At 38.6% G+C, this 72,089-nt stretch overlaps 3 protein-coding genes across 13 annotated transcripts in view; 1 reads left to right on the forward strand and 2 right to left on the reverse strand.

Moving 5' to 3' along the window:
- Positions 1 to 22,738: 22,738 nt before the first annotated feature.
- On the forward strand, positions 22,739 to 52,956 carry LOC109030479 (homeobox protein ceh-30-like). Of its 2 annotated transcripts, none has more exons than XM_019041462.2 (4): positions 22,739 to 23,266; positions 27,265 to 27,678; positions 35,941 to 36,280; positions 38,981 to 52,956. In XM_019041462.2, exons 2-4 carry the CDS (start codon positions 27,609 to 27,611, stop codon positions 39,267 to 39,269), a joined length of 699 nt encoding a protein of 232 aa, XP_018897007.2. In that variant the 5' UTR covers positions 22,739 to 23,266; positions 27,265 to 27,608; the 3' UTR covers positions 39,270 to 52,956. The 2 variants fall into 2 exon arrangements, with proteins under 2 accessions (XP_018897007.2, XP_072152918.1); XM_072296817.1 differs by having other exon boundaries at positions 22,739 to 23,237.
- Positions 52,957 to 59,561: 6,605 nt separating this feature from the next.
- Positions 59,562 to 68,355, reverse strand: LOC109030480 (uncharacterized). 2 transcript variants are annotated; one of them, XM_072296835.1, is made up of 6 exons: positions 67,859 to 68,355; positions 66,983 to 67,134; positions 65,646 to 65,853; positions 64,841 to 65,182; positions 63,658 to 64,073; positions 59,562 to 62,942 (listed from the first exon to the last, which is right to left on the reverse strand). In XM_072296835.1, the coding sequence occupies exons 2-6, from the start codon at positions 67,048 to 67,050 to the stop codon at positions 62,873 to 62,875; spliced, it is 1,104 nt and encodes a 367-aa protein (XP_072152936.1). In that variant the 5' UTR covers positions 67,051 to 67,134; positions 67,859 to 68,355; the 3' UTR covers positions 59,562 to 62,872. The 2 variants fall into 2 exon arrangements, with proteins under 2 accessions (XP_072152936.1, XP_072152935.1); XM_072296834.1 differs by having other exon boundaries at positions 66,983 to 67,098; positions 67,859 to 68,354.
- Positions 68,356 to 70,259: 1,904 nt separating this feature from the next.
- Positions 70,260 to 72,089, reverse strand: part of LOC109030476 (uncharacterized) — a 91,092-nt gene continuing 89,262 nt past the window's right edge. For all 9 annotated transcript variants that reach the window (XM_072296826.1, XM_072296827.1, XM_072296824.1 and 6 more), the window contains exon 6: positions 70,260 to 71,658. In XM_072296826.1, the coding sequence (XP_072152927.1) occupies positions 71,050 to 71,658 (609 nt within the window). In that variant the 3' untranslated portion in view covers positions 70,260 to 71,049. The remainder of the gene's footprint in view (positions 71,659 to 72,089) is intronic.

Consider the following 72,089-nt stretch of genomic DNA (forward strand, 5'->3'; position numbering starts at 1 on the left):
ATAGCGTTACGAATTCGCAACAACGTATTTTTGGGGGGTTCTAAAAATCGAATCTTTCTCTGTGGTATGAGTTTGCAAATTCCCATTATTTTTCTCTTTTTTTGAATAACCGATTCCTAAAAAATTTAAAATTTAAAAAAACAATTGGAAATTTATGTTTTTTATGACAATAACGCGCAAGATAGATTGTGCCCCCCAGAATCTGAGTTCCAAAATTATTTCATGCCATAGAGGGTTAGTTCTTCACAGGTGCCTGAGAAAAATGCATTTAACAATTTACAAAATACGAAAGTAAAATTATAAGTAAATTTTATATTAAGGTCTTGTCTCCACGGTCCGTTTTACGGAATTTGTCCCAGGGTAAAATCCGACTCACAAAGTCGGGAAAAATATAGAGTTAATCAATATTTTTCCCAGTACCAAGTGTGGTTCTTGTACCCCTAGGACCAACCGAGAGAAGAAGAAGAAGTGAAAGCGAACAATACGATATTTTGTTGGTTACTCCACTGTTCGTGTTTCTTCCGATAAAATGATGTGTCTAATCGTCAATTGTGTTCAATTATTATCTTAATCCCGGTTAAACACTCGATTTTTACTAACTCTGCCCTCCCGCGCAAACTTGTCGAAGGACCGTATGAGCCTCGTCCCGTGGAGACGGAAGTTTTCATTCCTGCGATTCGAACTTGGGACAAATCACATGAAAACGTCCCATGGAGACAAGGCCTAAAACATGCATCACAAAATGGGTAATAGGTATACTTTTGCCCTACGAGTCAGCCCGTCCGGCTACGGGCTCTGGATAAAGTATAGATGCACACGCGAGTTCCATCGTTGCACAGTGGATCGAGTCAATCAGAGAAGTCGGACATGAAATTTTTTACTAAAATTCTAAATTTTGATGTTCAATTCGTTACATTCCATTCACCAATGGAACTACTTTCAAAATCTCAAAGTTTTGATTCAACGGAGTTATAAGCTTTTGAAGTTTCCACATTTTGTCCGACCTCTCCCATTGACTCGATCCTCTGTGCGTCGCAGGCCACCCTCAGTAGGAACATTCAGGTTACTTCTGAATTTTTTTTTTTAAAAAAAAAATAATAATATAATAATAAATATAAAATAAAAAAGGAAGGAGTGTCAACTTATTTCATACTTAATTTGCCGTCCAGCGTGCGATGAATTGATACACACGCTATAATGCGTACGCACCACCCAATTACGCGCCCCATCGAACATGTTGTTACTAGCGCGGAGCGACCCTTCCGAAATCAAGTGGACTTTCGCTGGAGAATGCTTCACATTGGACACCCTTCACATAGATGGTTGGAAACATATTGCCTGATCTAATTATGAAGACCCTGAGCGGCTGTAAGTGCGCGTTCGTTCATGCTAATTCAACATTTTCGAGCACACTTAATAAGCACTAAAAAAATGTTCGTGGTGAGTGCGGGCGCCGGTCAATGCTGCCGTGCTAAGAAAAAACGCCGTATGAACCTTCAAGCGTTGCCAAATTTGCTTTGATACACACGAATTTCCTGGTAAACTTCATTAATATTTTCCTTCCAATTTTTCAGATAATTTTGTTTGTAATTTCGCCGAGAGTCCCTGAAAATTTCAAGGAAAAATGTTCATAACTTTCCTCAGAAATAAACATTTTATCGAAGGAAATTTGGCAACCCTCGAATGTTCATACGGCGTTCTTCCCTAGCACGGCAGAATGGGCATCAGGCATCCTTGTTGAGAATGCTACATTTTGGATTACGTTTTGCAACAAGGAGCCACTATCTCCGGCTCAACCATAAAAGCACATATCTGCAGAGGGAAACCAGTGGCGTGTATGTTGTTTCTGAAATGGGTCAGAAATAGTGGTTCCTTACTGCAAAATGTAATCCATTTCATATCGACGGTGAAACTACTAAACCCCGCATCTCGGTTTGCGATGCCGCACAGTGGATCGAGTCAATCAGTGAGGTCGAACTTAAAATTTTTGACTAAAACTGCAAATTTTGATGTTTATTTCGTCAGATTTTCAATTTTTAGGGGTGTTTCTGCAAGAAAATTTCACGAGGAAACCAATGGAGCCACTTTCAGAATCTCAAAATTGTGTATAAATGGAGTTGGAAGCTTTTCAAGTTTCCAAATTTTGTCCGACCTCTCATATTGACTCGACCCACTGTGCGCCGCAGACTTTCTGGCATACTTAATTCCTCAAATGGAAAACGACTCAACGTCCATTTTTGAAAACTTCCGTGATATTTCCTCTTCGTGCGGAGAAAACTCTGTGAAAATTTTAAGGAATGATATTGATGTGGTCTACTTTATGAATATAAAATGTGAGCGGAGATTTCTAAACACCGCAAACGAGATACGTGGTCTGGTAGTTTCGACGTCGATGTAGGTCCGCATCGCAATTCTTTTTTTTTCTCGTCAGTGAGATATTCGCCAAGACACGATACGACCAAAAATACCAAGTAGGCATGCCCATTTAAAAAACTGTGATTCATTGGTCATTTGCCTTGTTAGAACATCTATAAAGAAACAGCCATGCACCAGAAAATGAGAGGCTTGGAGGACAAAGCGCAAAATTGCAATTTTTGCTATTTAAGAAATGCGTGTTTGAAGTATCGAAATTACACGGATCCTTATGCGACGGAAAGAAAGTTCAAACCGACCTTTTCACGCTTAAAACTTGGAATTTGGGAGCAAATTCTTCACAGGATTTGCATTAAGACTACACCGATACAAAAGTGAAGTTGATTTAACATTTCGGATGTGAAAAAAGTGTGCGAGAATTTAAAAATACCGTATTAACCGCTACAGAAGTTACTGTAGCAATCTCAAGATTTAGAAGTAAATGCTGAAGAGGGTAAATCAGCATTTTGTGATTTCTCGCACTCTTTCTTACATCAGAATGTTAAATCACATTAATAAGTCAATTTTTTCAAAAACTGCACTTATGCACTTCGTCCTCCAAGGCCCTCAAATGAATCAGTGAGAACGAAAATACACCAACTCGGTATCTTGAAAATGCTCAATTTTCATTTGAGACAGCCAATTTTCATGAAGATAATTGAAGTTAGCGCATCTGTTCCAACTCGGACCTTTAAAGTGTCCTTAAGTACTTGTCTTTCGGCACCAAAAATCTTTTTCTTAGACTAACTTCTTCACCTACCGTGCAGTTTTGTCTGTGTCTGATTACTGTCATTTTTTCGCGTTGGTGTGTTTTCGTTCTCACTGATTCAAATAAAGTCTGTATGTTTTATTGGACGGATGTATATACTAAGGAGTACTAAGACTGAACTTTTTTATTCACAAAGGACTACGTGCAAAACGGGCCATTTGGGGCTCGGGGCGGATACCTTTGAGACTTGCCCTATTCATTCACCTAACAATGCCCCATCTTTTCCCAAAGTTTCAAGCCCCCCAAAAATTTTGGGGAGACGCGGCGGGGGGTCAAAGTTAAAAACCGGCAAAATTTTCGCGAATTTATTACTCGAAAACCAAGAAGTTTTGGAAAACGCGGTTTAAACGAGCGTATTCAGCGTGACGAGAGCTTTCAGAAAATGTATAACATCATAGGGTTTTGTCAACTTCAGCTCGAGTTATCGCCTCCGAAGCGCCGGAACGCTCAAAAAAGACCCCTTATTTTTTCACGTTTGGGCCGATTTAAAAAAAAGCCATTTTTTTATTTTGATGAAAAACTGATATGTTGTTCCTGACTCTCTGTAGCCCCTCTGGCTCTTTACCGCATGCTGGGGAAATGTTTTGGTCGCGAGTTATAAGAGCGGAAAGGAGCGAAGGTCGGGAAAATCGGCTATTTTAAACTGCGCGCGCGGCGTTGATCGGAGGGAAAACGTCCCCTCCCACTCAGTTCGGCGAATCACACTCCTCTGCCGACCTCGCATTGTTGCCACATGTCTCCTGATCCGTCGCCGCGCGCAGTTTAAAATAGCCGATTTTCCCGACCTTCGCTCCTTTCCGCTCTTATAACTCGCGACCAAAACATTTCCCCAGCATGCGGTAAAGAGCCAGAGGGGCTACAGAGAGTCAGGAACAACATATCAGTTTTTCATCAAAATAAAAAAATGGCTTTTTTTTAAATCGGCCCAAACGTGAAAAAATAAGGGGTCTTTTTTGAGCGTTCCGGCGCTTCGGAGGCGATAACTCGAGCTGAAGTTGACAAAACCCTATGATGTTATACATTTTCTGAAAGCTCTCGTCACGCTGAATACGCTCGTTTAAACCGCGTTTTCCAAAACTTCTTGGTTTTCGAGTAATAAATTCGCGAAAATTTTGCCGGTTTTTAACTTTGACCCCCCGCCGCGTCTCCCCAAAATTTTTGGGGGGCTTGAAACTTTGGGAAAAGATGGGGCATTGTTAGGTGAATGAATAGGGCAAGTCTCAAAGGTATCCGCCCCGAGCCCCAAATGGCCCGTTTTGCACGTAGTCCTTTGTGAATTATACAACTAAAAGTGGTGAGAGCCTGCAGAGTGAAAACGCCTTAACTTCCATGCTTATGCAACACGGGCATCCGTGGAGCTCGAATAGTTGCATTGCAGGCGTTGTAATAAAATTCGCTTGTTGTTCGTTGCTTATATTGCTCCTCTCGAATCGCAACTTTATCAGCATCGCCCATTGCGACGATTAAGTAAACTATCGCTCATTCTTATTGCATTCGTAGTATTGTCAGTTTTCCAATGAATGCTGAAAATTGTTTAAATGTATCACAACGTTGCCCCTCTAAAACGTGGGCTGCGGCCCGGCTTTTTCTTGACCCAAGAACTTTTCTAAATAGATAGACAAGATTTTTATTTTTTTCCACGATTTCCATAATACACAGAGCTACAATAACTAGAAAATCACCTCCCAAGGCATTTGCCGTCCGGGGGATTCCTCGCAATTTTACAACATCCAAATATCCAATTTTAAATAAGCACATATTTGGATCCGTGCATAGTAAAAAATAGAAAATAAATAAAAAATACAAATACAAATAAACAAGTAGAATTTTCGACTTAAAAATTTAAAATTGTTAAAATTCCCAGTATTAAAACTTAGCAATACATTTAACAATTGTCGAAATTCCAAGAACACTTCTAAGAAAAAATATCGAGCGCGTATCTGAACACATTTGTTTTTGTGGAAGAGTTATAAAGAATGCAGTTAGAAAAACATACGTCAACCCTCGGTCAGTTTAGAACCCGGTGAAGTCAGGCAGCACCCAAAAGTTTGCAGGAAAATGTTTTTATGGCAAATCTTTGTTCGCGCTTTCGGAATTTTAACCACCCATAAAAAGTTCTACAGATTATTCTTCAGCTTTGACAGTTTTTTTTTCTTTTTTATTTCTTTTTTTTTCTAAAATCACATACATATTTCATCCTGAATACCCTTAATTCATCGATTATTGTGCTGCCAGTAATGAAGGGGGAGGGGCTTTTGGAAAGAATATAAAACTATACAATTTACGCTGGAGGAAGTTCTGGAAAACCCCGATTCAGCATCCCCTTTATTTTTCATCACACAGTGTCTCGATATCTCGATTAACATAGGTTGCAATTTTTGACTGCTTGGTAACATTGCTACTAGTACGTGCCTTGGATTGTTGTGCATGTTGCCCATTCACCGATTGAAGGGGCTCCTCTCATTGGGGATTATTGCAATAAAATTGAAATGAAATACTTACGTTGCTTTTATTCTTCGCATTGCAAATTGCGTATCTTTCTTGCACATGGAAGAAATCTAGTTATTAATTGTTTTTTAAATCGTCACTTAATGGCCGAATATGTGAAAAGATTTAATTTCAAGGAATTAGAGAGAGAAAAAAAATCCAATTTTATCGCAATTTTGTAGTTAAAACTGCAATAACGCGTATATTTATCATTTGCGGTCTGTAAAAATCTGCATTTCTGCTTCAATTTTTCTAGGGAGGCCGAAAAAAACATTGCATGCCTTGAAATTTTTACAGAATATTCTTCACCTAGAGAAAAAAAATCGCCGAAGTCAAGAATGACGTTGGTCAGTTTTCTAATCAGAAAGTCAAATATGACAGGAAGTCTGCAACGCCGCAAGCCGAGATACACTTTTCTGCAATTTCACCATCGATCTGCAACTTTATTTCAAATTTTGCGTCACAGCGTGCTACTTTTCTCATCTTCAAATACGCACACTAGCGAAACGTCGATGCATAAATTAAATGGCACAATCTCTCTCAAAGTCGGACTAGTCTTACACGGAGAAAAGAACTTCGTGCGTGGGACCCTAATTTAGGTCATATAGATCTCTGAAGTTTTCGATGAGCATCTGAACACTTTAGGTCTAGCTGTCGAGGTCGGATCACACATCTGAACTTCAGTTCTTCCATCTGAAGTACTTCGGTTTTCACATCCGAACAACTTCGGTTCTCACATCCGAAAACTTCGTTCTCACATCTACAGTACTTCAGATGTAAGACTGGAGTTTCGATGTGTGATCCGAACCTCGACAGCTATAGACCTAAAGTGTTCAGATGCTCAATCGAAAACTTCAGAGATCCATATGACCTAAACTTCGGGTCCACGCACGAGTTTTATTCTCGTGTAAATAATCGCGATCGAACTATCCTATTTGAAGGTATGGTAGAGAATCGATTAATCGACAATCGATCCTTTTTCATAGATTTAAATGGCGCATCAAACGATTCACCACAAACCACCACGCCAATGTCCCCGGTTCATCCTACTCCCCTCCATCTAATGTTCCCTTAATCACGTTCGCGCACCTACCCATTCCACGATGAAAGGACAGAAAAACAACAACACCGAGAAACACAGTGGGTGGCTTCTCTTCACTTTAGAAAAACGGCAGATGATTTAAGAATTTTAATGTGAGCGCTTTAAAAGCTCCAGCGCATGCTCTCAGCGGGTGTCGTGCTTTCAGCCCTCGGAGTCCTCAGATAGTCGCGTGATTCCAATAAAGTCGACATCCCCACCCATAGTGTTCCGCGCCATAGGCAGCCTCGTTTAATTGTTTCCACCAATTCAACAAGATCCAGCAAAGTAATGGACTCATTTATTGCAGATTTCATGGCAACGTTGCTACGTAGCGATTGCGTGAATTGCGATGTATCTATTGTCTTGTCATTTAACCTATGGTAAAGAAATCGATTAGCTATAGGCTGTTCGCTGCGAAGCACCCTGTTTATCAATCCTTTTCCATAGCTGTTTTATATGGCATAAAAATCGATATGTCGGCTAAGCACGCACGACTGACGTTGCTACTTACGATTCAGTTATTTTAGGTTTCAAATAATGGCAACGTGACTTTCTAGATCTCGTTTGATTCGTGTGTATTGTTACCTCACGGAGATTAAGATCCGAATTTCCTGCAGTCATTGGAGCAATACGAGATATCGGTTTAATTAGTATTAACTTATTATTAAGTATAATGATTTATTAGGTATTTCTTTGAGGAAGTACCTTTGTGAGACCCTAAGTTTTTATTGAAAAACGACTCAGTCTAACTACGCGCGACTTAGTGAACTACTAACTTAGTAAAACTACGCTCGCAGCTAATTTTTTTTTTTTTTTTTTTTTTTTTTTTTTTCAGTTTCACTCAATGGGCCAGTTGCGCTGGTGACAGAATCGTGTTTTGATACTCGATTCTTATAGATTAGCTAAAAATAAGAAGGTCTGTGCTACGATGCCTGTCCCTAACTTACTACGTTGGATATTAACCGAGATATCGTCCTTTGATGAGTCGGGTTTTTGACGTCGTCCACCACGGAAGTTCATAGCATGGAATGTCCTACTGACGTGGATGACGTCATAAATCGAGTTTTTGAAGGCGCGATATCTCGGTTATTATTCAACGTAGAAAGTTGCTGTTTGTACAGATCTTATCATTTTTAGTCGATTTGCAAGAATAAAGCAGCAAAACCCGAGTCTGCGGCCAGTGCAACTGGCCCATTGATTCATGGTTTCCCAACAGAATCAGCTAAGAATATATTATTTATTGATTGAACCACACATTTTCCCCAAGAAATTACTATTTCTGGCTCATTCATAGCTGCACGAATCTGCTCAGGAAACCAAATGACACATATTGAAAGCAAACGTGCAAAACTACGCAGTTCTTTTTACGGCGTATAGCAGACTTCCCGTCATAGTTTATTTTTTCTCTCGAAAACTACTCAACTAATTATTGAGAATCTTGACAATGTTCCTTCATTGTTGGCAAAATATTTTGCATGGATTTCGAACGATACAAATGGCTTGTCGTTCGATATCGGCTTCGCAAAAAAGAATAGGAGCGAAAATTCTGAAACATCCCAAAAGAGATGTGGTCTCGGACTTTGGTCATCGGTATGTTGCTTTTAAATTGAGCCTAAATTGGCTCTCATCGTACTGCAAAATTTAGATAGTCTATAATATATAATTTGTTTTTAATAATAGTTGAATATATAATTGTTTTTAACCATACTACTGCCGTGCTAAGCAAGAACGCCGTCAATCCATCAAGATTCCCCCCGTTTTTTGGAACTTAACACTTTATAAAATACAAAATGCTTCACCCATGCACCTCAAATTTGCAGGTCAAGTTCTTGATAGTATTTGCAAGAGAATTCTGTAAAAATATTGTTCCAAGGCACACAAGTTTTTCTGCTATAACACATTGTTTCCAAAAAATGTAAAATGGCGTTTACGGCGTTATTGCATTGCACGGCAGAATATTTCGAAGGTCAATTTTTTTTTTTTTTTGCATTTTTGATGACGCATTACTGAAAAAAGTCGCTTGGATCTAGAGTCCAGACTCAATAACATTGACAAGAAAAAATACTTTCGATTCAATCGGATTTTTCCTCGGATCGAAGAGCCAAGCCTCTTGATTTAAGCGGATTTCCTTTCGATTCATGCAAAAATCCGATTGAAACAAGAGTATTTTTTCTTGTCAACACTGAAAAAAATAATATGCTGTTTTAGCACCTAGGATGTCAAAAATGTGTCTGGTGATCCCAAGATGCTGCCTTTACTGCCCTCGCAGTTAACTTAACATCCTATGAATGCAAATTCAACTGCGTGGGAAATTAAGGTAGCATCTCAGGATCACCAGACACTTTTTTGACATCCTAGGTTCTAAAACAGCATACCATTTTTTTCAGTGAATGTTTTTAAGAGTCTGGAGCGATTTTTTTCCAGTGTAGTAGACAACCAGTATCATGTGAGTTCAATAACGGATGCACGCGGAACTGCGAGCAAAAATCCAGTGGCGTGGCGTGAATTGCGATATATCGATTGTTATGCCATTTAAACCCATGGAAAAGGATCGATAAACAGGGTGTTCGCAGCGAACACCTAAATAATCGATTCTTTACCATAGATTTAAATGACATAACAATCGATATATCGCAATTCACGCCACGCCACTGCATAAATCTATAACTGCCTGCTTAAATGCGGCCGCACACAATCCTTAAGAGGCGAAGAATCCTGACCTGCACCTAACCTCAACCCTCCGCAGAGATGCTCTCTTTTTGCAATTAAAAGGCAGCCATTTCAAGGAGCTCCGTCCACGAGTCCTCCAGAAGAGGGGGCATGGCTCACAATTTCAGAGCCTCATATTCACGTCCATAATGAGACGCCTTCCCTCCCATTCACGGATGCACTCGACTTATGACAGGGCTTGTGCTCCGTTTTGTAATCGCGAGAAATAGGAGAGGAAAAATTAAATAAAAGGAAAACTCCGGCCCGTGTTTAGAAATATATTACGATGCGAAGATCCCTTTTAATAGCGAGGGTTTGCTGGGGTCCTTCAAGTTTAATTCATTTACCCACCATCATCAGCACAGCACACTGCGCACTGCGGGTAGGATGAATTCTTGTGTACCTAAGTATGTGGTGAATTAAAAAGAACAGGTGTATATTATATGAATATGACATAGTGAAACTTGTATTAAATGACAACTCAAGGAACGACCCTGGTCACTGGTCAGGTACACATCGATAGCCAAAGTTTTGTTTTGTTTTTTGTATTTTTTTTTTTTTTGTTTTTGTTTTGTTATTTGTCACAGGTTTTACACATTAATACAAAATCTCCTTTCGGTAGAAAGAGGCTTCTAAAAGAACGGCAGAAAATACAGAAACATTGTGGGGTACTCATTGTCAGTACACAGGAGAAAAGGGTCGTTTGAGAAAGCTATAGCCGAAGTACGAAACCATGTATACCTTTAATTGCGGTGCCTGAAAATTTTCTCTCCTTTTTTATTTTTTCAGAGAGAAATGGACCAACTTTATGGCCTGAAATTCTAACAGAATATTTTGATAACTGAGTAGAAAAGTCAAGGAAATCAAGAAATTATTACGATTATTACCATTTGACCAATGTTAGGAAGAAAAAAAAGTTTGACAGGGAGTCTGCAACGTGGCAAACGAAGATACGTGGTTTCGCACTTTGGCCATCACTAAACATTGACACAATAAGAGGAGGAATTTATTAAGAAAGTTTATGAACTATTCAAGAAAATACATTTTATGAAAATCCTTAACTTCTTTTCAAGATTCAAGGTTTAAGCTTTTAATGTACTACAAAATGTACATATCATGTACGTACGTACAAATGTTTCATGTACATAAATTACGATTGCATTGTAATCTTTCGTGATTTTTTTGTATGGGAAAGGAAACGGCTAACTTGCATCAGATCACTTTATGTGGTCCAAGCTACTGAATTTCAACAATAATTCCATAAATTTAAAAAAATATTGCAAACCCAGGAGAATGTATTCAATTGAACGTCTTTTGCATGTTTCAGACAAAAAATGGGTACGGAAAGATGAGTGCTGCTGAAAACCCTCTTCATAATCTCTCTATCTCATTTTCTAACGCTGAGCTACCAGAGCGACATAATGAGTTGAAATCTAGAGCCGAGATCTCATTACGACGGTGTGACTGAAATGTGCCAGGTCACTACAGGAGGTCGTCCGCTGTTTTTGTGCATTAAAGCGTGCCTTTCTGTTCTTTAAATCCCAGGCAGCTGCACGAAGGGAGAAAGGATGGAAAGAAGTAAAAAAAGAGCAAACTGTATGCCTGAAATGTTTCCGTTGGTAAAAGGATGATAAACTTAAGAAGTGAAGACATTGATGAAAATTCAATCGAAGACTGATTTTATTTTAAAATTCAGACTTTCTAAGGAATATTCATTACTACAACAATTTACGCACTACAAACTACCCTAATATAATGAAAAAATTATTGACGGCAAGGGAATTTCAGAGGGTTGAAACGATCCCTAAATAGCCTTTTAAAGATTTTCAATCTTCAAGCGATGCGATAAATCCTAATTTAAGGTAAATGCAGGTAACTATGTTCTCAATTTTTTTTAGGAAAAGAACATGCGTCAGTTTAAATGTTCTGAGCGGCAACATTTAGCTCATGTACAGCTTTTCGAGGATGATCAGATCCTATGGGAAAATCGGATTGCATTAAGATCGTATCGTAGTATTGTTCTGTCAATGTTTCATGTTTCCAGAAAGCTTTAGAGATAGTACAGAATTTTCTGTGAATATTTTGACAATATTCGAAAATATTTAAATACTTATAGAGAGCATTCTATGAATAGTGTATCGCAAAGATCGACGCAATCGCGCGAGATGGGGAGATTCGCTCCGCGCACACTAGGCATCGCGCCTTCAATTTTTCACATGCAACACGGACATCCATCAAGCACGAATAGTTGCAACTCTGCGCCGTCATCAACGCGCGTCTTTTCCTTTGCTCTATTGTCCTTTGCCTTATTTAAAAAATATTGATGATCTTCCACTACTTTTTGCGCAAATGTTCTAAAGAAATGTTTGCTTGGGAATGGAAATCTCAGGGTATACTTTAAATTCCTCGGAGATCGTGAATTGGACTACATTTTGCGATTAAGAACTATAAATTTCGACCTGGTTTAAAAACAAAGTATGTGCCATTAGTTTCCCTATGCACATAAGTGTTTTTTTCAGATCAGTTAGAATTTATGGCTCCAAATTGGAAAATGCGGTCCAATTAATGTTCGATTATGCGTAACTGCGAGTATTATGTAGCAAAAATTCAGATCTTGAAAGTCAGATTTAAAGTTGAAAGTGACCAGGAAAACTCCAACCTCACAAAATTTTTTATTTGGATACTACGTGCACCACTCTTAGTCCATAAGCTAAGTATCGATATTGAGATACTTTCTCATGATGAAATTGAAAAGAGCTGGGCCAAAAAACCCGCTTTTCCATAGAAATCATGTTCCACTTATAGTGTGGGCCTACAATTTTCAAATTATGCAAAACACGTTACAAAAACGCTCTATCCTCATTTATGTTATAATCGTTTTCCGTTTATCGGAAGTACGTTTTCTGCGGTAGATGAATCGGTGAAAAAGTAATGAGAGGGTTAATTAACCGGTAGGTTAGCCTCCGAAATCTCTGGAAATCGGTTATTTCGCCGCTCCATCCATTCGATGAGTTCTTGGTGTCGGGCAATCCCGTTTAAGATATCTCGTAAGGTTTTCCTCCAAGTCAGGGGTGGCTGCAGCGTCCTGAAGTAGAACCTGGTTTTCTCCTCTGGGGTGAGGTCGCATATGAAGGTGCAGACCCATTGGCTGAAATGACTTTTTTTAGGATCGTGACGACACTCTTGTCTCCTGGCTCGGGACACACCTAGGTACATCAGAGAGTATTGATTGTCATAGGTATGATGTTATATGTCTTTTGTTTGATTTATGAGTGACTAATTTCTCATGGAACGAGGAGTAAGTATTGTTGAAGAGTATGAAGTCTGAACCAAGAGGATTTAGACTTGGAGTCCCTGAAAACCATGGACTCGTAGATCCTGCGTCATAATAAGATATTTATCTAGAGATTCGTATCAGTGTGAACGCTTCAATAAATCTAACCCAGTGAGTCTCGGATCTATTCACCATCTACACTGACAAAAAATTCTCGGCGTTTTTACCAAGGTCCGTTGGTACCTTTACCATCTCACTTTTTTTACCAATTATTGGTAATTTTACCAAGACAGACTAGTAAGCTTACCTAAAAACCGATATTTTTACTATTTTTTTCAGGTAAGAATACCACTTTTATTCGTAATCAATTCCCGGTAACTTTGCCATTTTATCTCGGTAGTTCTACCACAGTCGATAAAAAATATTGGCGTTTTTACCAAGGTCCAGTAAAATTACTGAGAAAGTTCAATAATTTTAGCGAGATTTCTCGGTAAAATTACCTATTCAATAAATGGTAATTTTACCAAGAAAAAACTGGGATCAAATAGAACCCTGAATTCTTAGTAATTTTACCCTTTTCTTAGTAAATACACCGAGACTTTTTTTTTCAGTGTATGCAGACTTGTTCATTTTATTTGTGTATATGTTATTTCCTCAGTTTTAGTTATAAAAGAAAAGCCCTCCCCCCCCCCCCAAAAAAATAAAAAAAATAATTAGCAGAGCTTTAGTTGTTGCTGAATGTTTAAAACACACAGCTGTTTTTACAAAAAACGTCACCTCGTAGCTTATTAATGAAGGTAGTTTGAAACTCACTGCTAATTGCCAGGTGTCCGGCAAGGCCTTAAAGGCGGAAAGCGCTTCTTTGCAGTCATTCAATGCACGGCGTTTTGGCTGCATATCGCCGAACACCTGCGATATTTGAATGCACTTGCACAGATCATTTCTCTCGATGTCCTGTATTATCTGTTTCTTTTCTTCAATGTTGGGATCTATCTGAAAATGTGAGTGGGATAAAGGATAAGTGCTCAGTCAAACTCCGTAGGGTATTTCTGTAATTCTCGAGAAGTTGTCATAAGTGATTTCTTTTATAACTTTAGTGAAATTCCCGAAATGCGGTTCACTGCAACAATCTTTTGGGTTGATGAACATTTTTTTGAGCGCCAGTCATAAATTACGTAACAGATCTAAGAGGGGTTGAGTCATAGGTAGGGGGGAAAGAAATATGAATCAAGCTTTTTCACAGTATAATTTTTACTCTCGCCGGAAGCCGCACTTGTATCACTGAGTTCACGTATACGTATGTAACTTAAAAAATGCAAACAAAGCAAAATCCATTTTAAGCATAAAGGAATCCGTAAATACTAAGGTGCTAGTAAAAATATTTTGTTAAGTATATTTTCCCCGACTGCACTGAGCCTTGCTGCACCTATCCTTCATAATACGCTAGAGGCGTGGAAGAACAAGAAATTAACAAAATAATACTCTATTATCGTATAATAAGTACTTACCGCTATTATTTGTTTGATAATAAATAGGAGGAGAAGGAGGCAAGAAACACAAGTTATGCGTCCCATTTTCTGACGCAAGAATATTATTTGATGATTGACGGCACCGAGAAAATAATTACAAACGTAGTGGAATTCTCGGATTCATGTCAAAAATAGCTTCGCCAGCACAACTTAACCGAAAATTTATCATTCGCACACGCACAGTAGACTGAAAAAGTCTGACTCATGTGTTGTAATCATGCAAAGAGAGAGGCCTGATCCAACTGGCAACAGGATTTAACGAAAACGAGATCGAGTTCATGGAAATTTCCACTAGACTGCAGAGGATCGTACTTTTTAAAGCTGTCTTTAATCAGAATGAACTTTTCATGCTAAAACAATTATTAATCATACCGTAAAAGGATTTTAGTGAAAAAAAGGAGCAGACAAAAAGGGCAATTTTATTTTAAAATCTCAGAGATGGCACTCAACTCGTGTTAAAATTGCGTGACAAAAACCTGAAGTGGAAACAAAATTATGCGGGTCTCGAAGAGGGGGGGGGGGGATTCCTCCTGTGCTCTTTAATGCATAATTTTCCATGCCCATGCAAAGCTTCTCACACTATAGACGATCTGCACAACAGAGAACAGCCTTAGAACCGGTATGTTTCCTTGTTTTATTGCTGAACACCGCAGGAAAACGGATAAATAAGTCTGATAATTTTTCGAACGCTTTTGGTAAAGTTTAGAATTGACAAAATGATTGGGTTTTCGGCTACTCATAATGAAAGAAAGATATCTTTTTGCCGATTTTCTCTTTAATAATATGTGAACTCAGGCCATGCTTAAAAAGAAACAATGTGCAAGCAGGTAGTTAAACTGTTTTTTTTTTTTTTTTTTTCTAAGCATGACCTGAATTCACATATTATTAATGAGAAAATTGGCTAAAAGCTCAGATTCGTTTAAAATTAAGTTTGCTACATTTCGCTTTTAACAATAGACAATGCAACAGGCCACATTTCTTTGCCCCCACCCAACTATGCTTAAATGGACTACATTTTGCTATTTGGAACTATAAATTCTAGCCCGGTTTAAAACCGACGTATGCGCCATTAGTTTCCCTATGCACATAAGTGTTTTTCCAGAAGAGCCAGAATGTATAGTTCCAAATTGCAACATGAGTCCAAATGAGCTACTCGCTCATATGGGAAAATCCTTACAAACAAATCCATGGCTTAAACCTTAGAAAAACTGCATTTTGCACAAATGATAGCCAAAATCAAACTTTTGATTTCTCTTCAAATAGTTAACTGACGAGCGGTCGCAATTTTCGAACATTTTCCAATGCGGGGACCCTCGAAACAGCACCCTCGAATCTACTGGGAAGACGCAGCCCTGCCTGGAAAACGGGGGGCCTGGCCACTTTTAAAAAATTGCAGCTATGCTGAAAGGGGGGTCTCCATTTTTCGCAAGTATCAAAGGATATAATGCAAACCTATCCTGCCATGCGAAGGAAGAACACCGTATGATCCCTTAGACGCTGCCATATTTCCTTCAACAAAAAGCTGCTTTACCAGGAAAATTTTGAATATTTTCCTTCCAATTTTTAAGACAATTCAGTTCGCAATTCCATCTTAAATTGCCGAAAATGTCAACAAAAAATATGCAAAACTTTCCTCTAAAATATACATTTTATCCAGGGGATTTTTGCAACTTTCTAAAGTTCATACGGCGTTCTTTCCTAGCAGTATCTTGAACGCTCTCTCCAAGCCCGGAACGGCAACAATTGAAACAAGTCGCGAGTAAGGGATGAGTGTGGTGGAAGGGGTGAGCTAATTTCCTTTAACAAAAAGCTGCTTTACCAGGAAAATTTTGAATATTTTCCCTCTAATTTTTAAGACAATTCAATTTGCAATTTCATCTTAAATTGCCGAAAATTCCAACAAAAAATATACAAAACTTTCCTCTAAAATATACATTTTACCCAGGGAAATTCGGCAACTTTCAAAAGTTCATACGGGTTCTTCCTAGGACGGCAGTATCTGAACCTCTCTCCAGCCGGAACGGCAACAATTGAAAAACATAGTCGGAGTAATTTCCTTTAACAAAAAGCTGCTTTACCAGGAAAATTTTGAGTATTCTCCTTCTAATTTTTAAGCAATTCAGTTTGCAATTTCATCTTAAAGTGCCGAAAATTCCAACAAAAAATATGCAAAACTTTCCTCTAAAATATACATTTTATCCAGGGAAATTCGGCAACTTTCAAAAGTTCATACGGCGTTCTTCCCTAGGACGGCAGTATCCTGAACGCTCTCTCCAAGCCCGGAACGGCAACAATTGAAACAAGTCGCGAGTAAGGGATGAGCGTGGTGGAAGGGGTGAGCTAATTGCGGCGTAATTGAAAACAACTCGCTCTCGTGTCCCGGAAAAGGCATATTAATGCATGTTTTTGTTATTCATGACTCCTGGATTGCTGCCCCTCGCTGCTCGGGGCCCAAGGGTGAGGGATAAACTGAATAACTTCTCTCGCCGGTCTCGGCGCCCGCGCCTTCAACCCTCTGCGCGGCCACTTGAAGCGCCGCAGCCGCAGCGCGCGGAGGGTGGTCTCCCGCGGCCGCGCTTTCCACCCCCGGGCCCCGGGCGCCTCTCTCAAAATGGCGGACGTCTCCTCATTAGCGCTCTCAACAGACACCGCGCTCAAGATCTTGGGAATCTAAATCGCGTCTAAAGCGACTCATAAACCAGGCTTCCCGCAAGTCAAACTCGATTATTCGGGAAAATTCCTGCGGATCTTCTGGGAAAATTTCCGGATCTATTGGGAAAACTTCCGGATCTTCTGGACAAATGTCCGGATCTCCTAGGAAAATTTCCGGATCTTCTGGGAAAATTTCCGAGATTGTCTGAAAAAATGTCCGATTTTTGAAAAAGAAAAATCCGGAAACTTCCGGAGCGAAAATGTAAAAATCTCGTTAAGGTGATTCAATGGACGCCATATTTTGTGTCAGAACAGCATGGGATTTATCGCATAGATGGGTTCTTTTTTTACAGCTACTCGTTATTTCGCTCGAATTTTGAGATCGCAATTCTGTTGCCAGGAGACTAAAAAATTCACTTATCAATTTTGACCAACAAATTTAACGTAACAGAGGCGTGGTTTTTCTTAGAGGAACAATATCGCATTTGTGTGCAGTTTCGATAGCAGTATAGACCTAAATGTCTGTAATGACTGTTATGACCTAAGGAACCGTCCCTAAGTTACAAAACGCTCTAGGAGAGGGGGGTTGAGGAGTGCGTTACGCTATTTTTGTTTTTACGCGGTAAAGGATACATACCTACGTCACAAAGTGTTACAGGGCGGGTGAGGGTAAAAAATGTCAAAAAAGTGCGTTACGTAACTAAGGAACGGCCCCTAAGAAAGTCCTCAACCAGATTATACTGAACCATTAAAATACTAATGATTGTACTTTCCCGCCGAAAATAAATGAAAAATCAAGAAAGTCCGGATATTTTTCGGCAGAATGTTCGGAAAGGCCGAAATCTTTCAATTCCGGAATCGTAACTTATCCACACGTATTCGGAAAACGGGAGGCCTGTAATGAACCCGTAGATCAGACGAAGGATGGACCACCAAATAAGGTCGGAGTTTCCCCGCTGCAATACACGTTTTCTTCTCAGAATTTTACGATGGAACACACGCAATTTCCGGGGAAATTCCGACTGCCCAGAGCCAAAGCTGAAGCCGGCTGAACTTAGCTCCGGCCCACAGTGGATCGAGTCAATGGAAGAAGTCGGACATAATTTTTTTAACAAAAATTGTGAAATTTTACGTTTATCTCATCACAATTTTAACTTTAAGGGGTGCTATTGATAGAAAATTTCACTTGGAAACCAATGTAGAGTACCTGTATAGGGAGAGTATGGACAGATCGGTTCATGGAGGGCTTAGGGCCTAAAAGTGCAGCCACCCTTCTGAGCAACTTATCTAACGCACAAAAATCACTGCCAGCCTACAGATTTCAATTCTAACCAAGATGGCTAAGAATGTACATAAATGAGCGTTCTTTCGCAAAAATAAGTAAATTTATGCAAAAAGTAAGGCAAATACATGCTTTCTAAACGACGGCTCGTAACAATTGTATTTGTAAATAGCTCTGGATATTTGAAATTCATATGTTGGCTGCCCTTTTGGGCCCTAACTTAATTCGCGGAGGCATCGGTGAAGGCCTGATGGACTTTCGGAGTTTCAGATCTGTCCATACTCTCCCTATACATGTACTCTAAACCAATGGAACCACTTTCAGAACCTCAAAGTTTCGTATAAACAGAGTTATAAGCTTTTAAAGTTTCCAAATTTTGTCCGACCTCTCCAATCGGCTCGATCCACTGTGCGGCCCTGAGACGTCACGAATGCGTAAACATCTGTCCGGAAAAACCGCGTCCGATGACGTCTCTCGCACTTGCAGTAGTGCAAAACCAAAAAAAAAAGCACTCGGTTCAAGGGTCACACAAAACCCCGGAAATTGCGTGTGTTCCTCTGCAATTCCACGAGATACAATATTTCTAATGCTTAATCTCAACTTACACACGTGAAAATAAGCCAGTTTTAGCATTCATCGTTCAGATCTCTCACAACAGAAAACCGAAGTCCACCGAGTCCGGAGACATATGACCGGAGCAATTTTTCGAGGATGGTGCACTTTTAAAATCAACGAATTATATTGAGAGAAACTGAGAAAAAAAATAGAAGTTCAAGAAGTCAGATGGTGGATCATCTGTCTCACTCTGAAAGTCTTACTTGCCATGGATTATAACTGGCGAAGCTTTAAAAATGCGCTGCAATCATTCGTTTATATTCTATTTTGTCTTACTATGGATTTAATATTTATTTAATTTCAAACCAGCGATTCTTGAAAAGTAAAATAAAAATAAGATGGAAAAAACAAATATGTACATGAAATAAATCCTCACCGTAATTCCCTGTCCAAATGTAAAATATCCTCTAGGGGTTATCAGTAAACGACGGTAGAAAATATTTTTGTACACTACTGACCATCAAGCGGCCCCATACCAGAGGACGTTCTGCATCCCTAAAAATCCGATCGCTGGATAACATTCCAAAAATTTTACGATAGCAAGCTGACTACACAACTCAAGGGGGTCCACCTATAAGATTTTTTGAAAGAAATTATTTTGACAGAAATTTTACATTTTTAAAAAGAGATGGTGCGTAATCTTATACTACGTAGGATTGAAAAACCCGGATCACAGATTTCCCCAAATATTATGGAGAAGATAGGCTCCTCTGACAGTTATTACTAACGGGAAAGGCACACAAATCTTTGAAATTGGACGGGAAAAAAGACAATGTGGGAACTCAAAACACTTGTTTATGCTAATACATGCCATTTTTTTTTTTTTTTTCATGCATGTCTCCTCATAGACTGAGGAACTTAAACCGAGCTTTACCTGAAAAAATTAAACTTAGAAAAAGTTAAAATGTGGAATGGAAAAATAAACATGAATAAATGAAGTCAAATTTACACAGCAATCCGTCAACATGCCATCTCATGGTGAAAAAGTAAGAGTACCCCGAGGTTTTCCGTTCGAATAAATCGGTTGATATTAGCTCCCCCGCAAAAGCAGGCTCCCCACGGCGCTATTTTAATGACGTCATTTAAACTTCACGACGTCTCCTCAGTTTTCCACGCCCCTCCGCCCCTCCAACCTCATCAAATTCGACCCCCCTCTCCGCCTCTTCCGCGGAAGCCGCAACATTTGACTCACGATTACTTGGACGCAAAAAGGATTTTTCCGAGAGCTCACTTACCAACTCTTTGAGTTGTTACGACTGCGTTTTCCATTATCTCTCTTTGTCGTTTTACGCTCCTCTCAGGGTCTCTAACTTTGAGCGAAGTCGATCTTTGTCCTTACTTTTTAATATCTCAATAAAACACAGAAAGTTACTCCGAGCAGAGGATAGAAAAAACCCCACCATTATCACCAAATATTCACTCGCGAATAACTTTGAGAAATCTCAACTGATATGTTGCACATTTGTTTTCTTTTTTGCTTTATTACCGGAAAACACAAAAGACTCAGGTAATCCGTATTTAGTCAAGACTCAAATCAAATGAAAAATGGAAAAATACGTTACATATTTGCCGCATACGGAAAATACGTTCCGTATTTTTCTAGTTAACTAATTTACGACTCACATGCTCATTAAAATTATTTTCAAAAGAATTGTTTACTTTGGACAGGTTTCAAGCATATAGGTAACTCATCTTCAGCAATAATCAAGACGCACCCCTCACTGTTCCGTTTCGCTTTTATATAGTATGTATTACTACTCGGATTTTTGCAGACAGCAGAGCTTAAAATTATTTCGACAACTCCGAAATTCTCACTCGTCAATTGTGTTTTTATGAGAAAACTCATGCGCTTTTTTTACTTAAAATTTCACTGATTTTCATTCTACCCAAACGCAAGCTTCAGGAAAAATCCCGGACCAAATTGAATAGCTGGAGTCAATCTTACATCCTTAGAGTGCCTGATTGCAATAAATATCATAATAAGGGAGCTCATTTACAGTCACCCAAACCGTTGCAAGCGACAAGAGCGAATCTTTAAGGATGCAACTATTGCGACACGTAGGATTCGTTTTGCCTATACGATCAAATGAAGGCGAACCACTTCTTCACGGCTCAGAGCATTGCTTACTTTTCTAAGACTATTAAAAGAAAACTGATCCTTGGCATCGAAATAACTGCATCCGAGCAAATAAGGACCCACTCATTTAGCGCATTTGGTATCAGTCAATTCTACTTACACTGCATATTTCATCGATTTATTTCTGTCATTGCTGGGAAGAACATCATTCAGCAGATCTTCTTCAGGAATAGTGACTGGCTCTGTTGCATCACGCGACATTGAGAGTCAGCAACGCTTTCATTTATTTAGAGCGATTCGTCAAGCTCTCTGACGTGCGATATATATCGCATTGATTAAGTAAAAAAACTCGGCAGATTTTAAATTCTTAGCCAAATAGAGGACAATAGCGCCTGCGCGTGAGTCTAAAGAATCATTTTAAACAAAAAGATTGGCAAAATTCAAAGAAATTAAAGCTAAATCCTGTCTCAAAAAAAACATCGCATTCGATTCAGAAATCGATAAATGCATTGAACTGCGTGAATTATGCATCTCTGCAGAGATTTTGGACCTATTTGATGCGATATATCGCATGCCGGTTCGACCACGTCAGAGAGTTTGACGAATTACCTTAAATTCACCAGTCATTGCCGAATGAGATAGAATGTCCTCTATATATCTCATTCTCACCTTGTCTGGGAGTTCATTACCCCTCATATATTTACTGAGAAAAAACTGTGGTCAAAATTCCTATACTGGTGGAATTTGGTGTTCTATATGAAATTTCAGTTAGTCGTAGCGGTTAGCAGTAACAGCGACATGTTTAGCATTAGGTGATAACTTTATACCGACGTGGTCGTAAAATTACCAACTTGGTGATAAAAGTACCATCTTTTTTTTTTAATATTCCTCCTACTACAAGGAGCTCATGTATAGAGCACCACTCATATAACAAAGTTTTCTCGAAGGTTCCCTGCGTGGGAAAAGAAAATCACTCAGAAAAACAATGATGGTGTAGCAATAGAGAATTCGCAGGTGTCTGAAATTTGATGAATTTCGTGTTTAAGTGGATACAACTGAGTGAACTGAACAGGGAGGGTTTTAGGACACGTATTTTAGTATACTAGATCATTTTTTCATATCTTCTCCAATTATTGTTCAATTTATGAAATAAAAGTATCCTCCTGTTCAGTTCACTCACACTGGAAAAAAAAAAAAAAAAAAAAAACACATTGGATCTAGAGTCCAGGCTCTTGAAAACATTGACAAGAAAAAGGACTCTTGATTCAATCAGATTCAAGCTTAAATCAAAAGGAAATCCGCTCAAATTAAGAGGCTTGCTTCTTGATTTAAGCTTAAATGTGATTGAATCAAGAGTATTTTTTCTTGTCGATGTTTTTAAGAGTCTGAACTATACACTGAAGAAAAAGTAGCTTGGATCAAGCATGATAATTCTTGAATTTGCCGCCAAGAATTTTCTTTATCTTGCTTTAAGCTGACTTTTTCTCGATTCTAGAAAAATAATGCTTGGGTTAAGCAAAAAAGTAGCTTTTATTAACCAGAAAAATTCTTGATTTAAGAAGAAATACTTCTTGGCGGCAAATTTAAGATTCTTTTTTTTCCAATGTGGATCCAATGTGGTTTTTTTTCCAGTGAGGTGTATCCTTCTGTTCAGTTCACTCAGCTGTCTCCACTTAAACACGAAATTCATCAAATTTCAGACACCTGCAAATTCTCTATTGTTACTATTTTTGTTTTTCTGAGTGATTTTCTTTTCCCGCGCAGGGAATCTTCGAGAAAACTCTGACAACGGTGGTAGCGAGCAGAACCGCGCCCACAAGAGGTTGCGGCTCGGCAGACGGCGCGGCAGGGTAGAGACGCGCCGAGTGCGCTCGCTCTGATGTAATAAACTCCGGCCGGCGCCTGGCGCCCGCGGCCACCCGCATTGCTTAACGACAAACAATCTGCATACCGCGAGACGGGAATTAAACAGAGAGCGAATGAGGCTCTATAAACACGTACACGAAAACGATCCGCGGCCGGGGAGGGGTGCTCCCGGGCCCCGCCCCGCAATCAACCCCTCGGCCATCCGACCAATCGGCGCCCGGCTTCGCGCTCCCTCGGCCAATCCCAGCCCGCGCATTACCATACGGTTTAGGGGTGATTTTCCGCTCGAGCTTTCGCGGGCTCCCGGGACGGGTTGCGGCTAAGTGAATCGCGAAACTTACTTCGTTTTGTTGCCCCTTCATGATCGCCGTTTGCTCCGCGGTGTCCAAGTGTTTTCCTTCGCCTCGCCAGGCCGGATTCCGTACCTTCGCGATTGTGTTTTTTAGAACGTACCCTCCAAATCGCGCGTTCTTTAAGTTAGCGGGTATAGCATTATCAATCTCTCTTCACAAGGTGTCTTGAATTCTTAGATAATTATGGTTAATATTCTCCTAAAAATTTGCTATAATTCTGCCGTCTTGAGGAAGAACGCCGTATGAGCCTTCAGGCGTTGTCATATTGCCTTCAATAAAACAAAAATTTACGAGAAAATTTTTGAAGAATATTCCTCCCATTGTTCAGGCAATTTTGTTGACAATTTAATCTAAAACATCAGGAAATTTTAAGGCAAAATATGCATGACATTCCGCAAAAACGGACGTTTTATGGAGGTAAATTTGGCAACTCTCGAATGTTCATACAGCGTTTTTCCTTAGCACGACAGAATTGTACAATTATCCACGATAGCAAGCGTCCGTTTCTGATTTGAGACACGATACAGTCTGTCAACGTCTAACCGCCGCACACTGTGGTATTTGACCGAAAAACCTGGCCAAAACCTCAATTTTAATTTTTTTTTTTTGAAAACCAATGTGATATTCGAAATCTACACTGTTTTTTACCCCAGTAGCCATGTATGTGCCATTTTTCGAGTGGCTCAATTTCCCGCGAAGAGACCACGAAGTTACCTATTTCTCAGCGATTTTTTTGATGTGTTTTGACGCGCTACTCGTCGATCAGTTTACTTCAACTGTGCGACCATAGGAGGGAAGTTCGGCGATATGCAACACATTCTTAAGGGTATATTCTACACAACTAACCACAGTATTTTCGAAATTTCCTTTTTTAGTGATTTTCACAGGAGGTTGAAAAGTGATGTAAAAGTAAACGTTTTTTTCGAATTTCACAGTCCGATTAAAAATTTCTCTCAACTGTTCTCAAGCGGTTTCAGGCGGAATGTTATAGTCCGAAGTGGGTATTTTCAGGATTCAGGGTCGACAGACTGAGGAAAACTGAGGAAATTGAAATTTTTGACTTCAAACATGGACTTTTGAGCGATTTTCACAAACATGAATGGGAAAAATTATGTCGATACTAACGACTGAAATTGTATTTTTCCAATACCTCTGACCCATTTAGTACGAAATTGGGTGATATTTGGTCACACAACCTGTTTCTCTGGCCCCTACGCCCCCGAAAGAGGGATGAAAAAAATAATTTGAAAGCGGAAGGGAGGGTCATTTTAAAGTCTTGCAAAAGAGTTTAATCCGTTATTTAACGATCTCTTCGTGCATTATCCTTGAGTATAGACATATTCATGCCATGTTTTACTTTGACAGACAAATTTGAGGCCATCCGGCCGTGGGGTGGGGCTTCGAAAGTGGCCCTCTGGCACCATGAAATTACGCTGAGAGGCACATTTTGAAGCCTCGTAAAAGTAATTTTACGATTTTTCCTCAGGCAGCAGATTGTAAAGGGACATCATTAGAACTAAATCTTCCATTATTATCAACCTAAATTTTAAGAAAAAATACAATTGGCCCTCGATAAGTGAGATATGTGGTTTTGTCACGAATTTCGCAGTGACTTACGCTGTTTTATATTAAAAAAGGCAACTTCAAAGTTAATGGAGTGCCCTCACTTCGAGATGTAGATCATGGGTTAGGAAGGAACCCATCAAAATGAATCCTTTTCATAGGTGCTTTCTGTCCTCACAATGGTTCTTATTTTGATAAAACTGATTTTCATCCCATAAGTTATCCTCAAATCATCATATGGAGGTCCCGGCACTTTCATACTAGCACTAATTTTGATTCAAAACAGTCAAAAATCTAATATCTAGAATGATTCATATTAATTTTTTTGAGAAATGTACATTTACTCCTCAATGTGAGAGATCGGCTGTTTCGTCAAAAATTTTGAAAGGACTTACGCTGTTTCATAAAAAAACCATTAATGAGGTCATAGAGAGTCCTTATTTCGAAAAGTGGACCACAGGTGAAGGAGAAACTCGTCTAAATGCACCGCTTTAGTCAGATACTTTGCGTCCTTTTAAAGGCTTTTTGGAGGGCTTCTTCCATCCTCTTTAAACTCTCCGCAAATTGTCATATGATGTGTTAGGTGGATAAATTGTGCATATTATCACTTAAGAAGAAGTACTGATTGTAAAATATTTTTAAAACTCGGCGATATCTGGTGATAAATAGTTTTGGCCAGCTTTTCAGGTCCAATACCACAGTGTGCGCCGCGCCGTATATTATTTCCTTTGGAAAAAATAAACATGTAACAAATCTGATTCCTCTGGACAAAAATATGCCGAATTTTTTTAGAAGAATGGTAGATTCTTTGATGAGTATATCGACGGTGAAACTACCAAACCACGTATCTCGGTTTGCGACGTCGCAGACTTCCTGTCATACTTTATTTTTTAAATGAAAAACTACTTAACGTCCAGTCTTGAAAATTTCTGTGATTTTTCCTCTTCGTGCGGAGAAAATTCTGTGAAAATTTCAAGGAATGATGTTGATTTGGTCTACTTCAAAAAAATAAAATGCGAGCGTAGATTTTTAAACACCGCACACGAGATACGTGGTTTGGTAGTTTCACCGTCGATATGTAACTTATTGCACAGTCGTACTGTAGGTTTAGGATAACCGGACGTCCGGTAGCATTTACAATACTTTTGATAAATACGGTTGAGATTACAAAATTTGTTATCCCAGAGTGTGTTAGCGAATACCATAACCATGACACTGTTCTTCTAACTATACCCTTTTTTTCCAGTGTAAAATAAATATCTCATACCTTAGGGCATTATACAATTCCGCCCTATAGTCTTTTTTCAGTGTAAAATAAATATATCATACCTTAGGCCATTATACTGTACAGCAACATGTTTGTTATAGTAAAAAGTTATTAAAGTATCTATGCAGAATCGTGAAAAATCACGGCTTGTCCTGCAAACTGCAGTGCATAGGGACTCTACACCAATTAGAGTAGCGCCACTTTGATAAGAAGAATACGGCTGCAGCTCTCAAGAATTGAACCACAGATACATTAGTTGCCGATTCGAAAAGAGCACCAAGAGACCGGAGGGACCTTTGTTAGTGAAACAAATTTCGGGCTTGCTAGCCCATCCTCAGTCCAAAGAATCTATCCGAATTATATTTTTAGTCATAATGCGATTTTCCGTTCAGAGGTAGAATTTTTCGAGTAAAGGCCGCAATGATTTTTACCCGATTCTAAATTAAATCAATCTATGGCCGATTTTTGAATAGATCTTTCTGTATTGATGTACAGGTATATTCTCGAGGGATTTTCTTTCTTGAATATCACACGAATGTTACTTTTGTTTCACCAATCAATCAACGAAAAAAATAAAAAAAAATTTTCCGAGCAAGGTTAAAGTTCTTCACCTTTTAAGTTTTGAAGGTGACGGGAGCTAGCTCTGTAAGAGAAGGAAATGCACTTACATTGATAAAAATATTTGTAGTCTTGTGTTACTTTTGTTAATTTAGGAAGTGAAACACAAACCAGCCCAAATTTTGTGTTGATTTTAGCAGTTTGCGGAAAATTTAACGCAAAAAACAACGGAGAGACTGAAAACCGAGTCAACCGAAGGCTTGGGTTATTTTGTGTTTTATTTCTCGTATTAACCAAACTTCCCTGGAAAAAAAAAAAACACATTGGATCTAGGGTCCAGACTCTTGAAAACATTGACAAGAAAAATACTCTTGATTCAATCAGATTTTTGCTTAAATCAAAAGGAAATCCGCTCAAATTAAAAGGCTTGGTTCTTGATTTAAGCAAAAATCCGATTAAATCAAGAGTATTTTTCCTTGTCGATGTTTTTAAGAGTCTGGACTCTAGATCCAATGTGTTTTTTTTCCAGTGTTTTGTGCTGCGTTCTTTTTCTGTGTAATACAACATGAGACAGTTTTATAACTACCGGTTCAGGTGTCTGCACTTGAACTGTGAGGAGTTGGAGCATAAAAAAAAACCAAACTTTCCCATCTCATTTCAGAAATGACGTGTTTGCTATCACCTCTTTTCAATGGTAGATGTTTATTTTATAAAAATGTCTGTGCAATCAGCTCTCCTTCAATGAATTCTATCTAACTACTATTTTTCAGTGATCCTTAACACCTCACACTGCCAAACCAATGTAAAGTATATTCTTTTGGAAAGACGGAAACATCTGTGTGTGTAAAAGTGAAAGTGAATGCTAAATTGAGAAACCCAGACTGATTTTTGCGTGAAAGGCAAGCACTTCTTTGGCGTTTCTCTCAGAGAAAAATATGAGTGTCATATACTGTGATTAACTCACCTCTGGATTTCGTACAAAATTGAGAACATTTTTCAAAAATAAATGATACGGTGCGGATGATAATGGAACAATGACAACTAGAAATCAGGACCTCAGCTACCGGTGAATTCAAATAAATAAAATCGTTGCTGACTCAGTGCCGCTTGCACTATGCAACAGAGCCCGAAGTCATCATTCATGATCAAAGATCTGCTCAGTGATGTTCTTCCCAGCAATGACGGTAAGAAATCGATACAAGATTCATTGTATACTCACTAATGGTTTTTAAACTTGTGCTGAATTATGAGGTCCTCATGTGATTGGATGTGATTATTTTGATACGTAGAATTAGTGTTCGTTTAGTGGTCACTTTAAAAATAAACATCACTTTTAGCCGAGAAAAAGTGGTTCGCCTTCAATTGATCGTTTAGGCAAAACGGATCCTACGTGTCGCAAGAGTTGCATGCCCAGAGATTCGCTCCTATTATGTGAGTCACGTTATCTTGGCAACATTCAACTCACTCAAGGGGAGAAAAGGCTGCGTTTTGTGGTTTTTGGACTTAAGCGAAAACTAATTTAAAGCGTTATAACTATTTGTGACATAAAGTTTATCGGCAAAAAGAAAATCGCAAGATTAATCTTACATTCAGAGATTGAATGCACTTGAATCGTAACTTATTTAAGAGACAGGACACTATTGAATGAAAAAGACTAAGACTTAGTGATGTGCTTTAGTATTAAGGACCTCACTTTTATGAGGATAAAACACTATCAACGATCCTCAAAGATTTATTAAAAGCTTCGAGAATTTTCAGAGCTTTGTAACCGGTTAGTGAGACAGCTTAACATTTCTTCTTTGCCGGGAAATCTGATCGCTCTGGCAAGTAAATTCTATGCAATAACCAAAACCGACCGTATGAAAATGTGGCAACATCGAGTTGACGATCACTAAAGTCATTTCGCACACCTAAAGATGAATGATCAGCGCGCCTGGCTGAAAGACCAACATAGGTCCCGAGTTCGAAACCCGGTGGTACAATAAAAAACAATTTAAAAAGCGGGTGACAAGAAAGATGAAAGCGAGAGGCGGTGAAATCGCCTCTGTATGGTTCCGATATTTGCTCATTGTAAGTTTAAAAAAAACTAGCTGCTCTTTGAAGCTTAAAAATATATTCTATTTTTTAAAATTATTTAACCTTAAATCATTAGAACGTCAATGGAATCATATAAATCATCATGAAAGGAGATAGCATTTTGACCACTGTTCCTAGTCCTTTATTGTCATCATTTTTCCGTCGTTTGGGCGCATTTTCAATTCCTCGGAGTTTTTGGACTTTTCTAAAGGGTTTCCCTGGGATTTTCGAACAAAAATACGTAGTAAACCATTACATTGTTCTACTTACCGTGAGCTCTCAGAATATCAAAAAAAAAAAAAAAATACAATGTTTAGTGACCAATAATTGGCCATTATTGGGTGGCTCGTTTTTGTATCTTTTTTGAATTTTAAGACTGGATCGTGAAAAGTCGATGCTCTCAACCATCCTGACAAAGTAACTTTTTCGGATTTTGAAAATATTGATTTTTAAGGGTCCTACTAGAGTATCCCCTTTTTGGTACATTTTAGCATTGATTTCCCTACGGCAGATTCTTCCATTTCGTAAAAATGCAGTAAACAGTAGACTCTGGATTATCCGGATTAATTGGTGCCGGGCCCGATCCGAATAAAAAAAAATCCAGATAAAAATAGAAAACACAAATACCACCAACCAACACCACAGTATTCTTATTATGTATACATCATGAACATACCAACACGAATTTAAAAGTTTAACGCCAAATTGAACGACTCAATGGTGATTGTGAATGGTAGCCGACAACGATAAATTACAATACAACGATTAAAGCGCGCAATGCGTGAAGTATTCATACAGTCTTGTAGCCGCTAATGTGCGTTTTAGGCTAACTAACCGACTGCACTGCGTTTGGTGTAATGCGAGAAGTATTTATGCAATCTAGTAGGCGCTAATGCGTTCCACGCCGACCTCACTGTTTGGCGCAATGCATGAAGTATTCTCTCAGCCTTGCAGGCGCCGATATGCCTTGCGACCGCTTCTCTGCGGATCCGCTCACTTATCGGAATGCGTACGTAGTTACATGGTTGCAAAATCGATCCGGATAATCCAGAGTCCGGATAATACGAAGCCGGATAATCTAGAGTCTACTGTAGTTGCAAATTATCCGCGTGTTAAAACAGTGCAACGAAAAATCAATTCTCTATGGATAGGTGATGATTGATTTTGTTTTTTTTATGAGGAGAGAAATACTTTGATGGGCCCCACACATGTTTCACCTATTTACATAAAAATGGATCCAAAAGAGTCTTTAAAAGCTGCTCTCAAGTTGCCTTGGCTGGACTATTACTCAACATTCTCCATAATGGGGACCCTTAAATATCAATATTTTCAAAATCCGAAAAAAGTTATACTTTATCATTTTCGCTCTGCGCTACGGATATTCCTCTTAGTGAGACGCAAGGCTATATTCTGAAGGGTGATCCCTATGCGGCATAGAGAAAAAAAAGGAGGTGTTTGCATTTCGGGCATCTTGGAAGTTTTTGATGACTTGATGACGTAGGTGGGTACAGCTGGGTACAGCGACGTCCCCTTCACGCTGTACCCACCTACGTCATCAAGTCATCAAAAAATTCCAAGATGCCCGAAATGCAAACACCTCCTTTTTTTTCTCTATGCCTATGCGGGACGTTTTTAACAGCGAGAGGGGGAGAGGAATCAATGCTGAAATTTACCAAAGGAGAGTTACCCAGTAGGATCCTCAAATATTGATCTTTTCAAAATCCAAAAAAAGTTACATTATCAGGACGGTTGAGAGTACTGACTTTTCACCACCCGGTCTTAAATTTCAAAACAGATTCAAAAACGAACCATCCTATTCACAGTATCTAGGTTCACGGTCCGTCTGGTACTTATTCTTGATCATCATTCATTTCTCTCTAGATTTACAAGGGTATTTTCGCTCTCTTATTGCGACGCAAGGTGGCTTTCCGAAAGGCGAGAGGGGAGGGGAACCAATGCTGAAATTTACCGAAAAGGAGGGTACCCTAGTGTGATCCTTAAATATCAATATTTTCACGATGTGTAAAGAGTTACTTTATCAACGGTCGACAGCGCCGACTTTTCACCACCCGGTCTGAAATTTCGAAACAGATGCAAAAACGAGCCACCGTATGGACCGTACCTATACGTTTAGGGCATATCGACGGTGCAAGTCGGCAATCACATAACTCGGTTTGCGACGTCGCAGACTTCCTGTCATACTTTATTTTTTAAATGTAAAACTACTCAACGGCAATTCTTTAAAACTGTCATGATTTTTCTTCTCAATGCGAAGAAAATTCTGCAAAAACTTCAAGAAATAATGTCAATTTGCTCTCCTTTAAAAAAATGACGTAGAGGCGGAGATTTTCAGACACCGCAAACGAGTTATGTGATTGCCGACTTTCGCCGTCGATATTCTTGATCAGCATATTCATTCCTCTCTAGAATTACAGGGGCATTTTCGCTCTGAGCTAGGGATATTCCTCTTAGTGCGACGCGACGCAAGGCTGCATTCTGAAAGGTGAGAGGGGGAGGGGAATCAATGCTGAAATGTGACAAAAGGGGGGTATCCTAGTGAGACCCTTAAATATCAATGTTTTCAAAATCCGAAACAAAGTTACTTAATCAGGACGGACGAGAGCACCGACTTATCACTATAATTTCGAAACAGATGCTAAAATGAGCCACCCTATTGACCGTATACATATGTTTACTAAACATGCCGGCACGTTTAGTACTTATTCTTGATCAGTATTCATTTCTTTGTAGAGTTACAGGGGAATTTTTGCTCTGTGCTAAGCTGCCGCCCACTGCAAGAACGCCGTAACTCCATTAAAGATTTTGCCTTTTCCTATCACACATTCTGTTCTCTTGCCAAAAACACTGATATCCATTCTGCTCAATTTTCTTAGGTTGAATTCTCAGTGGTATGCCAAAGGTATTCAATAATGGAGATGTTGCATGTGTGAGGAATTTGCGATTTGACTATCGTTTCTCACGTAAAAGTTAGCGAGAAACACGATAGTGCCACTGGTTTTCCCTGAAATCAAATCCCAAGCTCAAAAAAAGCTCTCAAAGTTGAGGCAAAATGGAGGGGATATTCCACGCTATCCTGAGATTCCACTTCTACATCAAAACAAACTCTCCATGCAAAGATAGGGAGCAAATACATTAGCAGGGTTGCCGTGTTTTCAATTTTAGAGTCCCCAAATAAAGTGGCATCACTGCTAATGTATTTGCTCCATATCTTCGCACGGAGAGTTTGTCTTGATGTAGAGGTGGACTCTCAGGATAGCGTGGGATATCCCCTCCATTTTGCCTCAACTTTGAGAGCTTTTTTGAGCTTGGGAGTTGATTTCAGGAAAACCAGTGGCACCATCGTGTTTCTCGCGAACTTTTACCTAAGAATCAACAGTCAAATCGCAAATTTCTCACACATGCAACATCTCCATTCTGGGGGATGAATGCTCGTTAGTTTTCCTGTGATAAAACATGTTATCAGGAAAAATTGAAAATGGTGTTAACGGCGTTTTTCCCGTGGATGGCAGTACGGGTATTCCTCTCAGTGCGACGCAAGGTGGCTTTCCGAAAGGCGAAGGCGAGGGGGTGGGGGGAGGCGCGGTGCCGGAGGGCGCGGAGCGGGCGCTAAGCGTCATACAGGTTAGCTGGAGCGTGGATTAGGCGGCTCGGGGACAAGGGGTCGCCGCCGCGAAATCATAGAGCAATCACGCTCGTTAAGAGGGGCGTCTCTTTAAAAACACAGATAACAAGTCAATTACGGCAGATGAATGGTTTAATCACGAGGTGAAAGGGGGTGGATTCCCACAGCCCCCCCCTCCCCCGCGGGTCGTCGAGGGTCGGGCGGCCCGTGGGTATCGTCACTTGAGCACGTTCGCGCTTGTGCCCGAGTCCGCGGGGGTATTTTTAATGGTCGAAAATCTTTTCAGCGACTCGAGAGGGCGCCTGATAGAGCGGCCGGCCCTTTAAGTTGCTATTATTTACTCCTGTTTGCGCGGCCCCGGGTTCTTCCTCTTCCGCGTCTCGTCGACCCTCCGACGTAAGGGCGTATCCTAATTTCCACGTGAGCCTTGTTTTGCATGTAAATCCATGCATTCTGGGACTCGTGTGGAAATCGAGTTACGTCCTTGCGCCGGAGGAGCGAAGATTTTGCGGAGGGAGTCAAATATTGTCTCCCGTTTCTGGAAGCTACTTGACCGGGCGGTCGGCCAGGATGATGTCGGCATGCATCCTTTTTCCAAAACCGTGTGTCCGAACTCGCGGTCGGTCGATTTTCTGTCTTATAAATGGATTACATTTTGCAATAAGGAACAGTGGTTCCTTTCCACTAAAAGCTCTATCCGGCTCTTCTATATAAGAGGACCTTTATGCGTAGGGAAACCTATGGCACTAAGGTTTATTTCTAAAATGAGCCAGAAATAGTAGTTCCGCATTGTAGAATGGGTCCAAATTATAGGGCCTGTAATTCCGTAGCCGGAAAGTTTCCATAAAATAAAAAGGGGGTTCATGGTGAAAAATGTCTCCGAGCGGGGGGGGGGGGGAGGGTATCGAAGTCGGAGAGTTCCTGGAATTTGTTTCTGAGGATTTTTTTAGTCGTGGAAGGGCGGTCTAGACCCACCAATATTCCCCTACCCCCCGATTATGCCACTATTTAGAGATCATGAAAAACGCTTTTAAACGAAATTGGGTCCGCACCTAAATCGAAGGTTTCGAAAAAAGACGTATGTACGCGGAATTGCTGTACCGATTAATAGAAACGTACACAGTTGCATTTTGAAATAAGATTTATTTGGGAGTAGTTTTGAATTCAACTATAGTAACCTTTCTAGTGTCGCTCATTATATGTACTCATACAGCAGCAAGAAATTAACATTTAAGATCAAAGTTAAAATTGGATGCGTTTCTGCTAAACGGAACTAGAAACATGTGGGGAAGATGGGGTGTGCTCGAGGTGAGCTGCACAAAAACCAATCTAAAATTGGGTGTAGTTCCTTTTGAAGAATTGGACAAGCTGGATTTTATTAACGGAACTAAGCGCTAACTGTGTGCTAGCTCATGAGCCGTGGGCATGTGACAAGTGCGTGAAGGTTAGGGCTCATGAGTTAAAGATACCCGTCCGTGTACGTTCCCGTTGTTGCATCGCCGCCGCTGACGTCACTGCCGCTTAATAGTTCCTACCCATTTTCACAGCCCGAGAACTAACGAGCACACCTCTTCTTTCCCACTTGTCTCTGGTTCCGTTCAGCAAAAATACTTCCAATTGGTATTAACTGGTATTAATCCCACGTCGAAAAGTATTATACAATATTAATTAAGTAGAAGTGTAGAAAATATGATAATTTAAGGATTCATTTACATTCTTTACCAAATCCAAGAGGGGTGCGTATGTTTCAATTTTATAAATTAAATTATAATTGCATGCAATGTGTAGTGTAAACCATTGCTATCTTTACAATTTGAGTAATCACTTAAGGTGAAGTACGTAATACAATTTTATAAGAATATGCCTTTATTTTATTCAAATTAATACTTCCGATTCTCCCTTGCAAGCTTCCGCGAAGACTTTTATCAATTTTTAGAATGTATTTAAACATGAAACATAATTGACGGAAAATTTTAAATTCGATCACACACTTGAGTAAGAGCTTAACTCCAAAGCACACACTTGTGCTAAGGGTCATATCATAAGGGTAAACGAAAGATTCTCCACCCTTCTCTTTCGATTAAGTTCGGGTGAGTGTGCAACAGTGTACGAAGTGTCCCCGTTACGGATTCATTACGGCCCTTTCACCCCGTTAACGAACCGTGAAATCCTCACCGGGGTCCGCGGTCACTCTGTTATCTCCTCTCAAAGCGGCGCCAGAGATATTGACATTGTATTGTACCTCGTGCGGCGATCGAATCAAACGATTGACATTTTAACTTGATCGTTCGTTTTTTAGTTCGGACTAGATAAAGAGAGGTGTGCGATTTGAAGATGATCTTCCTGCGAAATCATGAAGTATATTCATTGATGAAAAAGATGCTGTAGTAACACCACAGATGTGAAAAAAATGTGCGACAACTCTTGGATGTTGTCATTCACACTCTGGTGTTGAAGTAACATCCTTAGGATGTTACTTTTACATCCTAGAATGTTACTTTAACACCAGAGATTCAATGACAACATCTAAGATTTGTCGCACATTTTTTTAACATCTTTCTTTTTCGGTGTGTTTCAAAGTTTCAATTTTTCTATATGATTTAACATCCGGTGTCGGGTTTTCGGGTCAAAGAGGAAACTCGTTTTTTTGGGGTGATCCAATTTTTGGTTACCCAAACTAATTACTGGAACAATCATAATTTTTGTCTCTCCCTCCTCTTTAAACTAAAACATGAGGGTTCATTTTCCTGGCGACAAAAAATGATAGGTTTCCGAAAGACGTCATATAAAAATAAAGTCTTGTTTTGACCCTGCACTGAATAAAAAGTCTCTTGGATCACGAGTCCATGCTCTTAAACAATTTGGCAAGAAAAAATACTCTTGAGTCAATCAGATTTTTTCTTGAATCAAAAGAAAATTCGCTTAAATTCACCGCGGACAATCCGCCGCGGACTGGCTCTCGATTTAAGCAAAAATCCGTGAATCAATAGTATTTTTTCTTGTCAAATTTTTCAAGAGTCAGGCTTCTGGATCTGAGAGACTTTTTTTCCAGTGTGAAAATAGACTTCTTAAATTGATTCCCTTAATCCTGCACCGCCCTTTGTGTAAAAATGTAAGAATGTATATATCTACGTATATAGAGTGGTAAAGTTTGAAATCAATCGATTTAGCCGTTCCAGGGATTGGCCTAGAGAGTTGGTGCGTTACTTTTGCCTTCAATTTCGAGTGATACTAAGCCCCACTCGGGTGTTCGAATAGTTGGTTCGAGTTTATGTGCGCTAAGTAAAAGGTCTCGTTCATTTTTTTATTGTATAATCCGAAGTAAATTTCCTAACGAAGCCAGCGTCGCTGACTTCGCTCTAATCAGTCGATGAACCAACCAATCTGCAGATACCTAATGTCACATTCAATCGCGAATAGATTCTTAGCATGATGTTAAACCTTCATACACACACTGGAAAAAAAAACACATTGGATCTAGAGTCCAAACTCTTAAAAACATCGATAAGAAAAAGTAATCTTGATTCAATCAGAATCTAGGTTAAATCAAGAACCAAGCCTCTTAATTTAAGCGGATTTCCTTTTGATTCAAACAAAAATCCGATTGAATCAAGAGTATTTTTTCTTGTCAATGTTTTCAAGAGTCTGGACTCTAGATCCAATTTGTTTTTTTTTTTTTTTTTCCAGTGCGACGTTGTCTTAACCGGGCGTTTGTACCTTGTTGCAGAGCTGTCAGATGAAGATTACGGCGAAGAGGAGGACGAGGAAGAGAAGGAGGGGATGAAGCTGAACGAGGTGCCCTATAAGGGGGGTCTGAGGACCTACCCCCTCCTGGAATTTGCCCAGGGGAAGGTGGGTCCTCCGACGGGGAGTCCTGAACGACGAGAGCGCGAGGACAAGGGTCGGAAACCACGGCGGAGGCGGACGGCGTTCACGCATGCGCAGTTGTCATACCTGGAGAAGAAGTTCAAGATCCAGAAGTACCTGTCCGTCGCCGATCGGAGTGACGTGGCCGAGGCACTCAACCTCACCGAGACCCAGGTCAAGACATGGTACCAGAACAGAAGGTCAGTTATCATACATACTCAGGAGGCATTATTAAATACACCACACTGAAAAAAAATTCTCGGTGTTTTTACCAAGGTCCGTTGGTATCTTTACCATCTCACTTTTTTTACCAATTATTGGTAGTTTTACCAAGACAGACTGGTAAGCTTACCTAAAAACCGGTATTTTTACTGTTTTTTCAGGTAAGAATACCACTTTTATTGGTAATCAATTCCCTGCAACTTTGCCATTTTATCTCGGTAATTCTACCACGGTCGATAAGAAATATTGGCGTTTTTACCAAGGTCCAGTAAAATTACCGAGAAAGCTCAATAATTTTACCGAGATTTCTTGGTAAAATTACCAATTCCATGAATGGTAATTTTACCAAGAAAAAACTGGGATCAAATAGAACCCTGAATTCTGGTAATTTTACCCTTTTCTTAGTAAATACACCGAGATTTTTTTTTCAGTGCAAGCTTTATGACCAGGGTGGCATGAGACGTAAGAAAGAAATGAAAGTGGATATGTCAGTAAAATATTTCATGTACAGGGCCGGATTTACCTTCTTGCCGCCCATGGGCCGCCTGTATTTTACCGCCCCCTTCTCATTCGTTTTTAAACATTAATACAAACCATCAAGTTTACGCGTGTAGGGCACATTTTTTGTGAAAGCCCCGTCAACACTAGCAAAAGTTCAAGGAACTTTGCGCGAAAGTTAAGCTCCGTAAACCTATCTCTGTGTGAACAAGACCTTTCACTTATGAGAGATTAACGAAAAAATTATGGAAGAATAAACATGAATTTGCTTTAATAATTTTACCTTCCGCCGCCGCGCCAACCGCACTGTGTTTGCGGGTGCAATGCGTGAAGTATTCCTACAGTCTTGTAGTCTCTATGCTTTTCACGCCGCGCCGACCGCTGACCGCTCTGTATTTGACGCAATGCGTGAAATATTCATACGGTCTTGTAGGCGATATGCGTTTTACGCTGACCACACTGCGTTTGACGCAATGTGTGAAGTATTCGTGGAGTCTTGTAGGCGCTAATATGTGTTTCCTGCTGACCGGCGCGCCGAGGACTTCTCCTATTCATCTCAAGTCCGAGTCAACATCGCTCTCTGCGCCGCGCCGCTCCAGGTCAACTTGCGTGTTCGGTGTCTCTCTTAACTTGAGTAATGAAAGGTGTTGTCTCTTTTATCACCGAAAGACGAAAAAATTAAAATTACTATACTTTAACTCTCAGGAAATGAGAGATTTTGTCGCCTTTTCTCGTTTGCAATGTTTTTCCTGAATCGGATTTATTTTTGACACCTACATTTGAAAAAAATTGCAAAATTTGCCGCCATGGGCTGCAGCCCATGTGGCCATCCCCTGAACCCGGCCCTGTTCATGTCATTTCACGATGCTGTAAAATATTCCACTTTTTAAGGGGCTAGAGTATGCAACCCGCACTCATACACACACAAATAGAGGAAAGTCACAATTTTCACATCGAAAGGAAATGAAACACAAATGACACATAAATGAAACACAAATTTTATACAATGAACCGGTATTTTTTCAATATTCTTCATACATTTCTGAAATTTCATGAAATTTTGCCACCCTGTTTATGACGCATGTGCATGAATGAACGATTCCATAAAGCCACTTTTTCAAGTTAGGTCAAAAAATTGGATTTTGAGATTTTCACGGATTTTCACACTTCAGTATACTGAAAAATCAGTTGGGTAGGGATAAAACCTTGAGATTTGCCTGCATGTGGTCTCGGATCCAACTGCCTAAGAGATTTCTTCTTGTAATTGAGATAAATATTTTTGATTGAATGCAGAGGCAGTCAAATACATATCGACGGCGTAACAGTCCGCAACCACGTATCTACGTATCTCGTTTGCGGTGTTTGAAAATCTCTGCTCCTAGTTTTTTTTTGTGAAGTTTCCACAGAGTTCTCTTCGCAAGGAGAAGAAAAACTATGGAGGTTTTCAAAAATTGACGTTGAGTGGTTTTCGATGTAAAAAATAAAGTATAACAGGAAGTCTACAACGTCGCAACCCGAGATACGTTGTCTGGTAGTTTCACCGTCGATTCAGGCCATTGTTAACACATCAATGTTGACAATGGACCACTAGACAAGGCCCGAATTTCAGCATTCTGATACAATGTTCTTAACCAAAATTTCACGTAAAACACGATGCGCACAACGAAAATTGACCGAAATCGACTCCTTACGAAGATATTTAATGATTCTTGATGCGTGAATTCAAACCACCCGCTCATGAAAACTCAATGCTCTACGTGATTCACACCGCGCGCTAAACTTTATCATGACAGTCTCTGCGTTATAAAAATCTGGCAACCTCAATCTTGACGCTTAGCCTCAGCTATAGCAAGTTGCTTATAGTTTGAACAACACATGGTGGGAAATGAACATAGCTCGATTGAGAAGCTTTCTGAAACCGTTGTAGTGCAAGATTTGTCTCATGTAGAGCTTCGACTTTCTTGTGAGCTGGCAAAATCTATTTCAGTAATTTTCGTTGCGCGAATCGTGTTTTACGTGAAATTCTGGTCAAGAAACATGTATCAGAATGCTTAAATTCGTACCTTGTCTAGTGGTCCATTGTCATCAATGTTTATAGCATCATCGTTATCGTTCCTTAGAGTTTAACATAAAATTACCTCATTGTCTTTTCATGTTTCTGTTCGTTTTCTGCTCCACAGGACGAAATGGAAGCGTCAGAACCAGTTGCGGGCTGAACAGAAGCAACTACTAGTCGAGCACAACCAGTTGCGGTTGGTGGAAAATCGGCGTTACGGGGCCCTAGGGGCGCGAGGAGCTAGTGTCGGGGGTGCCTCCGAGAAAGAGTTCGATGTCCCTCATCCAGCCTTGGATTTAGGGGCTTGTTGCCCCCCTTACGACCCTTCCTCATCTGCAGCCGCCCGGAACTTCCTCGTCACCGCAGCCTCCCTCTTCCGGAACGTCACTTACGTCCACGGCTGCCAACTATAACGCAACTCAGTTACTGACAAGCGGATATTCCACCGATAATTCCCTCATTGGGCATTGCCAGCACTGGAAAAAAAAACACATTGGATCTAGAGTCCAGACTCTTGAAAACATCGACAAGAAAAAATACTCTTGATTCAATCAGACTTTTGCTTACATCAAAAGGAAATCCGCTCAAATTAAGAGGCTTGGTTCTTGATTTGAGCAAAAATTCGATTGAATCAAGAGTATTTTTTCTTGTCAATGTTTTTAAAAGTCTGGACTCTAGATCCAATGTATTTTTTTTTCCAGTGAGAGAGGCGGATTCAGTAGGGTGGCAATAATGGTTTTATTCCATTTAAACTTGTTTTGAAGAATCGGTTCTTCACGGAAAAAAATGGATTGCTGATTTAACAAGTTCGTAGTTGAAAAAAGTGACAGGCATGTTTTAATGTAGATTTTTCGCTAAAAAATGTTAATTTAAGCTTTCCAGTATTGCAAAATGTACATTCGAAACATGTGGGATATATTTTCAAACAATTCAATTGTGAAATTAGCAATCCATTTTTTCCGTGTTGTTTGGGCACTGGATTCATTCAAGAATCGATTCATTCACACAGGTTTAATAATTGAAAAGGAAACCATGTTGCCAACTTGCTGGATTCTCCAATAGGGATTACCCACATTTTTGATGAGCCAATCCAATCATCTCCCGGCCTATAATTGAACCGAATTGGATAGAAAAGAACGACTAAACCATATTTTTTGCGGAGGGGGAGGGGAACATGATGTACAAGTTGTTAGGGACCTAAAAATTCTTACATAATCTTCTCCAGTAGTAACTACACATTTGAGAAAAAAATTTTACAATGAAGAACGCGGTGCTGTATTGTATCTGTACGTAATAACATTGAGGCATTCGGAGGTTTAAAATTTCGAGCCTCTCCCCTTTGCACCTTGGTCCCAACATGACGTAAAACTCCGCTAAACTCGCTAAACTCGCTGCGGTAAAATTTAGTAACTCAAGGACCCATTTGGAAATCCACGCTAAATTCGCCTCATACATTCTATTTCATACTGATTACGTAAAGGATTTAAACAAACGGAATATTATAGTTGCGCTACGATTTGTCATCATGATAACGCTGAGATCCAAGCTACAAAGAGGAAATGGAGTAAACGACCCTTCTAAAAAGACTAAGGTCCATGGAAAGCGTAAGTCAAATGGAGCCTGAAATGCATTTGAACCCCTTACGTGTAATGATATTCTGATGACACTACTAAGTTCAATGAGTGCAATAACCCCCTAAGTTTACAGTCTACATATTGCTGTTGTATTTGTTGTTTTATTTTTATTTCATGTATTTTTTTGCGTTTTGTCCTTTTACTTATGATGTAGGAACCATAAATTATACGCCTGCGTTTGACGTCCATGTTACTTTGGAGGGAAGTTACGTGTTTTTCGAGTCAGAAGAAGTGACCAGAGTTTGGCCACGCAGCTGTTTGAGGATTCTGTTGCTTGACTGCAGGCTCCCCTAAATGGTTGAACCTTTCTCGCATACATGCACCTATACCATTTTCCCTCTATCTGCGACCTTTGACCAATCTGTCATTGATTAACATTACATTTCAGTTAGCGCAGCTTGCGGGTTCACTTGTTCGACTTCTCAGTAAAGTTCTATTAATGCGGGTTTTTTCTCCGTTCCAATTTATCCCAGTCCACCAAAAGCTCTAAATGCATCATTAATTTATCGTGATTTTTTTATTTTCATTTTCTTACTTCATTTGATTCAATATTCTAATTTCAAAAAAAGATTTTTCCAAGAAAGATTCCGCAGTTGTAATATTAGAGGTTGAATTGAAATTGATGATTCAATTTTTTATTCAATAAAAATTCAGCTGGATAATGTTTCGAGGACAGAGAGCGCGCACAAATACTACCTGCGGTGCAATTAGGGATGTAATTTTCCATACGTATAGCTTTGGAATGGATTTAAAAAGAACATTTTAACTAGTGTTCCTCTCGGTTCAAGTATTTTTGATAGGCATTCCTTCAATGAAATCAAAATCGCTTCGTCCTGGTGACAAATGAGCTAATATCCGTCTTCATAATCATTCTTACACACTATTTGAACTGTCTATCCGTTCAAGTGTAAAGAGAAAATTCCAACTTTTATTTCACTTTTATAAATATTTTATGCTTCATAATTTGTATTTAATTTGTTGTTAATATTGTAGTGACGTAAGTATTTTGTACATATTTCTTGTTATATCAGTATTCATTCCTTCCTAGGGTGCCAAAGAAAATTAAAATACAGATTTAAAAAAATAAAAAATGAGGTTGTGATTTCTTAGTGTAAAATAATGTCTGAAATCAAAAGAAGAGACAGTGCTGTTTTGAACAGTATTAACTGATAAAATGAGCGCATCGGAAATGATTTGAATTATTACATTCAACCCTTTGATGCCGAAGACTTTTTTTTATACTCGAAGTCTCAAGTCGGGCCAAATTGACCCGTATTTAAAAAATTGATTTTGATTGTTTTTGAAGGATTATCAATGTTATTTCTATTTTATAGATGAGAAATAAATGTTTTGAAATTTTCACCGTAGCCCTTGGGGCACAACTACAAATAAGACAAACGTTATGTACAAACACAGCATGGAAACAGAGCAAGGAAAAGGACTCGCGAGACGGCGCAGGGATACAACTATTCGTACTTGATGGATGGCCGTGTTGTTTGCGCCAAATTGAAGGCGCGATGGCGTGAGGCGTGAACTCGTGATGATTCGCTCTATGCTGACAATAAGAATGAGATGTCTATCACATTGAAGAGAAAAGAAAAAAACAGTTTTTAACATCATACATCTTCTAGGTTGTCATCATATAACTTCTTCCGTTTAAAAATTTCCACCCCTTAAAAGAATCAGACAGCAAATCAAAAAAAAAGAGAGAAAAAAAATCAAGTGTCAACACAGCCAAAGATAGTACAGTAGATATCGGTTAATACGACATTCAAGGGGTCACGGGATTTCGTCGTATTAGCCGATATGTCGTATTAACCGTTGTCGTCTTAACTTATGGAGTTTCGCCGGGGAAAACGAAATCCGTCGTATATTAGCCGATATGTCGTATTAACCGATATCTACTGTAGAGACGGATTCGTGTCTTCACTTTCCACCCGAATCTGAGCTATACTTTATCCTCATTGGCAGAATAGAGCCGAGTATTGAGAGTTCACGTCTCGTGCCATCGCGCCTTCAATTTTTCGTGCGCAACACGGACATCCCTCAAGTACAAATAGTTGTATTTGCGCCGTCTCAACGCGAGTCCTTTTCCTTGCTCAAGCTCCATGTTGTGTTGGTTTCATTTGATTTATTTGTAATAGGATTTCAAAGGCTATGTGAGCAACATGGCCGAAGTTAGGAGAGACTTACTCGGACCCCGTGTTTTAACTTTCCTTCCGAATCCAGGTTTTGACCCGGCTTGAGCATCTGAGGGTCATTGATACTCTGCTCATTTCCTGCATGCAGACCGATGCTAAATCGGAAATAATGTTTCACGTATAACCCATAAGGTATGAAAATATATCTGAGGGCGGGTGTCGCGTACACCGCAACGCATTTATTCATAGAGTTCTCTATCTTTCTTCCTCCCATATTTTCGGTCTCTCTCCATGAATTTTCAAAACCAAGCATCGAGCAAGCTTCACTTACTCGTTGCTGTGATCAGTCACCCGCATCTTTCTTTATTATACTTTTTATTACACAGCGGCACAAGATGGATTGATTGATAAAACTCTTTCGAGGCTGGGCTCCAATTTCTCGACTTAGAGAACTTCACTTCGGTTTTCTCCACCAAGCACAGCCAACCTCTGTGCTCCCGATAGTCAGTCCTATGTAACGATTCCATTTCTTAAATACACGCGAATCATATGTCACTCAAAAACTCTTTCGTCTATTTTTCCTGCTCTCCCACATATAACTCTACCACCACGATTAGGATTTTTCAGATGTTTTAGTCCGTCTAAAGCTGAACAAATCCATAATCACGACATGGTGCCGACAACCCGTTCTGTAACTTTCTAGCTTACATCGAACCATCATTTCAACAGTGTTACGCCTTACCATATTCGTGACATCGGGCCATTTTAAATCAATCGTCAATTTCAAAATTGTTTTTAAAGTGCGTGATTTTTTTTTTTTTTTTTTATCTTGTGACATACAAGTGACTGTGATCAGCGGTATTTCGTTACCTCTAATTCGACAAATGATTGGAACAGTCTTCCTCTTTTGATTCTCCTGTGATATCTACACGGATGTCCCATCGCACGGGTCAAGACAAGAGCGTACCCCACCGCACGAATACATCGACGTATTCCACCGTTTCCACTTCTGGTCAGATCTGCGGCAAGTCAAGGCTACACTCCATTTTTTTACATCTAGGCATCTTTAATCACTGCAGGTTGTACCTTTCCTAAATTGTTGATTCAAGTACCAGTAGAGCTAGTTGATGAAAAAGGTGGATTTTCCGGATTCTTCGAGAAAAATTTCTTATTAGATTTTGGCTTAAATTTCTTGTTTCGGGAATTTTGAACAGGCAAAATTTGAGGGGGTGGCTCTGAATGTTCCTTCGGAGAGATTAACAAGTTTAAAAGAGATTCACAAGAAATATAAGATTTTACCGAGGAATCGAATTCAGCCATCGTCGAATGGGGTAATAACGTTAGTGTTTGCGAAATTTCTCTAGTAGTCCAGGCGCCTGGTAGCTAAAAATGAGGCTACCTGGAATTTTGGGTACACAGCGATTTTTTTGGCTTACTTTATGTTTTTTGGGTCGCTGAATCCGAATCTGAAGTTTCCGCACGCGTATCTGGTGAGCATTTTCCGCTATTTTGAAAAAATGGCCTAAAAAGGCCTTTTTTTGCGGTTTTTTTGATATAGCGGCTACGGATGAGGAAAAGTCCCGGATTTAGCTAATGTTTTGAATAGCTGACATAATTTGGAAGAAAATGGTGTATACATATGTTAGGTTTGCTTAAAAATTGAGGAAGATACAGCATCGTGAACATCGCGCCTATTCACGTTTTCGCGGCGCACCCCTCAGCGCGGTCCGGCTCGCCGCGGTCCGCCAAGTTCTGAGGCGTTACACGCTTTAAACGGTTTTCGTTTCAACAGTTTTTCATTTCTAACACTCGTAAAACATATTATTGCTTTTTTCTTTATCAATGTACCCCATTATACCTTTTATTTGTTCCCAATATGTATCTATAGGTTACCATAAATAAAAACTGAGTTGTCCTTTATTTGTAAATTTGTTCTGAATGTAGTTCTCTGTTATGGTCATTGAAGAAAGGTTGTTAAGAAAATGTTTCTGTAGTTACAGAAAAATGTACTTCATTTAAAGGAAAACATTTACGTATTGAAATTGTCTTTCGTGTCAAAGAAATTTTCTTTAATTCAAATCATTTTCTTACTCTAAAAAGAACATCACTTTATTATCGATAAGACATTAATTTTCTTTACCTAAATTGAACAATTTTTTTAACGGAAGAAGATTGTCGTCAAGTAAAAATAATTCGCTTTAGATCAAATAATTTTTCAAACTAAGACAACTTTTTCAGCAATTTTTTTCAGTGTTCGCTCAGAAAGATAAAGAAAGCAAAAGCAGTTACGGAAAAGAGCAATATTTTCTTTCAAAATTTGTGTAATTTTACACATACGAGATATATACCGAAGATATTTTGCTTTTTTCGCCGCTAAATTCTCGATCGTATCTAATCTTTCTCGAATGCAAATACTTTCTGAATCAGTTCTCCCTTTGATTATATCCAAAATGCGATTACCAAATTTCGGATGGGTGACATTACTAACGGCGATTTGAACGCGTATACTTTTTCGATTGAGATTTTTTTTGCCTCCTTTTGCTTTAATTTCAATTGCATCGCCACAAAGAAAACATCGCTTTGTGAATGGAAAATACACTTTCTTGGGCAAAATCACGGATTGAGACGGTGAATTTTGGCGATTCCACGCTGAAATGTGGCTCTCACTCGTGTAATTTTTACTGCATACCTTATGCACAGTTATTTTATTTCTTTTACGCCCTATCAACTCTACTTTCCCGTCTTGCCGTTTTTCACTAGCTTTGCGAAAAGCACTCACTCCTTTTCTTTTAACGTCTATTATGTTTGTTGATTTGCCAACGGTTGGCCACATATAAAACACGAAATTTCAACGTCCATCGCAAAAGTTTAGAAGTACGTGCGTAAATAAATAACACGCTGGTGGAGTCGCGACACGCGTGTTTGGCAGTCATCTGCCCACTGAAGATGCATATTTTGCTGCAGAATTAGTGAAGTCCAGACAGAGTGCAATAAAAATGCCAAGGAGATAAGAAAATGCTAGGCAGTGCATAATCCTGGAGCCCAGTTGAAACCCGAAGACCGCATCCTAGCCAGGATTGTAGCCCCAGAATACGGGAAAGATAACACCTCGAAAAAAATAAACCATTGAGATAGTGAGTCACTCACGCGGAATCTCGCGAGACATCACAAATACGTTGAGGACGGGGATATTTATCCCGTTTTAGTAAATATTAGTTTATTACTTTTTTGACTTTTGGATCCGTTTGTTCTCTCTTAAGGGTAATACAATCATCTGAGATGAAAAAAATAGCAATTAATCCAATCTTACTGTATTAAGACATTTTTTCAGGGAGGGATAGCGAAAACGGAAGGGATGATGGAACACATTTCAGGTATAATAAAGCATTAAAATGATTTATTAAATGTTAGAAATGAAAAACTGTTGAAACGAAAACCGTTTAAAGCGTGTAACGCCTCAGAACTTGGCGGACCGCGGCGAGCCGGACCGCGCTGAGGGGTGCGCCGCGAAAACGTGAATAGGCGCGATGTTCACGATGCTGTATCTTCCTCAATTTTTAAGCAAACCTAACATATGTATACACCATTTTCTTCCAAATTATGTCAGCTATTCAAAACATTAGCTAAATCCGGGACTTTTCCTCATCCGTAGCCGCTATATCAAAAAAACCGCAAAAAAAGGCCTTTTTAGGCCATTTTTTCAAAATAGCGGAAAATGCTCACCAGATACGCGTGCGGAAACTTCAGATTCGGATTCAGCGACCCAAAAAACATAAAGTAGGCCAAAAAAATCGCTGTGTACCCAAAATTCCAGGTAGACTTACCAGGCGCCTGGACTATAGGTAAGGAAGACAGAACATAAAAAATAATTTTTGTGTCTGAGGGACACGGGATCATTTTGGAACAAATGGTTTTCACTGTAAAAATATGATCTATCAATTTCTTAGGATCCGACAACTTTAAATTTTGCAAATGGATTTCCAACTTATTTTACTGATCGTCGTTCTTAAATTGAGAGAGAAAATGATTCTTAAAGGTTTCATAAGTTAATTTTGAAAACTTGGCTTTCAACAATTTGAAATAAGAAAGCGCTTTAGAGGACAGATATTTTTCGATCAAAAATGGAATAATGTCGGGTTTCCAAGAATTTATAGAACAAGCTGTATCGTTGCCTACGAGAATGGAGAGGCCGTAACTAGTCAGTTCTGTGACGTCAAGCTAGTAGATATTTACCGAAAACAACAAGCATCTCCGGGTCATCAGTGCATCGATGAGTGAGGCAGTCGCTGCGTGGACCAATCAGAGTGGCTCTCGATCGGCCGAAGTTGCGCGAGCGGCCCGTTTGAATCTGAGTGGAGTAACGATTTTCGGTATTACGCATTCATTTCCTCGATATTTAGACAATGTCACAAATGAACTAGTTAGTTTTCTAAAGTGAAATTTCATCTTCTTTCTAAACGGTTCTTATGAAATTTTGCGTCAGATCAACCCTGAAAGAGATATCGGCGAGAAATCATCGCGCGGCAAGCGTTCTCCCATAAGAACGCGTGTTAAACCGCGGCCGAGTTTCATCTATTAGTGTGACGTCACAGAATCGTAGTTACGGCCTCTCCATTCTCGTAGGCAACGGCTGTATCAATAAAATCAATAAAATCTTGAACGTCTTCCACACCAGAAAATTTAATCGGATGAATTAAGGGGGTTTTCAAAGCTGTTTCTATTGTAGAAGTCACCATTTCTGGGTTAAGTACTTGATTTTCTGAAGTCATTTTAGAGATAGAAAAAGGGGAGGAAGTAATCAATTCAGAAAAATTATGGGGTGGCACACTAAAAGATCGCGGATTTTTTGGTTTGTCCTTTTTCGGTCGTCCCCGTCCGTTTTAACGGGGTAGATGAGGGTAGGGATCTGCTAGATGGGATTAACGTAGTATCAACAGAGCTGTCAGACGCAGATAGGTCCAAGTCAGACATTACATGATCAAAAAAAAATTCAAAAATCACTGAGCAATAAGAAATGACATGCACACGTATATGATTGAGAAATCAGAACGGCGATTTTAAATGTTAAGTCAATTTTTCTTGTGGACTATTATGAAGGAATAATGGTTAATACGAAACGAACAAGTTTCTTTCATCATTTTCTTTATCTTCCTTGGTTGCATTAATATATTCGTCTGTGGATTCTACAAATGTTACATTCCTAGTGATGTAAATTTTTCCGTCTACTAAAATTCGATATGCAGTAGGAGTGTAGCCAACCAAAATTCCTTTTCTAGATCTTGACGAAGTTTTGACTTTAACTGTTCTTTAGGCGTTTTTATAAAAGCTATACTTCCATATAATTTAAGATTAGAAACATCAGGTCGGCGACCTGTAAAAATTTCATATGGTGTTTTCAAATCTATGGTATTAGCTAAAGACCTATTCAATAAGTATTGTGCCGTTCCCACACACTCTGGCCAGTACTTTGCTTCCAAATTTGCATCTTTAAGAAGACACCTAGTTCTATTCATCAAAGTACGATTGAATCTTTCGGCTGTTCCATTTAATTGATGGGTATACGGTGGACATGGATTCAAAAATATACCTTTTTGTTTTAAATAATTCATAAAAACATTATTTATATATTCTGTGCCATTATCACATCTCAGTTCCGCAATTTTCATGCTTGATTGATTTTCCATGAGATTTGTAAATTCTTGAAATTTTTCAAAGACTTCCGTTTTACTTTTTATACAGTACACTATCGCAATTTTACTGAAGTCATCTATAAAAGTTACAAAATACCGCTGTCCAGCGTATCCCACAGGATTAATGGGCCCATTTACATCAGTGTGAACTATTTTTAATACTCTATTTGCTCTACGTCTGTCATTTTGAAATTTAGGGTTAGCCATTTTTCCTTCTAGACATATTTCACATTTGCAATTTAACAAAGGAATATTAGATGGTAAATTTAAAAGCAAATTTTTGGAACTTAGCACATGTAAATCACGGAAATTTATATGTCCTAGTTTTCTATGCCACTTTTCTAATGAATTTAGCGTTTCTAATTTTTCAAGGGCATGCATATAGACATTTTCATCAAAAAAGGATTTAGCATTTAAAACAAATAGATTTTTATTCCTTTTTGCAATACCTACGATTTCGCCATGATTATTTTGCAGCATTGCACTTTGATTTTGAAAAATAAATTCATACTGATCATCTAATAATTTTGATACACTGAGTAAGTTTTTCTTCAGCTCAGGCACATAGAAAACATTTTTCAATTCAATTTTAAATGTTCTGCCATTTACCTCACAATTCAAATCTATATTGCCCACTCTTTTCATCTCTAAAATGTAACCGTCAGCTACAACCATTTCAGTTTTGGTTTTTAAAGGAACACTTGTGGTAAATAAATTTGGATCGTTGGTAGCATGGTCCGTGCAACCACTATCAACTGCCCATAAAGAAGGAACGTAACTTACAGGATTTTTGTTCAATACATTGCAAGACAAATCATTCGGATCAGTAGATTCCTCTTGCAGATGCATTTCTTGGGCAGCTGGTTTACGTTGATTGTTGGGACAGATATGAGAAAAATGCCCGTATCCATTGCAGGAATAGCATCTCCGTCCACGATATCCTCGGTTAGCGCCTCCTCGCTGAATTCCCCTATTTCCTCGATTAGCGCCTCCTCGCTGATAGAAACCTGTTCCTTGATTAGCGCCTCTTTGATTCTGACCATTTCGAGATTTGAACCCAAAATTTTCTGTCATGGAAGTTGCACCGTTTCGTAATTCGCACATTGATTTTATTTTCAATTTGAAATAAGTAACATTTTTGTTATGAGGAGGAACTGCGTCAACAGTCTCGAGTAAAATATTCATGCTGACTGGAAGAGCCAGTAAAAAGAAATGTAATTTTGCTTCCTCAGTTAACTGTTCACCGGACGATTGTAGGTCACCAATTAATTTATCAAATTTTTCAAAACGATGAGTGAGATGGCAATGTGTGGAATTTAGCAGTGTTGACGTGAAATCAGCTGGATCGGGCTTGTTGAACAGATTGCTTCGGGATCAAGTACTCGAATGTGTGTTTTTCTCACTGTTTTCAATCCATTTTAACCATTCTTATACACATTTACCATTTATCTCTTGTCAAGTGATTAATTTTAAATCTCAACCACCATGTTCGACGTGTTCGGCTCCGTGAAAGGGCTATTGAAAATAGACCAAGTATGCATCGACAACAACATATTCCGCTTACATTACAAAGCCACGGTAATTATTCTAATAGCGTTTTCGTTACTGGCAAAAAATTGATTCGGATCTTCATTTTCAGCTAATTTGAAATTGAGTAATTGTCTTTGAATTAACAATTTTTTCTGAGTGTCCTGAACATCATATAAAGAATTTAACTTTTGTATCATAGCAAATGCTGATTGTTCGTCTTTAATTAATTCTAACTGCGAATCACACACGAAGTTAATCAGGAAATTTTTTGCTTTCACACATTTTAGAGACCAGGTAGCATCTTCCATTTCAGGTGGTTTCGTTTCACTTTTCGTCGGTTCAACACAGTCTTTGGCATCCAAATACGCGAATAAACGAAAACGCCAATTAATATAATTTGTGCCATCTAACACCGGAATTTTTGTAAAATTCTGTTCCATTTTTTAAATTTCCGCACTAAGAATAATGATGCCACACAGGCTGAACTTGATTATATCGCACTTATTAAAAATCAATGATGTCACATAGACAAAAAATTAAGAATTTGAGTTTCATCAAAATTACAAGTCCGAATAAAATTTAAAATACCATGAAGGTTTAAGATCCGTAAAAAAAATTAAATGCCACGAAGGTGTAAATCAGAAAATTTGCACAAGAGTTCGAAGACAAAAATATCACGAATAATCAGCAAAGAATTCAAACACCACGAAGGTTGAATGAATAAAAGTTCACGAAAGTTCAAAAATTAAGTTCACGAAGTGAAATACCACGAAGGTTAAAAATACGAAATACCACGAAGGTTGAATGAATAAAAGTTCATGAAAGTTCAAAAATTAAGTCCACGAAGTGAAATACCACGAAGGTTAAAAATACGAAATACCACGAAGGTTAAAAATACGAAATACCACGAAGGTTGAATGAATAAAAGTTCATGAAAGTTCAAAAATTAAGTCCACGAAGTGAAATAAAATACCACGAAGGTTGAAAATACGAAATTAAAGCAAAATGAAAGTTTGCAACTTAGGCCCGGATATTGACACGATCCGAAATGTAAAAACAAAGTTCGCCACTAAAATTCAAACTTGAAATCTGCTACAAAGGTCCGAAATTCACACCACGGAGGTATAATCAAAAAAGTTGTCACTTTGCCACACAGGTCAAATACAAGTCCACAAAGGCACGCACAAACTATAAGAACCACAGAACGAGATAACCACGCTCTGCTACCATGTTAAGATTTTAGGATCTTGGTTCTTAAATTAATAAAGACAGCTTTAGATTCATATAAGACTTATTTATTTTGCTAACATCCACAAAGGAATTACAAGTGAAGAGTGAAAGAGTTGGAAGCTCTTCTTAATCATGTAGATCAAGTAAGTAATCATACTTATGAGATCTAGAACAGATGATAACGGTGATATTCGAACAGGAATAAGTTTTTGCAAAAGGAAGGTGGCTACTGTTGATGCATCTGCTCTACATTGCGTGTTGCACAAGTAACGGCGAATCTGTGTGACGACCATCATTTACAATGGAACTTTTGTAAAGATGAAAAGGGGTGGTCACCCTTCCTTCAGGGATAGACCCGATTCCGTATAAGACGTAATTTTATAAATTTACGACTTACACTTACACGGAATCAAATCTTATCACTGGAGGAGCGGTTAGTAAGATATAATTGACTGAATACTCTGAACTTCACCCTTAAAGTGAAGATCCAAGTATTTAGACAATTACACCTGCTGAAAAACAGTGGGAGAGCGTACTTAGAAAACTGAAAATTTAAAAGTTAGCATTCATGTGTTTTGATCTGAGGAATTTAAATCTAACAAGTGAATAAAAACGAAAGGCAAGAAAAGAATGGCATTTTACAATTTATTCATAGAAAATTAAGGATTTCCAAGAAGTGGATGTAAAAATTCATTAAATTTTCAGAAGGAAAATTGATAATTTCCAAAAGGTAATATTTGGAATATTCTGTCTCAATATGAAATAAAATTCAAAAATACGAAAGCTTATTTGATGTTTCACCGCATTGGTAGACTGGGTGTTGTCCAATTCCAAAATCCCAAGTGAGCAAACCACAATATAATCCAAGATCCCAAGTCAGGTCGAGAGAGAGCAGTAGGAGCAAGGTCCGAGCCAGAAATGGACGTATTTCTATCAAACGGAACTATGTGCATTATGACGTGAGCCCTGCGACCCATAAGAATATATGCATAACAGAGCTCACGTCATAATGCACATAGTTCCGTTTGATAGAAATACGTCCAAATGAGAGTGAGCTCCAACCAGGCCGAGGCTCCTGGCCAGAATGCCAGATCAATCGCCGATAAAAAGGAGCGTTCGAGTTTTTTGAAGTTTTATCAAAAAGTTGTTATTACAAGAGACAGAAAATGAATATAATGAAGGTAATTAAGATAAAGAGTTAAACTCTTATCTCGATATCTTACTACCGATTGTGTATGATTTTATGTTTCAGACAGTTGTACTCTATTCAATGTAACCCTCTTGTACTCTGAATACTTACGCACCCTTTGCAATGGAATCGACATACTCCTGGATACATCTACGGACCACTTTCATATTGTTAATCAATCTTTTTCTGTACAGTTGAATCTCTCAATCCTACCTGACTGATCACTAGGTCCCGCCATTGTCTTACCTTTCTTTATTTTATTTTTTTGTAATTTTCATTTTTACTCACGTTCACCTTCCATGCTGAAATCGCAGAAGCGATTTCTCATCGGCGAGGGGGATATCGCGTACACCGCAACGCATTTATTCATAGAGTTCTCTATCTCCCTTTCTCCCATATTTTCGGCCCCTTCTATGAATTTTCAAAACCAAGCATCGAGCAAGCTTCACTTAATCGTTGCTGTGATCAGTCGCCCGCATCTTTCTTTATTATACTTTTTTATTACACAGCGGCACAAGTTGGATTGATTGATAAAACTCTTTCGAGGCTGAGCTCCAATTTCTGGACTTGGAGAACTTCACTTCGGTTTTCTCTACCAAGCACAGCCAACCTCTGTGCTCCCTATAGTCAGTCCTATGTAACGATTCCATTTTTTAAATACACGCGAATCATACGTCACTCAAAAACTCTTTCGTCTACTTTTCTTGCTCTCCCTTATATAACTCTACCGCCACGATTAGGATTTTTTAGATGTTTCAGACCGTCTAAAGCTTAACAAATCCATAATCGCGACAGCGGGCCGTCAATAAATGATGTAAGAACATTTATCTCCCTCCCACATCGACAGAACCAGGCTAGACACCCCTTGACCCCTCCTCCACTCTTTCCTTAAATTCTGACGAGATTTATATTAAACGTGTATTTTTAGTGCAATATTCAATATCTTCCACTACAAACACCATGCATAGCTTATTAAAGAAGTCTCTACTTCGTACCTTGGCTCTCGATACCATTATATGTTGATCTGACAACTTATAAATTTGCCGAGCTATCGTGTATTTTTCCAGCTCAGTTCTCAAATCGTTGATTACTATAAAAATGATGATTGAGAAAAAAAGCACAGACAGCAATACGAGAAAAAGAAAAATGAAAAAAAAAACTGTACAATAAGTAAACATATTTTTTTGCATATAAAGTGGACGATGAGGAATTTTATGCCTCGTGGAGTGACTAAAAATTAGATTCAAAGGGTTGCACATGAGAAAAAAAAAAACAAGAAAAGAAAGTAAATTGCAGGGCCGGATTAAGGGGGTGGCCACATGGGCCGCGGCCCGTAGCGGCAAATCTATAGGGGGCGGCAAATTTTGCAATTTTTTAAATTTAGGTATAAAAACAATTCGGATTTAGAAAAAAAAAAATACAAACGAGAAAAGGCGACAAAATCTCTAATTTTCTGAGAGTATAGAAATTTCTACTTATGTCGTCTTTCAGTGATACAAGAGAGCACCTTTAATTAGTCGAGTTAAGAGAGAAACCAAACACGCAATTTGGCCTGGAACGGCGCGACTTACCTAGAGAGAAATGATGACGAGGACTTGAGATGAAAAGGAGAAGCCCTCGGCGTGGCGATCGGTATGTAACACATATTAGCGCCTACAAGACTGCACGTATACTTCACGCATTCCATCAAACACAGTGCGGTCATTGCGGACAGCGTGAAACGCATAGCGCCTACAAGAATGCATGAATACCTCACGCATTGCGGCAAACACAACGCGATCAGCGTGAGACGCACAGCGCCTACAAGATTGCGTGAATACTTCACGCATTGCGTCAAACACAGTACGGTCTGCGAGGCGCGACGGCGGAAGTTAAAATCATTAATCCACATTTATGTTTGTTCTTTCATAATTTTTTTGTTTATTTCTTATGAATGGAAGGCCTTGTCCACACAGAGATAGGTTTACGAAACTTAACTTTCGCGCAAAGTTCCGTGAACTTTTGCTAGTAGTGTTGACAGGGCTTTCCCAAAAAATGTGTTTAACACCAGTAAACGCGTCTTATGCACCCCTCCCCCGCTGGCACGTTCATTTGATGGTTTTCATTGATGTTTCAAAACGAATGAGAAGGGGGCGGCAAGTAGGTAAATTCGGCCCTGGTAAATTGTGTCACATCTGGCCATGTATAACAAAAGCAAAAGTAAAATATTATGAAGTTAAAACACAAAAATAAGCATGCAACTTGATTTTTTTGATTATGCAGATTGTTTTTATCTTTTTTTCTCCTTTCAAAAGACTTTAGGCCATTTAAAAAGAACTTTTAATGTTAGAAATGTCTGGCTGATTGACATGATCTCCTCTGTCAATATCTCATTCCAGTCGATATGTACCATCGAGTCGTCATCTTAGTCACCACCATAACAGTAATGTGCTGCCAGAAACGTACCAAATTAGTATCGAAACTGGCAACACATCTAGAGTCAAAACATACAAATCTGCGCATAAACGAAATCTCGAGAAACATTGCTAGAGGGGTTTCCCGTAATTGGCCAAACACCGGTCACCGCGCGAAATTGAAATGGGGAGCAAGGTTATAACTGAGGTATGAAGAGGGGCGGAAAGCCTAGCACAGCGGACGCTAACGAAATTGGCACCACCCTGAGCTGGAACAATGCGTGCAACACTTGTTCGTTTACACGGCCGGGCGCTGGGTTGAATGTCATCCCCATGAAACCTCTCAGCGTGACACTTGTCCAGGGGCTCAAAGACAAAAGGATACATACTTAACTTTGGGACTGAGTCATAGCCCTCAACATGTACTAGTTGAAGGAAACTGCATTTGAAATTCATTTACACGATCCGGGCACGTTACGGAAATAAGCTAAAAAACGTAGGCAATCTGTGCAAAGGCTATAAGAGGGTTCTCCAGGGCTCTGCAATACCCGCGAGAGGTAAAATGCGTGTAAAGTGCGCTTTATTCGTAAAGTTTTGTTAAAGGGAAACTATAAATAAAAACTGGACCAAGATCCATAATTTTTCTTCAGGAATCTTCAGGAATACCTAAAAATAAACTTTTTTTATTTCTTTTTTTTATTTAAAAGGGAAAAATCAACAAACTTTGATAACTTTTTAATTACACTACGAAAAGAGTTTTTTTTTTTCAAAATATTTTGCAAATTACATAACAACTTCAATCTCATCACCTCTTAAAAATGCGTTAAAAAGGGTTCCTTCCTTCCCCATCTCACACTCTTAAAAATCGAAGAGTGTCCATAGGATTCTATACAGCGCCCAAAAACCCCGATTTTAATGAATGCGAAGTGAAATCAGCACTTTGAAAGCGCATGACACTCCGCAAAAAATTAGATTCCGCTTCGTAATAATGCAAGTCGCCCCGTGAGGAGAATAGACCAGATAGATATATAATAGATTATATGATATAATATAGATAATAATAATAGATAAAAAGATAGATAATAATAATAATAGATAAAAAGATATATAATAATAATAGATAAAAAGATAGATAATAATAGATATATAATAGATTCCGCTCCGCATTCATATCACTCGGAGTTTTTGGGCGCCACGTAGACTCCGGCACAGAATCTCAATCCAAAATATCAACAGTGTATAAATGTTACCTATTTAAAATTTATATCCTCTTGAAAATGCAAGTTGTTAGTTTAATTTTTCCACCACCAGTTTCAGGAGTCACAGGTAATGGGGCGCACTCACAGCTGTATTAACGCATTTTGGCTCTGACGCCTATTTTGCCGCGCTAATGGAAAAACGGCCGGATGAACATTCGAGAGTCGCAAATTTCCTTTAATGAACTTTTGATTTCTGAAGAAGTTGTGAATGTTTTCTCTTGAAATTTCGAGATAATTTAGATTGAATTATGAAGAAAATTTCTGGAATTCGTGCTTAATCAAAAGAAATGTTGCAACTGACAAAGGCTCATACGGCGTTTTTCCTTAGCTAGGTAGTAGGTATTCACCGTCGAGTTATCTTAATTTCCTCCTGCTCTCACTCTGATCCATTAGCGGATCCGGCAAAGTCACAACATTGTTTTCCCCCTTTTAAACGTATGGAAATGTATCGATTCTTGTCGGGGCCAGGTGCATGCTCCGATGATGGAAAAAAATTTACTTGGCTCAAGCCTGATGATTTTTAAATTCGCCGCCAAGAGTTTTTTTATCTGAAATCAAGCTGAATTTTTCTAGAGAGAAGAGGAAAGACGTTTGGGTTCAGCTAAAAAGTAGCTTGAATTAAGCGACAACATTCTGGACTCAAGAAAATATATTCCATGGCGCAAATTTAGGATTCTTTTTTTTCAGTGGACACGAATCGATTATTTAACACAACTTTAAATGGAGGAAATCCGGTGTTGACAAATTGCTGGATCCGCTTCTGTTCTGATCAGGGCGCGGTGTAACAGTGACGACAGTTCGACACACCGCTATGAGCAACGCCAAGTGACGCGCGGACAACGCAAAAACGGATCGCGAAGCGGGAACAAATAAACAGACATAAATATGGTAATCGAGCTGATTGCTCGCTTTTGAGGATTTTGTAAAGGGACGGAGGGGAACGGGACACGAGAGAAGCTAAATTGTCCAATTACAGGACTCAGCCCCTCTCTGATGGCACAATCAACGCCCATTAGCATTAGCATTGATGCTGAGCTGGGACCCATCCCCACGACCCCACCCTCTACCGCCCCCGTCTTTCTCGTCCCTCCCCGTCATCGCATTTCACCCCCGAAACCACCCGAAACTCTATTTACCGGATACCGCTGCCCCCCCCCCCCCCGCTGCGGCCTCGATCCCGCTAATTTTTCGTGTGTTTATCCCAATGAAACTCAGCGGGAAAGACGCATCTCTTTTTGATTTCCAGTATAAGCTCGACTCTTTTGGGTCACGCCGCACGGTGGATCAAGTCGGTTAGAGAGGTCGGCCTTGAAATTTTTTACTGAAACTGCAAATTTTGATGTTTGTTCCGTCACATTTTAAATTTTGACGTGTGCTTTTAATAGAAAATTTGACAGGGAGACAAATGGTACCACTTTTAAAACCTCGAAGTTTTGTATAAACGGAGTTATGAGCGTTTAAATTTTCCAAATTTTATCCGATCTCTTCTATTGACTTGACCCACTGTGCGCCGTGGGCCATGGTCATTAGCCATGCTCGAGTTTGCTTTAGGGATGAATTGCAATAAAAGGAAATGAAATTCTTCGTCTGTTCTCACAATCAGACCTTAAGTATCTGTATAGGTAGGGTACGGACTTGTCGGTAGTTTTGAGGTTTGTTCATGGAGCTTTTAGGGCCCGAAAGGGCAGCCAAACTATGGATTCAAATGATCCTATTGTATGAAATAATAAGCGTGAGATTAGCTTCATGGGCTTTTTTGAAAATCGTTAAAAAAAAAAAAAAAAAAAAAAAAAAAAAAAAAAAAAAAAAAAAAAAAATTCCAGGGCGATTTATTATTACAATTTTTACAACCCATCTTTTGTAAAGCACGTATTGGTTTCTGTGTTAATTTACTCATTTTTGTGGAAAAACGCTCATGCATGAACGAGCATTCTTACCCATCTTGGTTTGATATTTGAATCTGAAAATCGGCAGTGACTTTTTTCGTGTTAGAAGGTTGGCTGCCTTTTTGAGTCCCAGAGCTCTATATTTCGACCTGTCCGTGCTCTTCTTATATGGGTGCTCTACTCGGACCCTAAGTTTATTTTGCTTTAGCTAAAGGGCGCCAATTGAGGTGGTGGAGAGCGTAAGTTCTTTTTACTAAAAAGTAAAGTACCTTTGCGGAGAAGTTTGCAAGTCGCCGATCGAATACTTTGAAAATGGTTTTCGAAATCGAGTCATCAAAATGCTACTAGCGCTCTAATATTTTCCACATCGTGAGAAGAATATTCTTTTGACATCGATAACTTTCTTTGCACATACGTGAATACAGGTCAGTCATGGAAGTCATTGCTGGCATCTACGGCAGCAATCTTTCCTCTATTGCACTTTCAATAAGCTTCAAAAATTATCTTTTTGCGAAAAACAATCCTGGCTTTAGCGCCCTTAAACTACGGCCTTTCCGGTCGAAACTGCAGTAACGGCATAGGAAAGCCGAAAAACCAAACGGGGAGCTGCGTCAATATTAAACTTCTATCGCCTTGCTAAGGCGCATGGATACAACTATTTGAACTCTCCGGAACGCGTGAGGTAGCACGCTCAATTGAAGGCGTTTTCGAATCTTCTGAATTTTCATGACGAGATTTTCCAAATTGTTTTGCATTATATCGTAGATTTCAGTTTCTTTTATTATTTAGTAAAATTACTCCTACTACTTAATTTCTAATTATTCTGGAAAAACTATCCATTTGCGAAAAACAATCCTGGCTTTAGCGCCCTTTCACTACGGCCTGAACCGTCGAAACTGCAGTAGCGGCATAGGAAAGCCGAAAAACTAAACGGGGAGCTGCGTCAATATTAAACTTCTATCGCCTTGCTAAGGCGCAGGCATACAACGATTTGAACTCTCCGAAACGAAGGAGGTATCACGCTTCAGTTGAAGGCGTTTTCGAATCTTCTGTATTTACATGACGAGACTTTCCAAATTTGTTTGCATTATATTGTCGATTTGAGTTCCTTTTATTAATTCGTTAAATTATTCCTGCTTCTTAATTTTAATTATTCTGCAAAAATTATCTTTTTGCGAAAAACAATCCTGGCTTTAGCGCCCTTAAACTACGGCCTTAATGGTCGAAACTAAAGTAGCGGCACAGGAAAACCGAAAAACAACGCGGGGACGCTACTTCAATATTACCCTTCCATCGCCTTGCTAAGGCGGAAATTGGGAGCAAATTTTTTACAAAAGATGCATTAAGACTAGTTTTACTTGAAATGATTAATATCTTAATTTTTTCAAAAACTGCACTTAGGCGCCTTGTCCTCCAAGCTTCTCACAATTGATGGCCAATGATCAGCCTGGCAGCATCTTGAAGGCTTTGCTTTTTTTTTTTTTGCTCATGGGTGTGATTTGTTATTAAAGCCTTGAAGCTTGGGTTAAATAGAAAAGAAGAAGAAAAAAAAAACCCTTTGAAAATCAGAACAACCACTAGGAATTGATTTGAAAAATTGGAAAAAAACAGTTTGAAAAAGCATGGAAAACCTATTTGGATGCATTCACACTAAAAGGAACAATATTGGCACACAGAGTTCCTTTTAGCATAAATACGTGTTATGTAGAAGGGACAATTACAAGGAAGAAGAGTAGAAAAGAAAAAGCAGCTATTTTTAAAGTAAAGAGTGTCAAGTTTATTAAATATTTTAAAAAAATTTACCTAAGTAAATAAAAGTAAATGGTTTATTTTTACAAAAGAGAATAAAAATAAGGATTTTTCATACTGCGATCTTGACTAATGGATCTGTACAAAAATAAGTATGCTATCAAATTAAGTTACAAAAAAAATAAAATAATAATTTACAATACATCAAAATTAAAGGGGCACGAATTGAAACAAATAACTTTTCTCAACTTTATTAAAAGGCACTGAAAGAGGAGGCAATTTTAGTGTAAATGGTTTCTAAAAAAGAACTTTCGTCAGCTAGGGAAAATTATTTTAAAGAATCAGTTCGATGGAAAGGAGTCTGGCAGTTAAAATCAAGTTGATCACAGAACTGAGGTCTTAGAAGTGTTTGAAAATGGCTCTGAGGTGGAATGACATTCTTCCTCAGAGTATTATTTTTATCAATAAAATATGGACTCCGTTCCTAGTCTTGATTAGTTACTTAATAAAGATAATACACACATTTTTTTCCTTTGACAATATTTCTGGAGTCATTTTTTCAGACTTAGATCCGTTGTTTTAAGGTTTGAACCAAACTTTCAAAAACAAACACTTTTCCTAATTACGAGACATAAAATTTATCACAATTTTTGTGACGCATTCAGAAAAAACATTTCTTAAAAACTGTGTTTAATAAATTGAAGTGATACACATGGCCCCACTATCTGATGAGTGAGGGAGGATTGGATAGAATTAGAAACCAACTACCTAATTTATTGGCACATGCTTATTGGCATATTTACAACTGAATTACCATTACTGGTAAGGTATTTTATAATGAGCTATATTGAAGTGAAATATGTGGATGCCAACATTTGTCCATGAAAAATTGAACAATTCTAAAATACATACTTACAATTAGGTGTTGAAAATAGTGAAAAGTATACAAAAAATATAAAAATAAGACAGAATAAATTTCAGTAAAAACGTGAAAAACCTAGATAATTGAGAGCCTAAACATTGAGCACTTTGGTATGATACTACCAATAGAATAACCGAATAATATTTCTTAAATTCTCCGAGTTGATTTAAGTCCATCAGCAAAGGTTGCTTGCAATAGAACTGACAAAAATTAAATGAATCTTCGGGAGCCATAGAGAGTAGTAGAAAAATATGATTTAAATAAATTAATCAAATTTCATTACTTTAAAAGAAAAAATCTTGAGCAAAAAATGTCACTGCAGTGAAAATGCAGAATTAGGAGGCATTGACTTGAAACAACCTGTAACAAGGATGGTTACATTCCAATTCAAATGAAAAATTTTGGCAACTAAGACTCTCCTTTTCTCTGTGGATAGAACTGCTATGAAACCATTCCATGAGTATAGGTAGATATTACATCATAAAGAGAAAAAAAAAGGAGAGGGTGACAGTTTCCAATTTGTAAGTGGGTTCCTGAAATTATAATTGACTACTTCAGTAAATACTCTTAAAGCTCTATAAAAGAAGTTTTTATTTCTTCAGATGATTCTCCCGCTACTGCAAAACCGTGAATTTAAAAAATTTTGAGAGGAAGAGCAGAAAGATCCAGAAAAATTTTTGACACAGGGACTGAATTAGCATGTATAATTTAATCATTCTCTCTCTTCAGTATTTTCTATTCCAAACACTGGAGAAATTCAATTAAGTGGGTCTTGATAACTTCTGAACATTATACTAGTCAGTTCTTCCTTTCCGAAATTACTTTTATCACAGTTAATTATGTTGTAAAATCAATTACAATACATTGATTTAGATTTCTAGGGCTAAGGAGCAATATCGCTCAGCTGACAATTCAGGCAAAAATAAGTTGCAGTCTTTGCCACATTCTACAGTAATGATAAGCAAGCTGATGTTTTTAGTTTCTTCCCATCCCAGATGAGAACGCTGTAATGACACTCTAATGTATAAAGAAAATCGCTAACTTAACCTCAGAATCACAAAAATGGCGAAGTTTTTTCTTCATCCTATGAAATCGTCAATTGGCAGATAATCGGTGTTTTTCATCAGCCATCGATTTCTCAGTGTTTGAGGCAACAACTGTAAAGCAGTGCCTAGGTTTTAAAAAAAATTGACAAATTAAAAGTAAAATGATTGATAAATAAAGCGATGCAGTTTCCCAAAAACTTCCCAACACACAGTGTCCATTTTCATCATGCATACCTTGCTAGCTTCAACTTTCTGTTTTATTTTTAATTATAGCTATATATTATTGTTTCAATGTCTTTTACAAATTGATTGGTCCGAAAGTTATCAGCTGTTCATAGCGATCTAGATGAAAGAAACTTGCACTTCATGTTTATCTGTCTCCATTCATGCTGTGACACGTCTTCATTTCATATATGAATTAAAAAAATTTAGACTGTTATGAATGTCTACCCATATTATAAGTAGGGAAAATAGAGAATTGAATTCTGTGCTTTTGAACTATCCATCCTTGGTTTTTGAGAGCACCTCATTTAAAATTGATCAGATGTTTAAAGTTAGGTCAAATCTGATTAAATTCCCACCAGTTACAAACAGGTCAGTAAAATTATGAAAAGAAGAAACAGAGAATACGAGGGGGAAATGCTTGCTAGCTGAAAAACAAGCAACTTCTAATCATTTTCCATTTACACGTACGTATTTACAATAAAATTTAATCACTTGCTCATTTGAAAGTAGAAAAGAACCGATTAAAAGGCTTTTTACTTACAGTACTCAAGGTATTAAATGTATGTATGTACAAACAAAAGGAACATATAGTGTCAAAATGCATAATTTCATAATGTAGTTACAGAAATCATCATACAAGTTTCAAGGAAGCTTTAAATGATGCGGACTGTACGCCATACTAAAACAAATAGAATATTTGTCTACGAGAATAGTATGTATTTGATGAAGCTTGAGTCTAGCTTAAACATGTTGACTGAAAATTGAAAATTAGCTCTCACTCTTCAAATTAAATAAACACCTACATGAGAGAACTGGAGCAGCTCAAGCCATCTCCCTTAAATTTTTTCTTTGGAAATAAAAAATAAAATAACAAATATACGCAGGAGGTTTTTCTGTAAAAGCCTACGTCTGATCACTTATCTACTATGAATTACGCAGGAAATGCTGCTTATGAAGACATTGACCTCTCATTGATGCTTGTCATGTTAAAGAAATGACCATTATGAAGGTCCTTCGATTTAGATGTATATTCCTAGTGATTAGTGATCAGAAGTAAAGCTAACTTATCTGTACAAGTGGTATCTTCTAGCAACCAGTTTTGGCCAGTTGTCAAGGTCATCTTCATACAAAATTGTGTTGATGCATAAGATCTTCAAACTCTTGTCTGCGCCACCAAGGTATTCCACTTTGACTGAAAAATGAAAGTCAATATTAGGCGTGAGATATTTCTGTAGTGATTCTTCTTTCTATTTGATTCATTTCATTGATATTTGTATAAGAGATTGCGGAAGACCGAGCGAATTTTTCTTAAAAATTGTATTAATCTATGGCAGTAGTTGATTACAAAAAAACGAATTGTGTGCTTCACTTCTTTTGTTTTTTTTTTTTTTTCTTTTTTCTTTTTTTTTTGTGCATAAAAGAGCGTATTTCACCATCTTCTTTACAGAAAAGAGCATGTTACAGTTTTTCCCCCAATATTAATGTGCTTAGTGGGTAGTTTTCATCTCATAAATGATATGTCTTATTCATAAATGCCTTCTGCCTTCACATTTTCTCTCTTTTTAAAGGTGCCTTCAAATTAACTCTGTAATTGGCCAATTGAGCACAATTTCTACACCCCTGGCGCTCATGATAATTTTTAAACAGTTTTTTTTACCTTCTTAAATTGGTTTATTCATCTATACCTCTTGTATAAAACAGACTTATTACAAAAATGTATTTTATAATTTCTAAATCTATGGAAACATTGTTTATTACTCATCTTGTGAAGGCCAAACCTATCATATTCAAAATGATACCTCAAACTAAAAGTAATCAATAAATAAATCCAACTCTGATGGCAAAAAATGATTGCCATGGAGAGGGAAGAGATCTGAGAATATTCAGTGAAAAATTCTCAAACCTACCTTGCAGAGGAATCCATTGTTGAATTTAGTTTGTCATGGACACTAATGTTTTGAGTATTCAGTGCACTCAGCTGACCATTGACTGGGTAAATGTCCCTCGTCGTTGACGATGGTAGAGATATTTCTCTAATTGTTGATGATGGTGGAGAAATATCATTCAGGGGAATGCGGTCGTTGTAAGTGTGTGCTGACGATGGCCTCCGTCGAGTTGCTTGTCGGCGCAAAGCACGCTTGCGCCGCTTGACGTTACGTCGGACACAGCATTGGACCGAGAGCAAGAGTGTGCAAACAAGCATCATGAGACAACCAATGTAAATGTAATCAGAATGATTATCATCATTGCCTCGCTGACCGATGAGAATTGAACCAGCAATCATCAATGAGATTCCCGTTAAAATTCCTGCTATGAAAATAACCTGAAAAAAGAGATTTGCATAAGTTGAGGAGTGATTGCTCAGGTCAAAAATTACTCTGGAATTATCTAGTACTTATTTTTTCTTAAAAGATATATGTACAATAAGCAAGCAAGGTAATATGGCAAAATGGATACAGCTGCTCTCTGATGGCATATTAAGAAACTATCGATTTTAACATTAAGCCTTAGTTCATTTTCACACTTTCCACAAGAGGGAACTACAGGGTATGAGGATCTAAGAAACTAAATAAATTAAGTTGGCAGTCAAAGAGACTTCTACTGAATTCTTAAAGGAGCAATTCTATGAAACTGTGCATGAACATTGCAATTATTAAATACTCAATGTCTCAAAAACAATATTAACTACTTTGAAAAGCAATACGAGCAGTAAGTGAATCTTGAGAATAGCAGAAATTATATTTGAAACTTATCCAAGAACACATTTCTGCCATAAAAGCAAAGACGACAGCATCACACTTTTTACCAAGCAAAACTATTACAGTATCAATAATATTTTCATCAATCAAATTATTTTGGACTCATTGTTAGTTGAAGATTTCATTCCTTAAAATACAAAAAAAAATTTACGTCTTTGACACATTTTCTCTACTCTGACAAACAAGAGACGGACCTTAAGAAATGAAAATTTTAGACATGTTGTTCTCAAAAACACCTACGTATAAAAAAGTTCAGGGCAGCAAAATGGTACTTCAGATAATCTTGATTTTGTGATGATTTTAACCCATCGGATATTATAAGTAGATTTACCTGGAGACAATAGTGGCAAAAGTTCTCAAATGCAACACAATGTCCGCCGCAAGCATCAATCCCTCCTCCATCATCATCGGAAGTGGTTGATGACAGTGGTACGTCCAATGTGGCCCGTGAGGTTCGACCACTCCCCACATTATAAAATGGCGGCTGTGGTCGTATTTCTTCCAGATAATCTCCTTGGCTCGGTGGTCGAAAGTGTCGGGGAAATGAGTCCCGTGTGTAGAACTGCGGAGGGCCGCGGACAGAATCATGACTAGCTTGGAGGTGCGGCATGCGAGGGAGTTGTTCCAGAGGAGGTAACTTCTTCATTGTTGTTACACCTTGCGGGTGTGGAACCTGTAGAGCAGATAACAATATAGATTATGAAAATAATAACAACTTACAAAGCGAGAAAAATTTGTGTTTAAAAGTGAGTGAATTATTCTGTGATGGACGCAGTCCCTTCTGGAGATTTGACTTGAGCTGCCAAGAATTCATTCGCCTTCAACATATCTTCTCTATTCTGTATATTTTTTATTTTTTTGTTAAAGCCATGACCCTGTTTCTTGCAGTCTCATTATATAACCCACTGTATAGACTTAGGTAACAGTGGAAAAAACAAGGAGGAAAAACAAGGCTAAAAATACACAATTAATAAAACCTGAGACGTTTCGACTCAAAACTGAGTAATTTTCAGTCAGAAATAATAAAAATTTAAAAAAGCAATGAAAAACCTGAGCCCTACATGGTGGTGGCCTATACTTAGTTAATCTCACTGAAATGGTTGAGAGAATCTTTGAAAATCTGTAGCACAACTCACCAAGTGATGATTTTGTACTGGTGCAGGTTGTTTGCGAATTTTTGAGGATGCAGGTTTTGTTCCATTGGCATCGTAGTTTATGGGAGGACCGGGTCCATCTATCACATGATAGATGCGACTCCCATTTTCTGAACTGGGGCTTGAACATTCTGGTTCGTAGTAATTTGAGGTGACCATTTGCTGGTATGATGGGCCAGTCCATGGATTCCTAAATAAAAAAAGTCATGATGTTAATAAAAGAGAACAACCTCTGAGAACACGTTAACAGGAAATTGAATTTAAAAAGCCTACATGAACTGCTATTAATTACAGACAATTGTCATATCAGCGAAGGGTGTGTATAAGAGAGATAAGATACATTTAGAGATTGATGTCCCTTTTGTCCAGTATCTTAGCACTCAACACAAAGAGAGGGTACTAAAAATGATACCTGGCATGGGGAGCACTTCATAGAAACTACCATACTCTCATCTCACCCCTTCTCCACTTAAAAAGGAAAAACAAAGAACTGTGACTGGATCTGTGAAAAGGGACCTTATCTTCTTGACAAAATTTTCTTTATATTTTTCTAAAATTTAAACCACATTTTTCTACAAACTAAGACTCTTTGTCTTGGAATTTTAGGTCTCATATTTCCTTCAATTTTTTGGCTTTTAGGGTCCCTTGAACCAAAATTTTCAGATTTTCTTCGATCAGGCATACGCAAAAAATTAAGGCAAACTTTCTCCCAGAGGATAAAGTCCCATTCCACAAATCTGGTCACAATTACTGTTCTCAAAAGTGAATGAAAAAATGAGTGTATTTCTACCAAATTTCACACTTATCAAATGAAATTAGGTTACTTTCTTGAGAAAAATCTATCTATCACATGCCATAAAAGAGCAGATTGTTTTTTTGAAGGAGTAACAATGTACTGCATTATCTTGCAAATTAAAAAAAAAAAAAAAAACATGATTCTGGAATTCTTCAAGCACCAATATCCACTCTTCATAACCTGTCTAACTCATATTTGTCAGCAAGGAGTAAAAAGGGGGAAAAAAAAACAAAAAAACAACAGGGTTACTTAATAATCTGATATGGCGCTATTCTTGACTGCGTGCAAGAATTGTTATTAAATATGTTGCTTTGAGATAAGTCCGTCGCGCAGCTGATGAAAGGACACAACTGCATACTGAGATGAGCCCAGAAAAGCATTAGATTGTATGGATGACAGGGTTCATTGCAGAGTGAAGTTACGCCCTTTCGTCAGGAGGGTGACAGGTTGGAAGAAAAAAAAACTGCAATATTCTAGAATGCATTATAGTACTTAATTGCGATCATTTGAAAAAAAATCTTACCTGGACGCGTTCACATTCTGCGGAAGCGAAGAGTTTCTCACAGAAACCGGTGGACCAGGATTGGACATGTTGATCTCTCATTTCGTTCTAGAAATAAAGCTGGCCACCCTCATTTCCTACGATTAAATACATTTACAATGTGTGAGAGATTACTAAAAAATAACAAAAGGTAAAGCTACATAAAATCAAAATATTTGTGCTATGGTATGCACTCGGACCACTTGATTTTCAATACGGGTGGCATAAGACCGACTCATTGTGTTGAGCCATAATTCAAATCTTCGATAAATCAATGCCCATCAGTGGTGCTATCTAATTGAACTTAGTAGGTGCTAGTAAGAGAGTGAGTAACTAGCTCTGAATGAAGAGGCTTTGAACTTTTAATTGCTAGAAATGATCATGACATTATCTCTCTCATACACAATGAGTCTATATTTACCTGCACCATCCATTACAGTCAGTAGTTTCTGCTATAAATATAATTAAATATTCACAAATGTGATGTCATGGTATTTGTATTAATGTTGCTTTGCATTGTGGATCAATTCCTTGCATTAATTGCTACATGAAAATGATTATTGCCTTTCAAATACATAGATCGTATAGCAGCACGACATAGTGGTCGATCTAGCCCCAGATCACTCAGTATCAATTCATAAAGTGGGGTGAATCGGAGATATAGCCACAAAATCAGACATCTAGCTGTAAGGCAAATCTTAAATAGGGACGTCAAGACATCGAGAGTTACACTGTCGATGCGTCTATCATCTTCAGCAAACTCAAAAATTGAGACTACCTCAAGACTATTATCTTACTTTTGTTCGTGAGAAGGTAAAGTATAACGAATGAAAAAATTGAGATGCAACAATTACTTACTGCGCGATTTTACTCGGGAGCAAAGAGAAACTTCATATTGAGAACATACACATTAGAGAGGAGAAACTTCACCAGAGATCACATTGTCGCATTCTGGATGAAAATGTTCCAAGGGATCAGCTCATACTTGAGAGGCATGTAACGAAAGAAAGCCTACTACCGAATCAATTAGAAGGTTTTTGTTGCTGATTCCTCAGCAGGAAACTGTTTAGACTTTCAGAACATCATACTTAATTAATAGTTAGAACGCTTTCCAAAGCTCCGCATTCTAACCTCAAAACACGTACAAACGGGAGTCACGATTGAACGAGAAGAAAATCGGAATAAAGATCGGTTGGTGAAAAAAAATGAAGCCAGAGGTTGGAAAAAGTGAGATACGATTGAAGTATAGAAAAAAACACAAAAATGATTGAAGAAGATAAGAGTTATCTTAATTGATACCGACAATGAGTCACATCACAACAAAACAATCACGGCTCTACTTTCTAATAGTTTACAAATTGAACGTCGGATAGCGCTGCAGTAGAAGATGGCGCCAATGGAGCATCGAGATAGCTGTTGATTGGATGTTGTCCTACATTATGAATAACCCCGCCAATTTTTGAATTTGCGGGAGTCTCCCCGAAAGTCTGCATTGGTATCCTTAGGTTCAGAAGAAACTTTTTAAATATATAACTTTTAAAAATAACTTTTGCAAGATAGTATCACTTGATAGACGGCAGCAGTGTAGTAAAATTGGAAGGTATTAATTGATTTTTTACAGTATAATTGCAATGCAAAGCAAAACCGTTCGCTGACTCACAGTTGAAAATAGTGGTGGTTCTTAAGCTGTGATTTATCACAGGTTAACTTAAGTAGGCGTTATTTCCCTACATTATCTGTATCAAAATTAAAAGTATTACTGATTTTTTACAGTATAATCTAAAAAAAGTGATAGGGTGAGTACCCGCGTCGACAAGGGGAAGAAGTTTTTAAAAAAAATAGCATCAATCCCTGCCCTGCTCCTGCTACCCTGCTATCTTCTCCTCCTATGCTGCTACCTACTTGCTATACTTTGCAGTGTATTTGCAGTGTATCTGACTGTGATAATCGAGTGACCGACCATGTGCGAGCTTTTCAATCATTAATTTTTATCGCCTTTTACAACCGCAGTTCTGGTGAATCGCTTTTTTTACTTTCAGCGATCAATTTTTGAGGATAACAGTAAATAAAAATGTGCAGTATAACCTCAGGTGTTTCTCGCCAGTCACAGTGATCGATCTCTGGCTTCTTAAAATTCACAGTGATTTATGATCGTGGTCACAAGCATAGGTATGAGACGGATGGCGATTTTTTCGAATAAATCGATGCGATTTTAAAATCGGATGGAAATAATCGATTTTAAAACACTTAAAATCCAAGTTCGGCGCCAAAGACTTAACTAATTAATACTAATACTGAACTTGAAATGAAACTCTTGCGACTTTTTTTTCAGTAACACGATTTCGGCTCAAAAAATCGATTCCGTTTTACAATCGACCTCGGAAAATCGATTCCGTTTTAAAATCGACCCCGAAAACCGATTCCGTTTTATAATTGTCATCGAAAAATCTATTCTGATTTGTTTAATCGATTGCGAAAAACCGATCCGATTTAATCGATTTTTCCGATTAAAAATCGTCATCCCAAGCGAGTATTAGGGGAGCAGAAGTCAGTGGCAGGTGGACCTGTTCCTGATGAGTGGTGATGCTGCGCTGTCTGGTGGAACGTTGAACCGTGTCGCAAACTCTCTCAACATCTCGTCCAATGGGCACGGACCAAGCGAATACATATTTATTCCCAAATGATTTATTCTTTAATTATTTATCCTCTATCTATCATTTATTCTCTAGTATTCAATCATTTGATCTCAATATCTTTTCTCTAATTATTTATTCTTTTGGTCCATGCGCCATAAGGGGACGCCAATTGTGAGCCAGATATATATAAATTTTCGATGTATATTTCGTCAAATCGGATCCGGATACTGTTGAGAAGTAGCAGGTCGCGTCGTGTCAGTGCAGTGACCGAGTATTGACCAATGATCGATCCTAGTTAGCATATTGATCTGTGATTCGACTATCTTGGCTGAACTGGGAATGGATGATGTAATAGGATAAAGGATTCATTCATTCCTTCTCATGACAAATGAATGAACTTGGCTCTATTAACTTCCGTGGTTTCGAATATTTTATTCCATAAAGACATCTTGTGAATATTATTTGATTGCGTCTGTATATTTTTCTTATCTTGGTGATCATGCACTTTATTAAGACGGTAATAGCCTGAGACGCTAAATGTCTTAAAATTATACCAACTAACTAACTATTGGTGAGGTAGGTATACAAAATAGTTTTATTATAGTATAAAAATTATATTCGACTTCTAACCGCAAGGATATTTAATTTTAAATAAAATATATTTTGATAACATTCTATCTACAGCTTTATTCTAGACAGTTAAGTCACAGTTAACTCATTGATTTTATTTCACGTTTTGATTAATATGAAATTTACATGTAATCGAAACAGAAATCGCTCAATTTTTTTAATGTCAAGGTGAATTTATCATGAAAGTAAACAAACATCGAGCTAAATACCAAACAAATTGCTGAAATGATAGTTGAATTGATTGGTCGGCAGAAAATAGACCCGTTACGTCTGAAAACACATTTCAGCTGGTTATCTCCGAAAAACCTCCATTCCCAAAACCTGACGCAAAGCCAAGCCCTTTGCCCCCCCCCCCCCCCCAGGCCTTACATTATCAGTCAAAACATTTATTCCTTTTTTTTCACAACCATTGACGTTTTAGCTTGCAACCGTCACCTTCCCGGTGGTTCGTTCCTTTCTGTCCTCCAAAAACTTAACCGCAGAAAACGCGCGGAACACCTTAGTGCGATTCTTGACCTTGTAACCGCCGTAGAAGAGTCGCTTAACCTCATTCATGTGGTCGAGCGCGTTGAACCTCGTCAACAGGTCCCGAATCTCGGCCTCTCGGAACCCATAAAACCCTCCGAAGGCATCGTCCTCGAGTACAGGCACGAAGGTTAGTTCGAATATATCACGCGGCGCGATGACAATTCCAGCGCCGAGAACAACGAGTGACTCACGAACTTACTCGCAACCAGGTCCTTGACGAGGTACCTCAAGGCGCTCATGACGACTTTCTTGAACTTATTGTCCTGCTACAAGCATCATCTCAGCCGCCGGCGCGTCGAAGTTGTCGATGAAAACCATGCAGCTCTCATTGAAATGGGTGGCTAATAACCGGGTCAAGACGCAAGGGTCCGTAGGCGACGTCTTCATCTTGCATGGGTGGCTTCGGGTGTCGGTAGTCGTTGAAATGGTCGAAGTCCTCGGCTCGAGGATGTCCGAAGCCTTGAGGTAGTCGTGCTGGATGAAGAGGTTGAAGATGAGCTGCCGGAAGGAGTTGTAGAACCCGGCGTGGTCTGTGAGGTCCAGGTCGTGGAAGTCCAGATAGATGGCGGGATGGGCGGCGTAGTGCATGTGGCAGAAGTGCTTGTCCGAGCAGACGGCGAGTTCGTTGAAAGCGAAGAAGTCCCCGGACGTACGGTCGTAGATCTTACGGCCCTCCTGGTCGACAGGGATCTCGACGAACTTTCGGATCATCTCCATGTTGAGGGATTTGCCGAACCGTCGCGGCGCTAGGATGGCCAGGTGTTTCCTCTGCGAGATGAAGTGCTTGATCAACAGGGATTTGTCAACGTAGCCCCCGGAGCGCACCACCTCCTCGAAGGTCTCACGGTCGATGGTGCTTGGTTGCTGCGGGTCAGAGACGAAACGCCATCGTCACATTGTAGGTTCTGCGGAGATACGTCTAAGACGTTTGATTCCATGCTCTCAATACTTGATTTTTCTTTTGTTAATTTTTTTTTTTTTTTTTTTAAATTTTTTTGCCGATCTTCCTTTAATAATGCTGACAGTGATATGAGCAGGTACCCTCTGTTGAGTGATTTAAAGTTGACCATTTTGTGGTATGATTCAAATGCCTTTATATAGTTAGTTAGTATATTTTGAGACATTCAGCGTCAGGCTATTAACGTCTAGGTATACAGAGAATTTTGAAAATGGGAGTGTATACGAAAATTTAGATTTTTAAATTATAGGGTTTAAAATAGGGTTTAAATTATAGGGTTAAAAATAGAGAGGTGGAGAATTTCGGAATTTTGGTAGTAATATTGGGTTCATCGCAT

This window comes from Bemisia tabaci, chromosome 2 (assembly GCF_918797505.1).
Source record: "Bemisia tabaci chromosome 2, PGI_BMITA_v3".
Lineage (NCBI taxonomy): Eukaryota > Metazoa > Arthropoda > Insecta > Hemiptera > Aleyrodidae > Bemisia > Bemisia tabaci.

What these genes read in the sequence shown, in the direction of transcription:
- LOC109030480 (XM_072296835.1), bottom strand. Translation starts at nt 67,050, where the DNA reads ATGTCCAATCCTGGTCCACCGGTTTCTGTGAGAAACTCTTCGCTTCCG. An exon ending in CAGAATGTGAACGCGTCCAG is followed by an intron (nt 65,854 to 66,982) that starts GTAAGATTTTTT and finishes TTTTTTATTTAG; the next exon opens with GAATCCATGGACTGGCCCAT. An exon ending in ACAATGGATTCCTCTGCAAG is followed by an intron (nt 62,943 to 63,657) that starts GTAGGTTTGAGA and finishes TTCATTTTTCAG; the next exon opens with TCAAAGTGGAATACCTTGGT.
- LOC109030479 (XM_019041462.2), top strand. Translation starts at nt 27,609, where the DNA reads ATGCAACAGAGCCCGAAGTCATCATTCATGATCAAAGATCTGCTCAGT. An exon ending in TGTTCTTCCCAGCAATGACG is followed by an intron (nt 27,679 to 35,940) that starts GTAAGAAATCGA and finishes ACCTTGTTGCAG; the next exon opens with AGCTGTCAGATGAAGATTAC. An exon ending in ACATGGTACCAGAACAGAAG is followed by an intron (nt 36,281 to 38,980) that starts GTCAGTTATCAT and finishes TCTGCTCCACAG; the next exon opens with GACGAAATGGAAGCGTCAGA.